The sequence below is a fragment of the Schistocerca nitens genome, chromosome 3 (genome assembly GCF_023898315.1).
Source record: "Schistocerca nitens isolate TAMUIC-IGC-003100 chromosome 3, iqSchNite1.1, whole genome shotgun sequence".
Taxonomy (NCBI): Eukaryota; Metazoa; Arthropoda; class Insecta; order Orthoptera; family Acrididae; genus Schistocerca; species Schistocerca nitens.
This window is the reverse complement of record NC_064616.1, coordinates 601,984,923-602,057,011: the sequence shown is the minus strand read 5'-3', so window position 1 is coordinate 602,057,011 and position 72,089 is coordinate 601,984,923. Positions and strand designations below refer to the sequence as shown.

Genomic DNA, 72,089 nt, shown 5'->3' with positions numbered 1-72,089 from the left:
GCGTTGTTTTCACAACGCGTGCAAATTGTCGTGTTCCGCGCCTCGCAGCATGGGGAAGAAGGGTGCGCAGAGGAAACCTGCCGCTACGAAGGGTCCTTCGGTTGTGCAACTCACTGAGTCTGCCGACCGTGCAAGGAACTCCCGAGAAGACGAGTCGCGGCCTGTCCCCCCTTTGTACGTCAAGTGCAAAGGCGGGTGGACAGCGCTGTTCGACACCATGACGAATTGCGCTCGGAACGAGGTGGTCTACGAGTCTGTCGATACAGACTCGCTGATCTGCGTTCGAGCCGCAAACGTGGCCGCCCACAGGGCGATCAAGGTCGCAGTGGCCGACCACATCTTCGACGCGCCGCCGGCTCATGAGAAGGCACCTTCCGTAGGAAGGATGAAGACGACCAAGGCACTCCTCAGGGGGTTACCTTGGTGCTGTGATGAGGCAGCGGTCCGGGAAGGGCTGCTGCGAGCCGGGTTTGGTAATGCAGCCGCAAGGTTGCACAACCGGACCAACAGGAAGAGGGCGCCGCTCTATGCCGTGACCGTGCAAACGGTCGACGGCGGGAGCGACATCTTCGACTTGCGGAAGTTGCTGGGCTTCCCGGTTACGACGGAGCCTCTCCCGACCGTCATGGACCCCCAGCCCCAGTGCTTCAGGTGCCAGGGCGAGGGCCATGTTGCGAAGTATTGCCGCAACGCGGCGCGGTGCGTCAAGTGCTCAGGTGAGCACGACAGCCGCGCCTGCGACCGCGGCAGCAACGCTCTGCCGACTTGTGTCCGGTGTGGCGGCCCGCACGTCGCCAGTTGGCGCTGTTGTGCGGTTTTCTCAAGCCGCAACCGAGCCGGGGGCGGCGACGCGGCCGCGGCCGTACCGATCCATCAGCAGAAGAGAAGACGACGTTGGAAACGGCGTAGGGCGCAGAACAGCCCGGCGCAGCTGAGGGACGGCGCAGCAGCAGATCCACCTGCCAGGGGCAGGGACGGCCGTTCGGAAACAGCAGCCAGGACGCAGCTCGCTCTCCCGTGAAGAGATGTGACCTCGAACTCGGCACCGCCGTGAAGGAGGCCACAGCAGCCCTCAAAGCCGTCATGGCGGCGGAGAGGGCTGCCTTCGCAGCCGCCGTGGCTGCAGAGAAGGAAGAGGCCTTGAGGCAACTGCGAGCAGTCTTCGCCCAAGGCCTCAGGGCAGTCGTACCCGCGAACACTGCTGCGACCTCGCAGAAGGACGTTCGCGCGCCTGTCCCAGCGGCTGCCCCAGCAGCACCGCAGGTGACAGGTGCAAAGAGGAAAACCGCCGCCTCAGCGGAACCGGTGGCGACGCCGACCGCTGCGGGAGCGGCCCCTCCTAGGGACCGAGAAGACAGAAAGGCAGGTGTCATCGCGCAAGCGCGAGCTAACGGCGTGCATCTCTCTGACGCTGAAGCGGCGCAGATCACTGGACAAGCGGAGCAGCTCACAGCTGCAATGCAGAAACACAAATGCCGCTCCTAACAACACACCAATACCCGCACAAGCGGCCGCTAACTCCACAACAGCACCTCAGGTTGCCACACCCAACACCAACACACCACCTGGGGGAATACTGGAAACACTATTCCCTCGACACACGACCGTTCAAATCCTTACCAAGGTGCTGACGGCCGTCACTACACTCATCACCCAGCTCATGAGCGCCGAACCCGGGCAATACTGGGCTGTCATACACACTGCCATCACAACACTCTTTCACACTCTCAAATGAATAATATGCCACACCCGGCCCATAACGCAGACCCGCACACACTATCACAGATCCTGTTCTGGAATGCAGACTCGATCCACAACAAAAGGGCAGAATTTGTCGCGTTCATGGAGCGCAAGGGAATCCTTGTCGTGCTACTGAGCGAGACTAAGCTTAAACCGCACAACTTTCCTGGCTACTGTGTCTATCGTACCGACCGACCGGGCGACGCCGTGGCAGGTGGAACTGCAATCCTCATACACAAAGACATTGAGGACACAAACATAGAGCTCCCTGAACTGGAAAAAATCGAGGCTACGGCCGTCAGAATCAAGTTCAACGTAGCCTACACCACACTGATATCGGTATACAACAGCCCTGTAGGCATTTCAACACGCGATATCAGCACATTACTCAACATTTCACCGCGAGTAATAGTCGCTGGAGATCTGAACGCAAAACACCCAGAATGGAATTCACGCATACGAAATCCCAACGGCAAAAAACTGTACGAACATTCACTAGGCAGAAACTACATTATACTAGCGCCGACTGAACCGACGCACATTCCCTATCAGAGGGGACACAGGCCAGACGTGATAGACATGGCCCTCATCAAGGGCATCACAGCGACACTCAACGTTGCCGTTGAAAACGATCTGCCCTCAAACCACCAACCTGTAATACTATACATTGAGGAAACACTGCAGCACACGGAACAACGCAAGATGTTGGACTAAGGGCGTGCGAATTGGACATTGTTCAAGCAAATGCTCGATAGCCACATCCCACGTATACACGAAATTCATGAAACAGCACAAATTGACGAGGCAGTAGAAACCCTCACTAACGCCGTCCAGGACGCAATGGCAGGCACCATACCTGATCGCACCTCCCAACAACGCAGTGCGGCCCTGCCCCAGGAAATCCTGGGCCTAATCTCAATGAGGAATCGCCTCAGGAGACAATGGCAGAGCACCAGGCGTCCGTACTCCAAACGGTACCTTAACAGACTACAGGGCATCATACACGATAAAATACAAACACATAAAACACAACAGTGGAACCAAAAACTCGAAGGGCTGGACACCACATGACCTGGCGTGTGGCAACTAGCCCGACACTTCACCAGGGAGAAAATATACACCCCAACGCTTCAAGGGCCTGACGGACCTGCATACTCAGCGGAAGAGAAAGCAGAACTAATGGCCCGAACACTCGCAGCGTCATTCACACCGAACCTGGTACCATCAGATCCAGCGTTCACACTTGCTACTGACCAAGAGGTTACACGCATTCTAGCCCAACCATCGCGCGACGACATTCGACATGCTAGCACAGCCGAAGTCTCCTGGGCTATAATGCATTCCGCTGCTAGGAAAGCCTTGGTCATGATGGTATTCAAAACCGTGTCCTCCAGGAGTTCACGGATAAAGCAACTGAGTCCTAACACACATAACAAATGCCATACTAAAACACAAACACTTCCCCGCCTTTTGGAAGACGGCCAAGGTCCTGATGTTCAGGAAGCCGGGGAAAGACCACAGCCTCCCACAAAATTACCGACCCATCAGCCTTCTGAGCTCGCTCAGTAAGATTGTTGAGAAGGTGATTCTCAAACGCATCACTAGGCACTGCATAACAAATGACATCCTGAGACCGGAGCAATTCGGCTTCAGGAATCACCGCTCCACAACACAACTCCTACGGGTCGTTGAACATATAACACATGGCTTCAACATAAACAAAGCTACAGGGGCAGTGTTCCTGGACATCGAAAAGGCTTTCGACCGTCTATGGCACAACGGCCTCATCCGCAAACTCAGCGACGCGGGATTCCCCGACGGGCTGCTGCGTCTAATACACTCATACCTCACAGACAGGAGTTTCAACACTGACGTGCAGGGAAAACAATCAACACGACACGGTATACATGCGGGAGTACCCCAGGGAAGCATCCTAGGGCCCCTACTGTTTAACCTCTACATAAACGATCTCCCAACCACACACAACACAATGATGGCAATCTACGAGGATGACACAGCCATCCTTGCGCAAGACTGGAAACCATCAAACATTACGTCACGCCTACAGACTGCACTCAGAGTGGCCGAGCCTTGGTTGGAAAAATGGCGTGTTAGAGTAAACGTCGACAAGTGTGAAGCCGTTCTGTTCACTAGAAGACCGAAGCAACTGCGCAAACACCGCTACTGCAGACCAATAACTCTACATGAACGTCCAATACGTTACCGCGAGAAAGTCAAATACCTCGGTGTCTGGCTGGACCGGAAATTACTCTGGGGGGACCACATACAACACATGACCAACCGAGCTAGCGCGAGGCTCAAACAGCTCTATCCTATGCTCAACAGGCGTAGCACACTGAACAGAAGGGTGTCGAGGTCCATGTACATGACACTTATCCGACCCCTGATGACGTACGCAGCTCCTGTCTGGGGATACGCTGCGCCTACACGCCTGCGCCGTCTGCAGCTCATACAAAACAAAGTACTCAAAATCATAAGCAATGCTCCACGATACACACGCATCGAGGACCTTCACCGGGAATACCGACTTGAGACTCTCACGGAGGTAATCCACAAACTCAACACAAGACTATACAGAAACTCCAGACATTCGCAGAACACGTTTATTTTGAATCTGGGGAACTACGACCACAACCATGGATGGAAACATAAAACACCAAAAGACATACTTACAAGGACATAACATCTATGGCCAAGCATACGCAAACTTAACGGCACAGGCGAGCCCCTGTTAAGACGCCATTACTGGATATCCAGCTGAAATACACTGCCAAATAACTGGCACCACACAGGGAAGCCGTACCGTACACTGCATGCAAACAAGCTCCACACATCCCCCACACAGTGAGATGATCTATGGCCGATCTCCCACTACTGTATGACGATCTTGATAGTTCCAGGAATGTAGCAGCTGCAGCAACTGGGACACATCGCCATCGCTTGTCACGGTAATGATGCATGATACCTATACTAACAAATCCAACCTTGCATGAGCTATCGCAGCTAGTAAGCCACTACTGCTCTTACTACCCATCCCACTGTCGCAGAGGTTTTTTTCCCACGGCACGAGCCATGGTACTTTTTCCCCTCTGCTCTTCAAATCGCTACCCTCACTCGCGTTTCGTCCACTATCTATCACCTGATGGACCGTGTTAATGCGTAGTCTTGCCCAGACGCACGGACAATATCACAGCCCAGCATCCTGTGATCCACTTACTAGGTAACTAACATGTTACAGAGGTGACAGTAGAACTTTTGGTTTGGTCACCACGTTGGTGCGGGCGTGGAGGGGCCCCATCTCTCATTAAAGGCCTAGGACGTCAGTCAACAGGAGTAACTTGATGATGATGGCACGTTACGCCGTCGAAAATTCGTTCTACAACGACCAGTCAACCCGGCTGCATTCCCTAGAGACCTTCAAGCAGTGTCACAGAATGATACAGGATTTGGCATGGGCACCATTAAAACAAAATTCGTTCATCGTTGCAGTGGAATTTTCTCACGAAATTTCCATCACGAACTTTCTCCTCCGAATGCGAAAATATTTTGTTGACGCCGACCTACATAGGGAGAAACGATCATCATCATAAAATAAGGTAAATCAGAGCTTGCACGGAAAGATACAGGTATTCATTTTTTTGCGCATTTTCAGAGTGTGGAATAATAGAGAATTATTGTGAAAATGGTTCGATGAACCCTCTGTCAGGCACTTAAGTGTGATTTGCAGAGTATCATGCACATGTAGATGTAGATGAACCATTTCTTAAATACAATACAAAGTGTAGGTACAAACAGTTCAAGAGAAAATCACAGCAGTACGCCAAGGCACATGGACAAGAACAGGTGTATCTAGAAAAAGAAACTCTCATAAAATTCAATCATAAGAATGTATCACCGACACCTCCTTCTGAAATTAAGAAAATTGCACATTGTCTTAATAATAAAAGCTCATCAGGTTTGTATGGTGTTTCCAATAGACTACTAAAGATTTGTTCCCTTATAACAAGCCCAGTCTTATCTGAAATATGTAATGCATTACTAACTCATAGAATTTTTACAGAGAGAGTGAAATGCGCCAGTCTTAAAACACTCTTCAAAAAGACGATAGTAGAGATGTCAATAAGTACTGACCTGTGTCACTGCTGACATCATTTTCAAAAATCTTTGAGAATGTGATGTATTCCAGAATAGTATTTGACCTTACTAACAATAATACCCTCAGCAAATCACAGTTTGGGCTTCAGAAGAGTTGCTCTACAGAGAATGCCATTTAAATGTTCATTCACAAAATTTTACAAGCATTAAAAAATTATAATGGTGCTGGTTGGTACTTTCTGTGACCTACATCTACATGCACAGAGATACTCCGCAAGCTACCATACGGTCCTTGGCAAATGGTGCCTTGTACTGCTACTAGTTCCTGTTCCACTCGAAAACAGAATAAGGGAAAACGACTGTATGTATGCCTCAAAATGAGCCTTAATTTCTCGTATCTTATCTTCCTTGTCGTTACGTGCAGTGTATGTTGGCGGGAGTAGAATCATTCGGCAGTCAACTTCAGACTCTGATTCTCTAAATTTTCACAGTAGTGTTTCTTGAAAAAATCATCGCCTTCACTCCAGGGGTTCCCATTTGAGTTCCCGAAGCATCTCCATAACACTTACGTGTTGTTCGGACCTACTGGTAATTAATCTAGCAGCTGAATTGCTTCGATGTCTTCCTTCAATCCGACCTGGTACAGATCCCAAACACTCGAGCAATACTCAAGAACAGGCCGCACCAGCGTCCTATAAGCGGCCTCCTTTACAGGCGAACCACTCTTTCCTACAATTCTCCCAATAAACCGAAGTCGACCATTCGCCTTCCCTTCCAACGTTCTCACGTGCTCATTCCACCTCATATTGCTTCGCAACGTTTCTCCCAGATAATTAAACGACTTGGCTGTGTCAAGCAGAACACTAGTAATACTGTATCCGAGTATTACAGGTTTGATCTTCCTATTCATCCGCATTAACTTACATTTTTCCCACATTTAGGGCTCGCTACCATTCATCACGCCAAGCGGAAACTTTTTCTAAGTCGTCTTGTATCTTCCTACAGTCACTCAACTTCGACACCTTACTGTACACTACAGCATCATCAGCAAACAACTGCAGATTGCTGCCTATGCTGCCCGCCAAATCATTTATGTATATACAGAACAACAGCAGTCCTGTCGCACTTCCGTGGGGCACTCCTGACGATACCGTTGTCTCTGATAAAATATGTACTGCATCGCTAACTCAATGAATTTTTCCAAACAGGCTGAAATACAGCATTCTTAAACCACTCTTCAACAAAATGGATAAGAGAGATATCAGTAGCTATCGGTCATTTCTTAAATCCAATAGAAAGCATAGGGACAAACAGTTCAAGCGGAAAACCACAGCAGAATCAAAGCATAATTAATTCTTTTTGCTGATGAAAAAGGTACATAATCAATCCAAGCATACATAGTGCTGTACCGCCAATGTCATGTGCAGCCAGTCAGGAAGAAGTGTACCTTTAAGGCATTTGACTGTGTAAATCACAGTATTCTCCTAAATAAATCGAAGTTTTATGGGATTGATAGTACAGCCTACTAATGTTATATCTAACCAAAGAACGCAGAAAGTTCTACTTAGTAATTCAACCACTGTAGTCTGGGGACATTATTCTGACTGGGGAGAAATCCCATATGAGTTTCAACACGGCTCAATCTTAGGTCCACTATTGTTCCACATATGTGAAAATGATCTGTCTCATATACAACGAGCAGGATTAGTTCTTTTTGCAGATGAAAATGGTATCATAATCAATCCAAGCATACATAATGCTGTATCTGCCAATGTCACATGCAGCCAATCACGAGAAAGTGTACCTCCAGGCTGATCACAGCAGTTATGATGCAGCCCACTGAGAGAAGAAGTCTGTTCCAGATCCAGCGACACTGTGACCACACGCTGCGTTCACCATGAAGGGACCTCGGCAACATGCCTGTTGGTATTCTGTCAGACTCATTTGGCAAGACTGCAGAAACTGTGAATTCATACACATCGTAGCTTATGTTTTAGTTTGTTCCAATGTGCGCTGCACAAGGACAGTGAGGACTTGAACATTTGATGATCAAGTTAGCAGAGAACAAAGCCTGACTGCAGAAGCTTTCGTTGTGTTGTTTCCTCAACCAAGACTTGTATTCCAAGTACTTACATTTAGTTGTGAACTTATTTTCCTGTTGAATTCATTGTGTTATTGAATATAGAGTATAAACTACATGCTCATGTGTTTGATGTGGATGTGTTGAAAGAGCAGGGTACATCACATATAGAATCAGAAGAAATTGTAAATAGCGTTCTTTAAAGTATCATCGACAGATTTTCCCTGAATGGTCTCACTCCCAATTTCAAAAAGACACACCATTTTCAGTTCCGCACATTGAAGTGTACAATACCAATGATAAGTGTAACACATGATGAGGAAATAAGAAATAGGGCGTTAACTTCAAAATTCCTAGGTGTCCATATTGATGAGAATTTAAACATTTTGGAATGCCTGAAACAATTTAGTTTTACACAATTTGCACTTAGAATCATTGCAGATCTTGGGGAGAGACAAATCAGTAACTTGATATATTTTGCATATTTTCATTCGATAAAGTCATAGGGAACAATTTTCTGAGTCAACCCATCTTTAAAAAGGAAAGGCTTCAGTGCTCAAAAATGTGCTGTAAGAATAATATATGGTGTTCACTCATGATCATCTTGTAGACATCTGTTTAAGCAGTTGGACATTCTGACTACTGCTTCACCATCATCATAATCATAATCATCATTTAAGACTGATTATGCCTTTCAGCGTTCAGTCTGGAGCATAGTCCCCCTTATAAAATTCCTCCATGATCCCCTATTCAGTGCTAACATTGGTGCCTCTTCTGATGTTAAGCCTATTATTTCAAAATCATTCTTAACCGAATCCAGGTACCTTCTCCTTGGTATACCCTGACTCCTCCTACCCTCTACTGCTGAACCCATGAGTCTCTTGGGTAACCTTGCTTTTCCCATGCGTGTAACATGACCCCACCATCTAAGCCTGTTCGCCCTGACTGCTACATCTATAGAGTTCATTCATAGTTTTTCTTTGATTTCCTCATTGTGGACACCCTCCTGCCATTGTTCCCATCTACTAGTACCTGCAATCATCCTAGCTACTTACATATCCGTAACCTCAACCTTGTTGATAAGGTAACCTGAATCCACCAAGCTTTGGCTCCCATACAACAAAGTTGGTTGAAAGATTGAACAGTGCACAGATAACTTAGTCTTGGTACTGACTTCCTTCTTGCAGAAGAGAGTAGATCGTAGCTGCGCTCACTGCATTAGCTTTGCTACACCTCGCTTCCAGTTCTTTCACTATGTTGCCATCTTGTGAGAAATGCATCCTAAGTACTTGAAACCATCCACCTGTTCTACCTTTGTTCCTCCTATTTGGCACTCAATCCATTTATATCTCTTTCCCACTGACATTACTTTCGTTTTGGAGATGCTAATCTTCATACCATAGTCCTTACATTTCTGATCTAGCTCTGTCATATTACTTTGCAAACTTTCAATCGAATCTGCCATCACAACTAAGTCATCCGCATATGCAAGACTGCTTATTCTGTGTTCACATATCTTAATCTCACCCAGCCAGTCTATTGTTTTCAACATATGATCCATAAATAATATGAACAACAGTGGAGACAGGTTGCAGCCTTGTCTTACCCCTGAAACTACTCTGAACCATGAACTCAATTTACCGTCAACTCTAACTGCTGCCTGACTATCTGTGTAAAGACCTTTAATTGCTTGCAAAAGTTTGCCTCCTATTCCATAATCTCGTAGAACAGACAATAACTTCATCCTACGAACCCGGTCATATGCCTTTTCTAGATCTGTAAAGCATAGATACAATTCCCTGTTCCACTCGTAACACTTCTCCATTATTTGCCATAAGCTAAAGATCTGGTCCTGACAACCTCTAAGAGGCCTAAACCCACACTGATTTTTATCCAATTGGTCCTCAACTAATACTCACACTTTCCTTTCAACAATACCTGAGAGAGAACGCTGATTAAAGAGATACCTCTGTAGTTGTTACAATCTTTTCTGTTTCCATGTTTAAAGATTGGTGTGATTATTGCTTTCGTCCAGCCTGAAGGAACCTGTCTGGACTCCCACACCATTTCAATTATCCTGTGTAGCCATTTAAGACCTGACATTCCACTGTATTTGATGAGTTCCAACTTAATTTCATTCACCACAGCCACTTTATTGCTCTGCACTCTATTGACCATTTTCTCCACTTCCTCAAATGTGATCCTATTTCCATAATCATTCCTATCCCATTGTACATCGAAATCTGAAACATTACTGATCATATTTTCACGTACATTCAGCAACTCTTCAAAATATTCCCGCCATCTGCCCAAGGCATCTGCAGGATTCACCAGCAGTTTACCTGACTTGTCCAAAATACTTGTCATTTCCTTCTTACCTCCCTTTCGAAGTTTCCTCGTGAAGTTTGTTGTAAACAATCTACTACATCTCAAAAGGAACAATGATGTTCATAATTACAATATCAGAAAGAAAGCAGACATTCGTTACTCCACATTAAGGTTGTCTTTGGCAAAAAAATCACTGCTGCAACTAGAATTTTTGATAACTTACTCACTAATATAAAATGTCTGAGAGACATCAAAGTAAAATTTGAAAACAAACTTAAAAGTTTCTTCTTGACGATTCATTCTATTCCATAGAAGAATTTCTATTATTGTAATGTGTTATAGGTAGTGGGTAGTAGTTATTAACTCACATCTGTCAATATTTTAAAAGAAACCTTATAAACATTCATCATGCAGCCATATTTACAAAATAATTTGTGATGTCAATGTGAAATTGCCTGTTGCCCATCATCACAGCATACCATGCAAATGATGCATGGAACATGAAACAAACAGACATTCAAATACCTCACTGAAAGTGTCCCTAGCATAAACTTAAACAATAATGAAGGTGAAGGGTGTTCTCATCCTATGTTAATATACATTAATAGATATCTACATCTACTACAACTACATCTGTATACTGTGAAACAAAGTGAAGTCCATGGCAGAAGGTATGTCCCCAAATGTACCAGTTATTATGGTTTATTTCCACTCCATTCACATATGGAGCTTGGGAAGAATGATTGTTTAAATGCCTATGCACATGCTGTAATTAATCTAATCTTATCCTCACAGTCACTATGGGAGTGACATGAAGTGGTTGTAGTAGGTACCTGGACTCATCATTTAAAGCCAGTTCTTAAAACTTTGTTAGTAAACTTTCTTGGGATAGTTTTCATCTATCTTCAAAAGTCTGTAGTTTAGTTCTTTCAACATCTCAGTGACACTCTCCCATGGCTTAAACAACCTGTGATCTTCCATGCTGCACTTCTATTTGTTTGTTAAATATACCCTACAGTCCTATCTGGTAAAGGCCCCACACACTTGAGCAATATTCTAGGATGGATCGCACAAGTGATTTTTAAACACTCGCCTTTGTAGACTGATTCCACGTCACTAGTATTGTACCAATAAAATGAAGTCTGCTATCTGCTTTACCCAAGGCAGAGTCTATGCGATTGTTCCACTTCATGTCCCTACTAAGTGTTTCACTCAAGCATTTCTATTAGTTTACAGGTTCCAGCTGAGACTCACTAATATTATATTCATGGATACAATTGCACAGCTTCGTTTGGACTGTATTTTGTTGTAGATGACTGCAGCAGCTGCAAAAGTCTGAATTTACTATTAATATTGTCAGCAAGATCATTAATATACAACATGAACTGCAAGCTTTCCCAAAGTAGTATCTACATCTGTCGTTGCCTCTTTGGCCAAGATAACATGCTGCATCCTACCTATCAAGGAATCCTCAGCCACACATTTTGTTTGACATCCAAAGTGATCATATTTTTTATAATAAGTGCAGGTGTTTTACTGAGTCAAATGTTTTCCTGGAAATGAAGAAATACTGCATCCATCTGACTGCCTTGAGCCATGGCTTTCAGGATGTCATATGAGAAACATGTGAGTTGGGTTTCACATGGTCTATGTTTTTTTAAATCCATGCTGGTTGACATAGAGGAGCTCATTCTGTGAGAGAATATATTCTAAGATTCTACAACAAATGGATGTCAAGGATACTGGGCTGTTTCTGTTACTCTTCTTGTAGACAGGTGTGACCTTTACTTTCTTCCAACTACTGGGCACATTTTTTTGTTTGAGGGACCTACAATACATGATAGTTAACAGAGAGGCTAACGTATCTTTGAATTGGGTATAGAATCTGATAGGGATACGGTCAGGCACTGGAGCTTTCTTCAATTTTAACGATTTCAGCTGTTTCTCAACACCACTGCCACTAATACTTATTTCGCTTATTGGCACAACCAATAAATTTGCCTTGCTACTACAATTAAGTAAGGAAGAGGCCCCAGTAGAAGTAGATGTAGTTAAGATACAACAGAATCTCACTAGGAAACCAACTGTTTCAAAAAAAGTAGAAAGTAAGAGGAAAGTTATGTTGCTAGGTAGCAGCCATGGAAGAGGTGTGGGCCAGATTTTGCAGGAAACATTAGGTGACAGGTACCAGGTCACAAACTTTTTCAAGACAAGTGCATGTCTTAGCCAGGCGGTAGAGGATATAGGTTCCTTGTGCAACGGTTTCTCAAAGCTGGATCATGTGATGATAGTGGGTGGATTGGGAAACAGTATTGGTAGGGATCAGCGCTACAGTATTGAGTGTGACCTGGTGAAAATAGCCTCTGCAATGACCCATACCAGTGTTGGGCTGGTGCCTGCTTTCGTGTGGCATGATCAGCCCCAGTTGAACCGCTCTTTCAGGAGGGTAAATATGGAGTTGGATCAGTTGCGTAGGGTGGCCACTCTGTCAGACATTGAATTGGTCCCTGTCGAGGCTATTGATAGGGGGGATTTCACAAGGCATGGCCTACACCTCAATAGGAAAGGGAAGGGTAAACTAGCAGGGTTGTTAGCGAAATCTATAAGGGGGACACTAGTACTCATAGATGTACCTCTTTTTTAGACTAATATCAGTGTCCAATGAGAAGTTCAGGCAGGCAGGTGCTAAAGAGGTCCAAAACTCACAAGATTCTCACAACAGTAAAGTAAATAATAATGTTACCATATTTAACCAAAATATTGGTGGATTAAAGAAAAAAGTAGATTTTCAAGAAAGTAAAGTAAAAAATAATGTTACCATTTTTCACCAAAATATTCCGGGATTGAAGAATAAAGTAGAAGAGCTCCCAGTTTGTTTAGATGATATTGAATCTGATAATGTAATAGATATACTATGCCTGTCTGAGCATCACATTGTGTCTGATATGGAAAAGGTAAATATCAGTGGTTATAAACTAGCTGCACATTTAGTAGAGAGAATAAGGCGAGAGGAGGAGTTGCCATATATGTCAAAAGTTATCACTGTGTAAAAAGCTTAGAAACAAAAAAGTTTTGTCTAGAGCAACATATAGAAGCATGTGCCTGTCAACTTAAACTGAAGGAAGGCTCTTTTATAGTTGTAACAGTATATAGGTCCCCTTCAGGAAACTTTCATTTATTCCTGGAAAACTTGGATGCCTATCTGTCAGATAGGGGAAAGCTAATTATTATTTGTGGGGTCTTCAATGTTGATACACTGAAAGAGTGTAATAGGAAGAATGACCTGGAAGTCTTTCTCGGTTCTTTCAATTTTACATCTGTCATTTATTTTCTACTCGGGTAGTAAAGGACAGCAGCACATTGATAGATGATACTTTCATAGACCAAGATAAGTTTAAACACATAAATTCTTGTCCTGTTGAGAATGGCCTTTCTGATCATGGTGCTCAGATAGTTACAGTATATGACATAGCTACATTCAGTAATTCAAAACTACCCTCCAAAGTTGTGCATTCAATTAATGACTCAACAATTAGAAAGTTCAGGGAAAATCTTCAGCTGTTGGACAGGGATGAGGTGTACAAGGAACCCGATGCTAATTTAAAATATAATTTATTTCATGATACACTTGTAAGAGAATTTGAAAACTGTTTCCCTAAGAAAGCAGTTAAATCTAATTAGAAGAAACCATGCAAAAAACCTTGGCTTACTAAAGGAATAAAAATGTCTTGCAACCACAAAAGATAACTGTATCTAAAAACAAGAAAGAGTAATGAGCCAGAAATAGCCAAATATTATAAAAACTACTGTGCTACATTAAGAAAGGTTATTAAAAAGTCCAGAAGCATGTGCCTAATTTCTGAGATTAATACCTCTGATAACAAAATCAAAACAATTTGGATTATTATTACAAGGGAGACAGGGCAACCAAGAGTACAGGGTGATGTCATTACCATCAAAGCGAATGGAAACTTGACAAACAACAAGCTGGAAGTCGAAAACATTTTGAATAATTATTTTTAAATGTTGTAGAGAAAATAGAACATAAATGTTCATTAAAAGAAGCAAGGCAGTTAATGGAAGAGGCCTTACCCACACAATTTGATACAATTGAAATTCCACCCACCTCTCCTTCTGAAATTAGGAAGATAATAAACTCTCTCAAGAACAAAAGCTCACATGAATTGATGGCATTTCCAGCAGTATAATAAAAGCTTGTTCCCAAAAGATAAGTGGGATTCTTAGCCACATTTGTAATAGCTCTCTGAAGCAGGGTATTTTCCCAGATAGACTGAAGTATGCCATTGTTAAACCACTGCATAAAAAAGGGGATATGTATGATGTCAATAACTACCACCCAATCTCTCTTCTGACTGCCTTATCCAAAATTGTTGAAAAAGTAATGCATTGTACAGTAGCTTAACACCTTTGTAAAAATAAAGTTTTAACAAAATGTCAGTTTGGTTTCCACAAAAGGTTTTTCAACAGAAAATGCTATATATACTTTCTCTAATGAAATATTAAATGCTCTGAGTAACTGGAAGACACCCATGGGGACTTTTGGTGATCTCTCAAAGGATTTTGATAGTGTAAATCATGGAATACTTCTAGATAAGCTCACGTACTGTGGTATGAATGGGACAGTGCTCAAATGGTTTAAATCATACCTAACTGGAAGAGTGCAGAAAGTTGAAATAAGCAGTTCACATAATACGCAAAAAACTGGTGATTTCTCAAACTGGGGAACAATCAAGGATGGAGTACCGCAAGGTTCAGTTTTGGGTCCTCTGCTGTTCTTATTATATATTAATGACTTGCCATTCTGTATTCACGAATATGCAAAGCTGGTACTTTTTGCCGATGATACAAGTACAGGTATCCGTAATACGTTTTGCGTATATCCGTAACACATTTTGTGTATAAGGCATAGTTCATTATCTAAAATTGTTTATCATGAGCACGTACTTTTGTTTTTTGGGTAATAAATTCTTGTTCACTACTTTTGTACTATGTGTATGTAATTTGTTTGCTGTTTGTATATGTTTGTCAATTTATTATGTGTATGTGTTGTTATGTGTAATGTGTAATCAAATGACAAATCCTATATCACATGTGTGACCTATTGGATGCTAAATAAATAAATAAATAAATAAATAAAATCACACCCAACAGACAAGAATTAACTGATGAAACTGTAAATGACGTTTTTCAGAAAATCATTAAGCGGTTCTCTGCAAATGGGCTCTTATTAAACTTTGACAAAACACAGTATATACAGTCCCACACAGTAAATGGAATGACACCATTAATAAATACAGACTTCGATCAGAAATCGGTAGCTAAGGTAGAATATTCAAAATTTCTAGGTGTATGCATTGATGAGAGGTTGATTAGATTAGATTAGATTAGATTAATACTAGTTCCATGGATCATGAATTCGATATTTCGTAATGATGTGGAACGAGTCGAATTTTCCAATACATGACATAATTAGGTTGATTTAACAACATACTTAAGTTAATATAACAACTTTATTTTATTGTGTTTTTTTGTTTTTCTTTATTTTTTATTTTTATTTTTTTTAATTTTTTTAATATTTTTTTTGTTTCTTTTCTTAATTTATATCTAAAAATTCCTCTATGGAGTAGAAGGAGTTGTCATTCAGAAATTCTTTTAATTTCTTCTTAAATACTTGTTGGTTATCTGTCAGACTTTTGATACTATTTGGTAAGTGACCAAAGACTTTAGTGCCAGTATAATTCACCCCTTTCTGTGCCAAAGTTAGATTTAATCTTGAATAGTGAAGATCATCCTTTCTCCTAGTATTGTAGTTATGCACACTGCTATTACTTTTGAATTGGGTTTGGTTGTTAATAACAAATTTCATAAGAGAGTATATATACTGAGAAGCTACTGTGAATATCCCTAGATCCTTAAATAAATGTCTGCAGGATGATCTTGGGTGGACTCCAGCTATTATTCTGATTACACGTTTTTGTGCAATAAATACTTTATTCCTCAGTGATGAATTACCCCAAAATATGATGCCATATGAAAGCAATGAGTGAAAATAGGCGTAGTAAGCTAATTTACTAAGATGTTTATCACCAAAATTTGCAATGACCCTTATTGCATAAGTAGCTGAACTCAAACGTTTCAGCAGATCATCAATGTGTTTCTTCCAATTTAATCTCTCATCAATGGACACACCTAAAAATTTGCAATATTCTACCTTAGCTATATGCTTCTGATTAAGGTCTATATTTATTAATGGCGTCATACCATTCACTGTACGGAACTGTATGTACTGTGTCTTATCAAAATTCAGTGAGAGTCCGTTTACAAGGAACCACTTAGTAATTTTCTGAAAGACAGTATTGACAATTTCATCAGTTAATTCTTGCTTGTCAGGTGTGATTACTATACTTGTATCATCAGCAAAGAGAACTAACTTTGCCTCTTCATGAATATAGAATGGCAAGTCATTAATATATAATAAGAACAACAAAGGAACTGGAAAAAACACACTGAAGATCTACTGAAACGTTTGAGTCCAGCTACTTATGCTGTAAGGGTCATTGCAAATTTTGGCGATATACATCTCAGTAAATTGGCTTACCACACCTATTTTCATTCTCGTCTTAGTTCAGATACTTATGCTATAAGGGTCATTGCAAATTTTGGCAGCATACGTCTCAGTAAATTAGCTTACCGGGGCTATTTTCATTCTCGATTGAGTTTAGCTACTTATGCTATAAGAGTCATTGCAAATTTTGGCAGTATACATCTCAGTAAATTAGCTTACCACGCCTATTTTCATTCTCTGCTTTCGTATGGCATCATATTCTGAGGTAACTCATCATTGAGTAAAAGAGTGTTCATTGCACAAAAGCGTGTAATCAGAATAATTGCTGGAGCTCATCCAAGATCATCCTGCAGACACTTATTTAAAGAGCTAGGGATCTTCACTGCAGCCTCACAATATGTATATTCACTTATGAAATTTGTTATTAACAATCCAAACGAATTCAAAAGTAATAGCAGTGTACATGGCTACAACACTACGAGAAAGGATGATCTTCACTACTCAAGGTTAGATCTACCTTTGGCTCAGAAGGGGGTAAATTATGCTGCCACAAAAGTCTTTGGTCACTTACGTAATAGCATCAAAAGTCTTACAGATAGCCATACAGCATTTAAAAGGAAATCAAAAGAATTTCTGAATGCCAACTCCTTCTACTCATTAGATGACTTTTTGGATATAGTAAGTGGGTACTATCCCCAGCCTCACCCAACAAAAATATTGTCATGTAATATTTTGTGTAATGTAATATCTAGTATAGACACCTTTTATTAACGTGACACGTTACACATCATTACAAAGTGTTGTATTTATGATCTATGGAAAAACTACTAATCAAATCTAACCTAATCTCACTCATCTTTTCAGTTATACAAGGCTTAAACTGGGGTAATTCTCCTAGGTTTTCCTATACAAAGGAACATCTGAAAATGGAGTTAAGCATTTCAGCTTTTGTTTTGCTGCCCTCAGTTTCATGTAAGGTCTCATTTGGTAGGGAGTGGGCACTAACAGCCTTGATGTACAGCCAGAGTTTTGTGACAGATAACTTGAGAATATTCTGCCATAGTAGTCACTGAAGGGTTCATGCATTATCAGTAAACTCTTCCGGGCTAAGTTGCCGTGGTCGATATGTAGAAATTCTTCTCCCTGACGTTTCGTTCTCAACTACGGAGAACATCTTCCGAGGTGAGTCGACGACTGGCTGCTAGGAGCTGGGGCCGCCGCTTATATAGAGATCGTAGGGGGCGCCACCACACGTCACGTGGCGTCGATGTGCAGCTATCTCTGGCTTTCGTCTGTTCTCTCGATTGCAGGCAATCGATTGTCACGTGATTGATGCAACATCGACCGCCATATCTTATCCAATTTTAATCCTTCTTCTTTACGATTAAAATTGTATTGATGTTTGTGGATTTCAATTGCCTCTCTATACATACGTGTATAATAGTGCGACGTCCTCGCTAGCACGCTTGTTTCACCAAATTTTATTTCGTGATCTCTATCCTTAAAAACATTTTCCACTACTGCCGATTTGTCGATATGTCCCAAGCGACAGTTTCTTTTGTGCTCCGTCAACCGTGTATTGATGCTTCTTTTTGTGGTTCCTATGTAAACCCTGCCACAACTACATGGAATTTTATATACCCCGGGGGTGGCTAGGGGGTGACGAACATCTTTTGTTGATCTTAGGCATTCACTAATTTTCTTAGTAGGTCTAAAAATGGTCTCTACCTGAAACTTGGCTAGTACTTTTCCAATGCGATCCGTGATATTATGGATGAACGGAAGAAATACTTTTCCAGCTGATGGTTGTTGCTGTCTCCTATTTTTAGGCATTTTTCTATTTGGGTGAAGTGCTCGGTTAATCTCGTTTTTCGTATAACCATTTTTCGCAAAGGCCATTCGTAAATGATTTAGTTCTTCTTGTAAGTAGCCGGGTTCACAAATCTTATTGGCCCTATCCACTAGTGTTTTTATGACCCCCCTCTTTTGCCTAGGGTGGTGGTTTGAGTTCTTATGGAGGTAGCGATCAGTATGTGTACCTTTCCTGTAGACCTTATGGCCTAAGGTCCCATCCGCCCGTTTGATAACTGATACATCCAAGAAGTTAAGTTGTCCATTCTTCTCCTTCTCCATAGTAAATTTAATCTTTGGGTTGATGCTATTTAAGTGTACCAGAAAATCATTCAAGTCTTCTTCCTCATGATTCCATATTACAAAGGTATCATCCACATACCGATACCACTTCGAGGGGCTTTTTTTGGCCGACTGCAGTGCTTGATGTTCAAAATATTCCATGAATAAATTCGCAATTGTGGGACTTAGGGGGCTTCCCATGGCTACCCCATCGACCTGTTCATAAAATTCACCATTGTACTGAAAGTAGGTTGAGGATAGACAGTGTTGGAACAAGGCTACTATATCAGTAGCCTCAACCTACTTTCAGTACAATGGTGAATTTTATGAACAGGTCGATGGGGTAGCCATGGGAAGCCCCCTAAGTCCCGCAATTGCGAATTTATTCATGGAATATTTTGAACATCAAGCACTGCAGTCGGCCAAAAAAAGCCCCTCGAAGTGGTATCGGTATGTGGATGATACCTTTGTAATATGGAATCATGAGGAAGAAGACTTGAATGATTTTCTGGCACACTTAAATAGCATCAACCCAAAGATTAAATTTACTATGGAGAAGGAGAAGAATGGACAACTTAACTTCTTGGATGTATCAGTTATCAAACGGGCGGATGGGACCTTAGGCCATAAGGTCTACAGGAAAGGTACACATACTGATCGCTACCTCCATAAGAACTCAAACCACCACCCTAGGCAAAAGAGGGGGGTCATAAAAACACTAGTGGATAGGGCCAATAAAATTTGTGAACCAGGCTACTTACAAGAAGAACTAAATCATTTACGAATGGCCTTTGCGAAAAATGGTTATACGAAAAACGAGATTAACCGAGCACTTCACCCAAATAGAAAAATGCCTAAAAATAGGAGACAGCAACAACCATCAGCTGGAAAAGTATTTCTTCCGTTCATCCATAATATCACGGATCGCATTGGAAAAGTACTAGCCAAGTTTCAGGTAGAGACCATTTTTAGACCTACTAAGAAAATTAGTGAATGCCTAAGATCAACAAAAGATGTTCGTCACCCCCTAGCCACCCCCGGGGTATATAAAATTCCGTGTAGTTGTGGCAGGGTTTACATAGGAACCACAAAAAGAAGCATCAATACACGGTTGACGGAGCACAAAAGAAACTGTCGCTTGGGACATATCGACAAATCGGCAGTAGCGGAAAATGTTTTTAAGGATGGAGATCACGAAATAAAATTTGGTGAAACAAGCGTGCTAGCGAGGACGTCGCACTATTATACACGTATGTATAGAGAGGCAATTGAAATCCACAAACATCAATACAATTTTAATCGTAAAGAAGAAGGATTAAAATTGGATAAGATATGGCGGTCGACGTTGCATCAATCACGTGACAATCGATTGCCTGCAATCGAGAGAACAGACGAAAGCCAGAGATAGCTGCACATCGACGCCACGTGACGTGTGGTGGCGCCCCCTACGATCTCTATATAAGCGGCGGCCCCAGCTCCTAGCAGCCAGTCGTCGACTCACCTCGGAAGATGTTCTCCGTAGTTGAGAATGAAACGTCAGGGAGAAGAATTTCTACATATCGACCACGGCAACTTAGCCCGGAAGAGTTTACTAATAAAGACGCCGGCCGTGAAATCCTACATGGAATGGTTCATGCATTGCCCTCTTGACTGCTAAATGCATTTCGTTCAGCACCTCTTTATTTATAACCCAATGATTTGTTTTATACCTCTTATGCAGTAATCTCTGTTAGTTTGGAAGTTTCTTTACATTGACAGTATACCATGGAGGATCTCTCCCATTATGAACTGTCCTACTGGGTACATATCTGTCCAGTGCATGGTGACCTATTCTTTTGAACTTTAACCATATCTTCTGTGCATGCTTCTGTCATGAACTAAAAGTTTCACATTTCTCATTGATGTACAGTATGATACTATTGATTCTCTGTCTATTTTCCTGAACAATTAAGTCTTTCTACTTGTTTTAGCTGCCCGTTTTCTTTTGGTATTCATATACAGATACCTTTGATAATGTTGTTGTAGTCTTCAATCCGAAGACTAGTCTGATACAGCTCTCCATGCTGCTCTATCCTGTGAAAGCCTCTTCGTCTCCAGGTAACTACTGCAACCTACATCCTTCTGAATCTGCTTACTGTATTCATCTCTTGGTCTCCCCCTATGATCTTTACCCTCACATTCCCCTTGTTGTCTCAGAATGTATCATATTAATCAGACTCTTCTTCTAGTCACGCTGTACCACAAATTTCTTTCCTCATCAGTTCTATCCAGTACCTCCTCATTAGTTACATAATCTACGCATCTGATCTTCAGCATTCCTTTGTAGCACCATATTTCAAAAGCTTCTATTCTCTTCTTTCTTAAACTGTTTATTGTCCACATTTCACTTCCATACAGTGCTATACACCAGACAAATACCTTCAGAGAAGATTTCCTAACACTTTAATGTTAATAAATTTATGTTCTTCAGAAATGCTTTTCTTGTCATTGTCAGTCTACATTTTATAACCTCTCTATTTCAGCCATCAACAGTTATTTTGTGCCTAAATAACAAAACTCATCTGCTGCTTCAAGTGTATCGTTTCCTAATCTAATTCCCCAGCATCACCTGATCTAATTAGATTATATTCTATTATCCTTGTTTTACTGTTGTTAATTTTCATTATACATCCTCCTTTCAAGACATCATCCATTCCATTTAACTGTTCTTCCAAGTTCTTTGCTGTCTCTGACAGAATTACGGTATCATCAGCAAACCTCAAAGTTTTTATTTCTACTCCCTTTGCTCCTTGTCTGTTATCCATGTTACCTTCAGAATTTCAAAGAGTGTATGCCAGTTAACTTTGTCAAAAGCTTTGCCTAATCTATAGATGCTATAAACATATGCTGTCTTTCCTTAACCTATTCTCTAAAGTAAGTCGTATGTTCTGTATCACTTCACGTGTTCCTAAATTTCTCTGAAATCCAAACTGATCCTCCCCAAGTCAGTTTCTACTAGCTTTTCATTCTTCTCTAAAGAATTTTCTTTAGTATTTTGCAACCATGACTTATTAAACTGATAGTTCGTCAACTTTCACACCAGTTAGCACGTGCTTTCTTTGGAATACAATTATACCTCCTTTTTGAAGTGTGAGGCTATTTTGCCTGACTCTACTCCCAGGGGCTTTTTTAGGCTTTGGTCTTTTAAGTGCTCTGTCAAATTCTTGTCGCATTCTCATATCTACCATCTCATCCTCATCTGCATCCTCTCCTTTTCCCATAATATTGCTCTCCAGTTCATCTCACCTTTTCATCATATAATTTTGGTATTCATATCGGGATTCTTTTGAGCATGTAGTGTTGGTATATAATGGAAACTGTGTCAATGACCTGAGGAGTCAGCAGTGCTGATAACTATTGTACTGAAAGGTGTGGCAAGTGATACTGCTGTTAAAAAAAAATTAAAAAAAGGAGGTAGAGATGTGGGAAAGACGATTTGGGAAAACTGAAAGGTAGCTAAGAACTGGATATAGGTAGTGTGTTATTGCCGATGAGCTGACAGTGAACTGGAGTAGAGATGTAGACGATTTACCACTACTGTAACACATGTGAGTATCACCAGTGCAATGGGAAGCAGTGATGACCGCAAAGAAGCTGAGCTACCGTTGGGTGGTACAGATCATGAAGGCTATATCAGTTGCAAAAGAAGTCTGTGTTGTATAACTTAAATTCTATCAACAAAGGCATTTAAACTGTATTTCCAAGCCAAAGAAACGCTAACATTTATAAAATAAAAAAATATTTACCTTGGCTCTTCCCACTTTTGAACAGATTTCAGATATTAAATTCTTAATCTACCTTAAATTCAATCTGTTTCGAAATACACAGTTCGTCTAAAAATAGTTGAAACTTGAAAATTAAAATTTAAAACTTTTCGCTCGATCGATATATTTATACTCAAATATTGTCAACCTCTTTATTAGTTGCCTACTTACTTGTAAGTAGCTTATAGTAGTCGCTTATATACAAGAAAGTTCTGTGTTGTCTTGGATAGTGACATCTGTTATTCTGTATATGGCTATTGATTATTTTTTTTTTTTTAAATCACGAATCTGCACAATATCTTTGCCGCTTTCATGTCTGTAGGTAACGTCATATCTTTCGCCTTGCGTAAGAGTTCTTACAACCTTGCGGCAGAAGTGGTGCTAGTCGGGAGAGAGGGTTTAGCATAGGCTGACTTAGGCTTTAAGTGGTACTAAATTCCAAATTATGTTTAAATCTCTGCTAGAGGCTGCGAAGGGAAATCCTTTTGGGTTTCCCTTAGGAACTGCGTCATGCGATGGTAATATTGGCGTAAAACATGGAAGGGAGATTGCTGCGGCTTCTACAGAGGCCCCTGTTGGAGGTAAAATGTTCAATATTGAAGTTAAAATATTCGAAGTAACTTTACATACATATAGTACCCTGCTCCAGTCTTATACTTACTATTTTATGCAAATATTTTGTTAATTGTGGATTACATCCCAGAATTTGGTATACGATTTTTCCCCATCGTCTAAATATGCAGTTTTTTACACGCAAGAAATGGAAATATTTCGTACAATACTGTTGAAAGTATTCAGTATATTTTTGGTAAGTGGTAAATTAATTCAGTATCTTCAGCAAGCACGGCTACCGAAATATTGATTCGGATCGTGCATGGATGTGAAAAGTCGTCGTTTCATTGATACCCCAAGTTTCGTGATAAAATAATTGCTGTGCCCAAAAATGATTTTTTGCGTACTTGTCATGGTTTGAAGGCGCCCCCTTCTCTCTCTCTCTCTCTCTCTCTCTCTCTGACCACGTTCATCTCGTCGTACCATTTACCATGCTAAGTTTCCTATACAGCCAAGAAATATTGGGTTCACTTATTTGCAGAATTAACTACAAACTAATACACGTAGTCTGTGTGTTGCGCCTCCTACAAATTAACAAGTGTAAAGGTGATTAACGCCCAGTGGAGTAACACATTTGTGACAATGCGTATGTGGAAGTAAACCACTTCGCATACGATGGAAGATGTTGAGCTAAGAGATACTCCTTACGAAAAATAACATTAAACCACTATCTTTTCCCACCAATTGCTTTATTTCAAATAGAATCGGCAACGCGACGCCGAATTAGTTTTTTCTTGCATGGCATCCCAATAGCTGTGAATATAGTGATCAGGTGGGTGCGGTCTTCGTTCATTTCCCAGAACGTTTTGACTGTGTCACACAAACTTTTATTGACGAAACTACAATCATGTTGAATATTAAATAAAGTTGGCGACTGTGTTGATGCTTTTTATTAAAAAAATACCTTCAGGTGTGCCCAAGGGAAATGTTGGGATCCTTGTTCACATTGTAAATTAATGACCTGGCAGATACTTAATTTCGACATTTTTTGCAGATTAATTACGTAATCTTCGAAGATACGCACAATTATACAGTCAGATCTTGAGATTTCAAAGTGGTGCTGGGATTTGCAACTTTAATTGTTCAAAAACAAAAAAAGAAACTAATTCCTGTTACAAAACAGCATTAACTATTACAATTTCAGTGAATCTCCTTTGGAATATATTTAATTTGCCGAAGTATCAATTTGTGGCAATAAGCAATGGAATCGTCAGTACAAAATTTAAAGAAATGCTTTTGAGGTATCTAGAAATATGCTACAGCCTCGTCGTACATGTCGCTGCTGGTAGGTGCCATGAAGATTAGTATAATTTAGAGGTGCTGTTCCAGATAAGTCAGTTACCTTGAAGACTTGTGTAGCACCTGATTGGGTACAGGTACTAAGAATAAGACAGCGAGGATTTTATCCTGGCACTCATTGTTAGGTTCACTTTTGGTTCTGCTTGGCTATGTGTGAACATGCCAACAAACTCGTTTGATGTATTTTCTCCCCATTCCCCTCGTGTAACTGTAGCTAACTATTGATATGACCCAAAGAGAAAGTTATGTTGAAGAAAGAAACAAAGTCAAACAGATAATTGCAGCATCCAAGAAGAAATCTTGGGAATACTTTGGAAACAGGTTGGAGACTATGGGTCAAGCTGCTGGAAAACCATTCTGGAGTGTAATTATCAGTCTTCGAAAGGGAGGTAAGAAGGAAATGACTAGTATTTTGGACAGGTCAGGAAAACTGCTGGTGAATCCTGTGGATACCTTGGGTAGATGGAGGGAATATTTTGAAGAGTTGCTCAATGTAGGTGAAAATACGATCAGTAATGTTTGATTTCGAGGTAGAATGGGATAGGAATGATGGAAGTAGGATGACATTTGAGGAAGTGGAGAAAATGGTCAATAGATTGCAGTGCAATAAAGCAGCTGGGGTGGATGAAATTAAGTCGGTACTCATCAAATACAGTGGAATGTCAGGTCTTAAATGGCTACACAGGATAATTGAAGTGGCCTGGGAGTCGGGACAGGTTCCATCAGACTGGACAAAAGCAGTAATCACACCAATCTTTAAACATAGAAACAGAAAAGATTGTAACAACTACAGAGGTATCTCTAATCAGCGTTCTCTCTCAGGTATTGTTGAAAGGAAAGTGCGAGTATTAGTTGAGGACCAATTGGATGAAAATCAGCGTGGGTTTAGGCCTCTTAGAGGTTGTCAGGACCAGATCTTTAGCTTACGGCAAATAATGAAGTGTTATGAGTGGATCAGGGAATTGTATCTATGCTTTATAGATCTAGAAAAGGCATATGACCGGGTTCGTAGGATGAAGTTATTGTCTGTTCTACGAGATTATGGAATAGGAGGCAAACTTTTGCAAGCAATTAAAGGTCTTTACATAGATAGTCAGGCAGCAGTTAGAGTTGACGGTAAATTGAGTTCATGGTTCAGAGTAGTTTCAGGGGTAAGACAAGGCTGCAACCTGTCTCCACTGTTGTTCATATTATTTATGGATCATATGTTGAAAACAATAGACTGGCTGGGTGAGATTAAGATATGTGAACACAGAATAAGCAGTCTTGCATATGCGGATGACTTAGTTGTGATGGCAGATTCGATTGAAAGTTTGCAAAGTAATATTTCAGAGCTAGATCAGAAATGTAAGGACTATGGTATGAAGATTAGCATCTCCAAAACGAAAGTAATGTCAGTGGGAAAGAAATATAAACTGGTTGAGTGCCAAATAGGAGGAACAAAGGTAGAACAGGTGGATGGTTTCAAGTACTTAGGATGCATTTCTCACAAGATGGCAACATAGTGAAAGAACTGGAAGCGAGGTGTAGCAAAGCTAATGCAGTGAGCGCTCAGCTACAATCGGCTCTTCTGCAAGAAGGAAGTCAGTACCAAGACTAAGTTATCTGTGCACCGTTCAATCTTTCGACGAACTTTGTTGTATGGGGGTGGATTCAGGTTACCTTATCAACAAGGTTGAGGTTACGGATATGTAAGTAGCTAGGATGATTGCAGGTACTAGTAGATGGGAACAATGGCAGGAGGGTGTCCACAATGAGGAAATCAAAGAAAAACTGTGAATGAACTCTATAGATGTAGCAGTCAGGGCGAACAGGCTTAGAAGGTGGGGTCATGTTACACGCATGGGAAAAAGCAAGGTTACCCAAGAGACTCATGGGTTAAGCAGTAGAGGGTAGGAGTAGTCATGGTAGACGAAGGAGAAGGTACCTGGATTTGGTTATGAATGATTTCTAAATAATAGGCTTAACATCAGAAGAGGCACCAATGTTAGCACTGAATAGGGGATCATGGAGGAATTTTATAAGGGGGACTATGCTCCAGACTGAACGCTCAAAGGCATAATCAGTCGATGATGACGATGATGATGATGATGATGATTCAAAAGCAGAGTACCCATCGGCCGCTCCTGTACTGAGCATTTGAATGCTGGAATGTAAATTCCACACAACTGTAGAACACTAAAGGGGTAAAATGTTACCATTGTTACCGGATGATTGTAAATTTTATTACTGCATATTTTATTCAAGGGTGGACATAATTTATAGCTTATGCACAGGTTAATTTTAATCATAAGGTCTCCAAAGGTATGTGACATACAAAGTAAAAAATGGCCTGTTTTCTGCTCTATACTGACAATACCAGATTAGTGGGAACTGTGAATTGGTACCAACTGCAGTCATAAATTTTGCAAGGGTTTAGTAATATAAATCATCTCGTTGAGGTAGTGTTCTGCTGGTTGTCTGCATCTTCTTAGCATTGTACTTCAATGTTGTAACTCAAGTGTTTTCATTGTTTGTATGAAATAGTTCTTTTCCGGTACAGTTGAGCATCCTACGAATTCAGTAAAATTACATAGTCAGCACTAAGTAGTAGACAAAAGCAGCAGCTTAGAAATGTGGAAGAATAGTAGCTTGTTTCAAAGTAGCTGCTTTCCTTGTAAACTATCTTGACAGAAGCAGCCTTCTTATGTAAGACGTCTTTGCTTTGGTTAGTCCTGTAATATGTAGTTTGTATTGGCTGCAGTGTAATATGGTGGATTTATACCCTCGGATATAGATTAGATTATTCCTGCATACATGTGCCTTACCCATATTGGGTATTATTGATTTTAGACACAATGTGTCCGCTTTGGCCCCTGACATCAGAATGGCAGTTATAAACCATGTGTCTGCTATAGAAGAATGATGAATGTTAGCTGGGTAGCTCAAATAAGTAATGAAAAGGTACTGAACCAGATTGGAGAGGAAATGTATCCATTTCAAGACATTGAGGAATCATCAGTTTGGGAAGGGAGGAAGGTGTTGTAGGTAAAAACAGAGGCACAGGTTTGACTGACTGCAATGAGTGGATAAGTGTGTGTAGGTTGCAGTAACTATAGATAAGTGTGTAGGATAACGAGCATGCAGATCTGCATTAATACATTCTTAAAGCTGAAAAGGCAACAAACCCCTTTTCAAATTTCAATATGTTTAAAAAGAGCCATAGCAAGATACAGGAGATAGGCAAAATAATGTGAACACCTGTACTTGCTTGGGAATGGTTTATTAATAAAGGGTTGATCCCCTATTATGCCTGTAGTGGAGTGTTGTGCCACTCTTCAATCAGAATCTCTTCTAATTCCTGCAGTGATGGAGGCAGAAATCTGCTCAGTCTGCACTCCAGTACTGCCCACACGGTTTCGATAATGTTAAAAGTCCAGAGACTGTGCTGGCCAGGTAAGACATTGCAATTAAGTTGCATGCTTATCATACCACGATTGTACTGTTCTGGATGTTTGAATGGGTGCATTATTGTCTTGGAATATGGCATCATTGTTGGGAACATCATTTGAATCATGGGGTGCACCTGATCACCTAAAATGTACATTGTTGGCTGTATCATGGCATTTGAGAGTAATGATGGGACCAGCAGAACACTATGATATGGCTGCCCACACAATTACACTTCCACATCCACACTTAACCCTTGGAATTGAGCAGGATTGTAGGTTTCTTTTGGCACTCTCCAGATGTAAACTTCGTCCGGTGTTGGAAATAACAAAAATGTTGACTCATTGGATCATATGGCGTATTTCCACTGATCAGCTGTCCAGGTTTTATGCTTCTCACACCATGTTTTACACTTCTTTGCATTTGTCGTCGCTAATGGTTTAGGTACATAAACTCGTCCATGCATATTTGCTTTGTGGAGTTCTCAGCAGACAGTGTCAGTAGGTATGAGGTCTCAAAGATGGTTATTGAGCTCTGCTGTCAATTCAACTGCTGTAGTTTTGTGTTTTGACGCAGTTCGTGTTAGTGTACAGTGATCTGTCTGTCTAGTTTTGATTTGTGCCCACTATTACATTTACACAATGTCTTTCCATGTTTTGTGTAGGCTGTCATGACTGCTGAAACAGTTGCTCTTGAAACATTCAATAAGTTGGCTGTCATGGTTACCTATCTCATGATGGTCATTACTGGGCATGACCACCAGCGAAAGCAGCAAAGTTATACACGAGATCTGCTGATTTGTACATGGGATTTTATGTGGGTATGACCATCAGTCAGCTGTCGACTTGAATGGGTGTCCACCAGAAACTTGGCCAAAAGCACGAGTTGACCTCCCAGTGGTGGAACACGGTGCTGTGTACAGCATGCTGGATTTCAGTGGCTCCCTCACTATCCATGCCATCTAGAGTCAGGTGGGAGTTGTCCTTGTAACAAATCTTACTTTCCTGTAATCCTTCTGCCCTCAGTCTCCACTAATCACATGCGTCCTGCACACTTCCATCTTTGAGGTGCATTTACACCTGTGCACATGTTAATGTGCTTGCCCCACATGCAGATAAAAGCACGTATGTAGGTTGCATGCCTCTTGAACATTGTGTGTGTGATTTCATTCACACTTTTGTTATCTGGCCGCATCTATTTCCCTGTGGGACAAGCTGCAGCAACACAGCGACTACCTGGAAGGTGCACAGGTGTAAACACATCTTAATTACACTCACACTGTACCCCCTTCATTGCTGTCTCCCCGTCTGTTGTCTCCCCCTTTGTACACTCCCTGTTGTAATCCTGTGCTGCACAACTCCCTGACGTGTCACATTACTTCCCTCTGCACCATCTGCCTCTCGCCATATTCTTATCCTGTGCACCTGCTGCCTTTCTATCAGACACCAGCCAGCCTTCCCCAACCCTTCCTCACATTCCCTACCTCTTGTCTCCTTTCTCTCACGTCATCTGACTCAACCCCCTCATGCATGTGAGGTGCAGCATTGCAGTTAACATTACCATATTTGTGTATGGTGGTGGTAGATTCAGCCAACCAGTGTCTTTTTCATCTGCCATTTAAACTTAAAAGTAGTGGCCACTTAAAGTGTTTTGTAGTGCAATGAGAATACACATTAAATTTCAGAATTCATACTACCATCCATGATATGGTAAAAATAACTTTAATTATTGATTTAGTATTCACACTTTAGAAACTGTAGTTCATGTATGAATATTTTGTTTCAAATGAACAACCAACATAGGCAGTTGTGTGGGAATCTGACAGTTTCAGTGTAAATGTGAAGAAATTGAAAGTTTACCAGCTTCACAGCATTTTAACTTACATGAAAAGCTAGAAGAAATTGCTAGGATATACAGGGTGGTCAGAAACAGTCTGAAAAGCTAGTAAAGGTGTTGCAAGGTAGGTTGTGCAGGGAAATGTTAAGAAAAAATGTGATAGGTTGTGCTGTTTTATAGTTCATTACCATTGAAGTTAGCAAAGCAGACCATTGTGCACACATCAAAATGGCCTACAAGGCAGTGTCACCAAATGTGTTCATTTGAATTCCAATATCCAAACGAGTGAGACAAAGATTGGACACATGGTGGTAGTAAGGATCAAACTGGAGCCAAAGGCTGAAAGGTCTTGTGCATTATCATCTTCACTATGAGAACTGACACTGTCTGGTGGGGCCACTGGGATTTGCTTGCACAAGGGCCTTATTTGACTAACTTCTGTGCTAGTTGACTCATAAACAACACAGCATGTTGTTGATTTTTTAACCTACCCTGTAACACCCTAACAAGCTAATCAGTTTCTGGTCACTGTGTAGAGAAGAAAAATTGTCTCCTTCACAGCCAACAAAGCCAATTTAGTTCTTGATCTTTTGGAGAAGAGATATGGGGAAACTTTTAGGTATATCTCCGCAGATGATATACCAAATGTTGAGATCCCTAGAAAACAGTGTAACAGGATATCTAATTATGAAAGAAGAAATGGTCATGTAAAATTAAAAACCAATAAAGAAACAGGATGTGATGAAATTCCAATGGAACTCAGTATATTCCTTGGTGAAGAAGGTATCAGTCTCAACTTTTTAACAAAATTTGATATGGTTCATAACTCTACCAATGCCTATTAACAACTTCTAGTGTTTTATCAAAAAAGAATGGGGGAAAATGTGAAGATCATTCTCATTAATCTTGTCATTTCCTTGAATATTTTTTAAGTGCCCATCCCATGCTTGAAAAATGGGAGAAATTTATTGGTGAGACAGTTTGTGTTCAGGAAAAGTTTAGGTATGTGAAAGAGTAGTTGCAGTGTAAATTTCACTGTAAAAATGCTATGATCAGGATTAAAATACAGATATTAGTTTTGAATTGTAAACTTCAGAAAACACTGAAAAATAGATGTAGATCAGAAAGACATCTGCTGTATCAAGAATTTGTTGGACTGAGACTGTTAAAGTTGTTTGATGTTGCCAATTTGGTTAACTGTAGATTGCAAAATATTGTAAAATTTAAGATTTCAGTTGGTATCCCTTCAAGGTTTTCACCAACCTGGACATGTTAAATACCTTAATGATGGGCATTGTTAATGGTGGTTGAAATATTTGTGTGACTAATAGTTCGCTGATGCTGGTGCTCTTGTAAGTACAAAGAATGTTTAATAGTGGTGCCCCTGTTTTTTAATAGTTGGTGTATTTGTTTTATTGCTTAGAATTCATCTTGGTGTGGCATCTTGAGTGAAATAAGCAGTTTTAAGTGTGTTGGCAATTATCACATTGGCCCCCTTCAGTGCTAATCAGCCTTTTGCTACTGAAATTAGCACAGTATGGGAGTGCTGAATTTGATTTTGATACTAACATACTGGGTGATTTGCTTGAAGAGGCTGATACAGACAATGGAGAATTTAGTGAAGAGGAAGATTTGCTTGAAGAGAATATCGTGTACTGATAAGTGACATAGACCAGACTTTGAAAGCAACAAATGAGAAAAATGAGGAATCAGAAAATCCCAGGTGGCCACTAAAGAAAGCTGAACTCTAATCTTTTGTGTGTAAAATACTCTTGTAGTTATAATTTGTAACTAGTGCATAATCTAAATTGACTTCTTTTCTAATAAAATTTTGGGCAGTAAAGTTGTCATAGAGTAGTACATTCTGTACTTAGTGTGTAACATTGGAGAAATAATTGTAATTAATGAGTTGTAATCTGTAAATTAAGTTTTATTTTCAAATAAATCTGAAGTAGGAAAATTTATGTTTTAGTAGAAGTGTAAAATTACCCTTTTCAGTGCTCTAATGTAATATCTGTAGAAGAGTCTGGCAAGAATGTGTTCTGCCACCTCTGTTATTTAATTTGTACTCTTAGCACTTTTAAGGAAGCACTTGGTAATACAGAAAAAAATGTGTATAGGTTTGTTTTCCTATGTTGATACAGAATTCATTGTGGATAATATAGCTGAATCTTTTCAACATTATAGATTGCAAACCAGAATGTCAACACTAAAAAGATGCATTTTATGGTTTGCACAACAGCCTGACTCCTTTACAAATGGAAATTTAAGTTCCAATGGCTCCTTAATACAGTGTGTAGAAAAGTTCAGATAAATTGGAGAATGCCTTTGTGAAGATGAGAGCTCAGGCATGGAGCCACAGTGTCACATAAACACCTGTAATACTTTCATAAAATTCAAGAATACTATTAATGTAAACCTAGGTCTAAACCTTAACTACATCAGTAAGAGAGTAAATTTGGTCTGTAATTCTTTGTTCTGAAGGATGGACACTAAATATGCAAACAGCAAAGAAGTTAGATCTTCGAAATGTGAATTTATCACAGAATGATTAAATTCTGTGAACAGCAAAAATAACAATGATGTATTGTGATAACACAAATGAGAAATATTAGCAGCATATATCAGAAGAAAAACTAATATCCAAAACATATCTTTTGGAACTAAATATATAATTCTGCAGTTGATAATACAAGGGAAGATAGGGGGTAATAGAAGGAAATGGCAAAAGATATCATATTGGTTAGAAAACATAACAGTGGATAAGATTTCATAGTTCAAGCAACTACTATGCACTGCACTCCCTAGAATAAAGATGCATTATGTAGTTGCCATTATCCATTGGTGGTGGTGGTGGTGGTGGTGGTGGTGGTGAAACAAGCATTAAGAATATCATAATCTAGATCACAATGCAGGTGCCTATAGACTTAAACAGGTTTTGTAGAGTCAAAAAGCAGATGTTTGTGAAATTACATAAAAATTGATTTCCCCATAAGCAGTTACCAGGCAGACACAGACATGTTGTATTGTCAGGCTGTCGCTATTATTGAGCTCTTTCAGTGGCCTATGAATGTGTGTTGTCCAGAGATTGATTTCAATTAATTGCCAGACTGTAAAGTGACTGGAGTGTTTCAACAGTTCCTGTTAAGATTCTTATAAATTTGGCAGCTGAGGAAATTATTAATAAACTTCAGGGCTCACAACTAGTTCCTCAGCATAAGTAATCGCTCTTACTGTGAATGAATAATACCAATGGTGCTATTTAAGAGAATTCAAGAAAATAGTGCTACACCCAATTATGTTTCAATATTGTTGTTGTTGTTGTCTTCAGTCCTGAGACTGGTTTGATGCAGCTCTCCATGCAACTCTATCCTATGCAAGCTTCTTCATCTCCCTGTACCTACTGCAACCTACATCCTTCTGAATCTGCTTAGTGTATTCATCTCTTGGTCTCCCTCTAAGATTTTTACCCTCCACGCTGCCCTCCAATGCTAAATTTGTGATCCCTTGATGCCTCAAAACATGTCCTACCAACCGATCCCTTCTTCTAGTCAACTTGTGCCACAAACTTCTCTTCTCCCCAATCCTATTCAATACCTCCTCATTAGTTATGTGATCTACCCACCTTATCTTCAGCATTCTTCTATAGCACCACATTTCGAAAGCTTCTATTCTCTTCTTGTCCAAACTAGTTACCGTCCATGTTTCACTTCCATACATGGCTACACTCCACACAAATACTTTCAGAAACAACTTCCTGACACTTAAATCTATACTCGATGTTAACACATTTCTCTTCTTCAGAAACGCTTTCCTTGCCATTGCCAGTCTACATTTTATATCCTCTCTACTTCGACCATCATCAGTTATTTTGCTCCCCAAATAGCAAAACTCCTTTACTACTTTAAGTGTCTCATTTCCTAATCTGATTCCCTCAGCATCACCCGTGTTAACTCGACTACATTCCATTATCCTCGTTTTGCTTTTGTTGATGTTCATCTTATATCCTCCTTTCAAGACACTGTCCATTCCGTTCAACTGCTCTTCCAAGTCCTTTGCTGTCTCTGACAGAATTACAATGTCATCGGCGAACCTCAACGTTTTTGTTTCTTCTCCATGGACTTTAATACCTACTCCGAATTTTTCTTTCGTTTCCTTTACTGCTTGCTCAATATACAAATTGAATAACATTGGGGAGAGGCTACAACCCTGTCTCACTCCTTTCCCAACCACTGCTTTCCTTTCATGCCCCTCGACTCTTATAACTGCCATCTCGTTTCTGTACAAATTGTAAATAGCCTTTCGCTCCCTGTATTTTACCCCTGCCACCTTCAGAATTTGAAAGAGTATTCCAGTTAACATTGTCAAAAGCTTTCTCTAAGTCTACAAATGCTAGAAACATAGGTTTGCCTTTCCTTACTCTTTCTTCTAAGATAAGTCGTAAGGTTAGTATTGCCTCACGTGTTCCAACATTTCTACGAAATCCAAACTGATCTTCCCAGAGGTCCGCTTCTACCAGTTTTTCCATTTGTCTGTAAAGAATTCGCGTTAGTATTTTGCAGCTGTGACTTATTAAACTGATAGTTCGGTAATTTTCACATCTGTCAACACCTGCTTTCTTTGGGATTGGAATTATTATATTCTTCTTGAAGTCTGAGGGTATTTTGCCTGTCTCATACATCTTGCTCACCAGATGGTAGTTTTGTCATGACTGGCTCTCCCAAGGCCATCAGTAGTTCTAATGGAATGTTGTCTACTCCCGGGGCCTTGTTTTGACTCAGGTCTTTCAGTGCTCTGTCAAACTCTTCACGCAGTATCTTATTTCCCATTTCATCTTCATCTACATCCTCTTCCATTTCCATAACATTGTCCTCGAGTACATCGCCCTTGTATAAACCCTTTATATACTCCTTCCACCTTTCTGCCTTCCCTTCTTTGCTTAGAACTGGGTTCCCATCTGAGTTCTTGATATTCATACAAGTGGTTCTCTTCTCTCCAAAGGTCTCTTTAATTTTCCTGTAGGCAGTATCTATCTTACCCCCTAGTGAGACAAGCCTCTACATCCTTACATTTGTCCTCTAGCCATCCCTGCTTAGCCATTTTGCACTTCCTGTCGACCTCATTTTTGAGACGTTTGTATTCCTTTTTGCCTGCTTCATTTACTGCATTTTTATATTTTCTCCTTTCATCAATTAAATTCAATATTTCTTCTGTTACCCAAGGATTTCTATTAGCCCTCGTCTTTTTACCTACTTGATCGTCTGCTGCCTTCACTACTTCATCCCTCAGAGCTACCCATTCTTCTTCTACTGTATTTCTTTCCCCCATTCCTGTCAATTGTTCCCTTATGCTCTCCCTGAAACTCTCTACAACCTCTGGTTTTTTCAGTTTATCCAGGTCCCATCTCCTTAAATTCCCACCTTTTTGCAGTTTCTTCAGTTTCAATCTGCAGTTCATAACCAATAGATTGTGGTCAGAATCCACATCTGCCCCTGGAAATGTCTTAAAATTTAAAACCTGGTTCCTAAATCTGTCTTACCATTATATAATCTATCTGATACATTTTAGTATCTCCAGGATTCTTCCAGGTATACAACCTTCTTTTATGATTCTTGATCCAAGTGTTAGCTATGATTAAGTTATGCTCTGTGCAAAATTCTACCAGGCGGCTTCCTCTTTCATTTCTTCCCCCCAATCCATATTCACCTGCTATGTTTCCTTCTCTCCCTATTCCTACTGACGAATTCCAATCACCCATGACTATTAAATTTTTGTCTCCCTTCACTACCTGAACAATTCCTTTTATCTAGTCATACATTTCATCTATTTCATCATCTGCGGAGCTAGTTGGCATATAAACTTGTACTACTGTAGTAGGCATGGGCTTTGTGTCTATCTTGGCCACAATAATGCTGTTTGTAGTAGCTAACCCGCACTCCTATTTTTTTATTCATTATGAAACCTACTCCTGCATTACCCCTATTTGATTTTGTATTTATGATCCTGTATTCGCCTGACCAAAAGTCTTGTTCCTCCTGCCACCAAACTTCACTCATTCCCACTATATCTAACTTTAACCTATCCATTTCCCTTTTTAAATTTTCTAACCTACCTGCCCGGTTAAGGGATCTGTCATTCCACACTCCGATCCGTAGAACGCCAGTTTTCTTTCTCCTGATAACGACGTCCTCTTGAGTAGTCCCTGCCCGGAGATCCAAATGGGGGGACTATTTTACCTCCGGAATATTTTACCCAAGAGGACGCCATCATCATTTAATCATACAGTAAAGCTGCATGTCCTCGGGAAAAATTACGGCTATAGTTTCCCCTTGCTTTTAGCCGTTTGCAGTACCAGCACAGCAAGGCTGTTTTGGTTAATGTTACAAGGCCAGATCAGTCAATCATCCAGACTGTTGCCCCTGCAACTACTGAAAAGGCTGCTGCCTATCTTCAGGAACGACATGTTTGTCTGGCCTCTCAACAGATACCCCTCCGTTGGGGTTGCACCTACGGTACGGCCATCTGTATCCTTGAGGCACGCAAGCCTCCCCACCAATGGCAAGGTCCATGGTTCATGGGGGGTCAATAAAGTTAAAAAATTTAATTATTTGGAAGAGTTCAGGATGTTTTCCTCACTGAATCTATGAATAGAAAACAGATGGTAATTTTCCTGCCATAGTGGTGTAGCTTGTGCTAGAAGTTTGGGCAGTGTAACTTCACTCTGTGTTGGGTTGCTGGAAGCTAACAATAAGGAACAATAAGGAACTATATGAACATTGATAGGGTGTGTGAGGCATGACTAGGACTTAAACATATGTAAACGAGAAGATGCAACTCTCAACTGTTTTCAAGCAAATAGCTTGAATATTTTAGGCATACTTTGCTTATACAGTTTATAATGTCACTAGTATTCAAAGATTGCACAGCCGAGCAAGTGTGTGCTTAGTTTTATTAGTGTGAGGTCTGTGGGCTGAATGTCACTACCAGTAAATTTTTTAATGCCCTCATAATTCTGATAACAAATGTGTGGTAGCCACAAAATTGTGTGATGACAGAGCTGTTTGAATTTAAATGACATTGGTTTTTACAGGCATGCATTGAAAAAAAACAATGCATAAATTTGGTTTTCATTAAAAGGTCTGTATGTTGTTATAATTATTGTTCTCCATACTTCTGTGGACAGATTGGTGCAGTGCTCCATAGGATACCCATTTGACTGAAAGTTCTTGTCTACCCTTTACTTCCAGTCCCCTTAAGAATTTTTTCCTATGATCATCATCAAAATAATAAACAAATGATTAAATATTGATAATCTGCAAAGTAATAATTAACCTGTTAGAATCCCATTAGAATGAAAAGAAACTGCTGGCAGAGATTTGATCCAATGATGTTGCCTAAGCATTTACTCATTTGGCTGCAGACACCTTTAATAGTAGCAACCATAGAAAATATATAAGCACATACAGAGTTAAGTCCTAACTGTGTCCTACACATCACATCAATGTAAATGAAATTTGTGAGATGAAGTTCCTACACTCCCCTTGTAAAGGAAAATGACTTCCTGCATTTCATCTTTTTTGACTGAAATAGTGTAGTAAGATCATGGCCACATTTTTATTAATGAAGTGTCATCCTTTCTGCATCCTCTCTCTGCTATTCTCCATCAATATTAAATGTTTCTGTCAATACTTTAATTGGTAAAAGTGTATAAATGGTTTGTTAGTAAGAAATTACTATGGAATATGATGAACGCATGTGCCAAAAGTCTGAAAGCCAGGAGTTTGTTGGTTAAAATACATTTGTGTTTAGATAAACTACTGCAAAATGAATACTGACTGGTGATAGTATCATTTTTAAAATCCTTGTCTGGATTTGTAAATAGTCTTCATTGTAATACATCATTTGTTAAAAGCATGAACTGAACTTGACTGTAAATGTTATTTTGCACTTTTATTTACATTGACATTTTAAAACAGAAAAATCTTTAGGAACTTTGTGTAATCATCTAAGCTGTTCACTTATGTCATAGATTTCAATGCTGTTCATGCCAGTGTATCATCTACATCCTGACTCTAGAAATTGTTCTAAATACTTAAATCATGTTGAAGTTTTCTTTTATATGTATATCCTTGTTTGTGTGGTATTACATTCTTTTTGTTGGATGATTTCAGGGCTTGATAAATAATTTGCTTGCTGTGAGATCATATCTCGATGTACTGCCCATTCTTAATACTTAGACTATACTTGTTTGTAAGACTGACTATGAAATGTTTTAAAAGAAAATGGTTACTTCTGTATTTGCACAAACAATGAGTAATAAGAATGAAGTGACAATGCAAAATAAGACTCACAAAACCATGATCTTGGGCTGGGTTTGGAATAATTGGTTGAACTGTTCAATAAATGTGCTGAGCTTCTTGTCGTAGTGTCAAATTGAGTTGAAAAACTCACCTTTCAACCTAATCCAGCTATCAAGCTTCACTAAGAACTAATCTTCAACCTTCATTCCAAACAAATAATAAATTTTGGCACTGAGCGAAAATTTAAGGGCAAGTGTGTACAAGTAATGTTGGTTTCAATTTTGAGCCCCCAGGTGCAGGAGTCTGTTTAGTTGCCTAAAACTCATATTGGATATGTAAGTGTGTGTTGTCAGCATCTGTGCTGTAGATGAAGTGTCCTGTCTAACATGCCTCCATTCTGAGGCCCTACACCACTACAGCAATAGTTCTGCGTTCATTATTAAGATTTGAATATATCAGTGCATCAAGCTGATTAACTAAACTGATCCTAGCAAAGTACTTCAGAACAATATGGCAGTTTGCTATGTTAATAACTGAAATAGTGAGGAATTATGAGAAAATTACCATTAAATTTTATTGCTTAGGTAAAACAATGGGCATAGAAATGTGGACGTAGCCATGTGTAACATATCCTCTTTTGGTGGACAGGAGCTTGCCACAGTGTAGGTAGTTAGGAGAGATTAGATGAATTTCTAAAAAAAAAAAAAAAAAAAAAAAAAATTACTGAGATATTTAGTGCAAATTTTTCTGAACTCATTAATCCGTATATTTAAATTTACTGTATGGTTACTGTTAGAATTGGATGAGTGAATGTTAATCTTCTTATTAGTCATACACTTCCTAATGAGACTATATTGGAATTTTTATTTTAAAAAATGGTTTTTTGCTATTACAGACTCCTGTGAATTTGGTTCTCCAAAATATTTTGCGTTGTGTGGGCTTGGTGGTATTTTGTCCTGTGGACTCACACACACAATGGTTGTTCCACTTGATCTGGTTAAATGTCGTATTCAGGTTGACCCTGCAAAATATAAATCAATAATAAATGGTTTCAAGGTATGTACTACATGTAACAACTTAGCTAAGTGCATTGGAATTAAAAGGCAGAGAAGTTTGTGCACTTCAATTTGTGTTCATTTTCAGTTCATATAGCATTCAAGGAACATTTGTTTAGTGGTTGTGGGTGGTATTCTATTTACATGATTGGCTTTAAAGTATCTTGATGTTTAAATGTAGTAGTGGAAGTCCTCACAAATATCACCCATTCAGAAGTATATGAAGTAATTAACAATAGTAAACAATATGCACCAAAATAACAATTTCATTCATACTGATACTCTGTGGCTGGTTCAAATTTTTCACTTTGCCCTGAACCTTTGATCTGTGTTCTGAATTGGTGATACTTTATGGTTCAGTTAATGTAGTCATACATTAATCCATAATCAAATGCTCAATCAGGCCCTCTTCAGGATACATGGCCTGTGAAATAACACTAGTGTCCACGTTTATCAATACAAATAGATGTCATACACTTCAATTTAATAATACATGGTAACATCTCTGTGTGTGTTGCTTCCATTACTGAAAACATTTCTCCTTGACTACTACTTCTATTACAGACAAGAATTTCAATAATTGTAATCTGTAAAGGGTGGTGGGTAGAAATTAGGTTTATAGTTTTTTAATTGACACCACTTGTGAATGACGAGCGTCATATATACAAATTAATTTGTGATATGAATGTAAAAAACATGTACCACATCATTGAGACTTAGGAGTTACCCATAGAACATGAAACTAACTCTACATATTATAACAAAATCAAATAGGATTGGATTGTGGCTTCAGAGAATGAAATTTATGCCCTATTGTTAGCTGTACTGTCTAGCAGAGAAGTGGGTTATCAATCTAGACATCTTAAATAGATAATGTCAATAGAAGGAACAGCATTGGAACAGGAACAGTCTTTCCATGTGTTTCTGGATGGAAAATAAGGTTGTACATGATTCAAAAGAACAATCAAGGCATTTTCCCTAATTGATTTACGGAAACAGAAAACCTAAATCTGGATTATTAGGCATGTATTTGGACCCTATTGCTGTTCCATGTGAAGAGTTAAGCTCTGTACCACCAAGTATTGCATGTTAGGGAGAAGGCCAGGGGAAAAGCAGTATCTGTGATGCAGAGCAGAAGTCTTTCACATTCCTTAGAACATGCGGATTGAAACGTACGTTCACTGCCTTGGCACAGCAAACCCTGCTTAGTTCAGTTACCCACACCCTCAAAAGATCTGATTATCTGCAATACCTGACATGCTAGAGATTATCACATCTTTCTTCTCGTACTATGCAGGGTAATGCATTCTGGCAGGTGTTTACCTCTATACAGCTCATGCATACTAGGTAATCACTAAGTTTCCATATTGTGCTGAGACTCATAAATATCTCTTTCCTTTCAGTCCATGTGATAGTGTGTGTACCAGTGAGCTCTTCGGTGTTCAAAATCACCTTGGGTGCCCAAAGAATGTAGTGCAAAGGACACATGCTAGTGTGCATAGAATGGTATACCAGTAAAAGCACGCCTAACATTGTGAGCCTATCATTGTCACATGGTTTGTCTGACCTCATATGTTAACAAATTTCTTGATCTGCCAGCTTTACAACTCACCTTGTTCTCTTTGGATTATGGCCACTGCATACACAATGGAGCAACAATAAACCCTTACAGGTAGCAACTTCACAATATAACAAACTGGCCATCTGCAAAAACTTTGTGAAGTGGGTATATGGTGCACATTGGTATTGTTAATTGCTAGTGATCTCAAATCCATTCAGCTCTACAATAGAACAAAATTTTATGTAGCCGTTTATCTATATGGTGATAAAATTTCCATGAACAGTTAGGTACTTCGGATACCAATGGTAAATATCTGAAGCTATGTACCATTTACTGACGTCCCCTCCTCCTCCTCCTCCTCCTCCTCCTCCCGGAAAGTGAGGTTTTGTAGGACATCTGCTTCACTAATTGTATTAATTTATTTTTAAGTATACTGGAAACATTTTTAGTCTCTGGTAGATCCCTCATCCTTAGGTGAGCTGAGACTTCAAATAGTCTTTGCCACCACATGTATTTAATTTTATTGAACAGAAGCATTGTCAAAACATAAGGAAGGAAGCAGGCAATACACTAACTATACAGCACGAAAGAATAAAAGGCCAGTAAGTAATAGGGTGGGCAAGTCCTCTTGGTGGTGCTTGCAGCAGTACCATGTAGTGACTGTCATCAGGGACAATGGCCTCCTATGGGCCTTCAAATTTGATGGTCTGGGATCCAGACCAACAGTTCAAATATGGTCTCAAACTTAATGGTTATATGTTTGAATATTAAAGCTTCTGAGGGCAGCACCCTCCAGATTCCATATGCCATTCATTATCAGTTCACTGGGAATTCAGTGTCTAGTTTCTGCCTTGTTGATTCATGTTGTGAGAGGCCACTCTATTGCCTGTCTTTGATTCTGATTCAAATATGTGAAACTGTCTTCTCGCACCACCACTTTCAATTATGAAGTGCATAAAGTTTGTGCCTGTATTTCTAGCCTTGTTACTCTGGTCATTCAGTGCAAATCCTTTGCATAATGTTGTTCGTGGTACCTAATAATTTGGATATTTATTTTACATATTTGCTTTCCATTGTGCTCCATTTTATATCCTGCATTGTACACGCATCAGTGTGTGAAGACTGGAAGTAAAAGTTCATACAGTAATAAACTGTTGATTTTACATTGTTTAAAGAATTTAAAATAACCAGTGCTCAACTAGTCGGTGGGAATACTTTGGAATTATATTGGATTGTATGACGAAACTTGTGGGCAATTTTTTGACAGAACAGAGAATTTCTACAGTGTTATCAAGAAATACTTAAATTTCATGTTTCACACATCGTAATTAAGACCTTCAAAGGTGGTTATTTAATAATTAGTAGGTTGTAATTACTAATAAATTTGTTTACAGGCCTGTTTGTATTAATCAAATATGTAATGCATTCTTTAATCAGCTCTTTGAATGCCTATGAATAAACTGATGAAAGGCAGTTACAACTTGAGTTTGTTAGAGATGTTAATTGATGTGCCAGATTTATCTAGAGTTTCGTTAAGTGTCAATATACAAATAGAGACTGAGAAGTCTGCAAGCTACCATTTCAAATTTTAATATTTTTAAGTGTTTTCTTTTAGAAATATTAAATATTAGCAAAGTAGAGGTGCGATATTGTCCTGTATTGGGACTGTTTGACAAAACTAAAAATACTTCTTAAAATATTAGTTTACTCTCCTATTTGCAACCTATAGTATAATATTAATATTTAGTTATGCATTTGTACTTTCTTTTGGCAGAAATGGGAGAATCAATGTTGCTCTGACATTTTATAGATTCAATCTGTTCTGTTTCAGCAACTACATAGATCATGTCAACCAAAGTAATGGTAGGCATAAAATAGTGCAGGATCTGTTTGGGATCTATGCATAATAGAAATGTTACTACACTTTGTGCCATTGAAGTTGCAGCCATCTAGCCATTGTTCTGCTGCAGGTGACAAGCTGCATGTTGTGCACAAGCACCTCAACCTTAATTAAATTGTGCAAAATTGAGTTTTAATAGTCAGGCATGTGACTGGTTCCTCTGTCCTTTTCCAGTGCTGATGGTCAGTGTGTGTCCTTATTAATGAACATAGGAATGGTATAAAATTCTAAATTTCCCCATGTGTTCTTGGAGTTAATTACCTTCTAATGACCTTGCCTAAGAGTTCAGTTACAGTAGTGTTGTGTGTGGTGTGTTTAACAAGAAGTGAAACAATTTCATGTGCGTTTTTAATGGTTTTGGTTGGCATTGGTTTGTTTTTGCTGAGATTTCTCTATTATGACATACCATGTTTGAAATCATTCAGCAAACAATATGATAAAATTAGCTTGTCTTTATTATGAATAAAAATTTAATTCTTGCTTTGCAAGTAAATGTAATAGCACCCTCATTTTGGAAAGGATTTCTAAGGAATGGTAGATTCCCAGTCAAGATAGGTCATGTTCCTGGAACGGCCTGAATGTAATTCGTTTAGTCTTGCACCTCGTTCTAGTTTCTCAGTTCACTGTTCCCACCTGTCTCTCATTTGGCCAAACTTGCCACTCCCCCCCCCCCCCCCCCAAGTAGTCACTCCACTCATTCCTCATCCAGTTCCACTTTTTATAATTATGTAACAAAACTTGTGTGTAATATGTACATCATCCTCAGGCAACAAAGAGATATCTGCTGAAAAACATGTGGGCTACCATTTGGCTGTGCAATAATATGATAAACCTTACACACCAGTAGGACCCCCCTGCGGCTCCGGGGTAAGAATAGGCCTGAGGTATTCCTGCCTGTCGTAAGAGGTGACTAAAAGGAGTTTCAACTGTTCCGGCCTCCTAGTAGTAGGTCCCCCTTGGGGTTTGACCTCCGTTTTTCAAAATTCTACAGAAGTAAGAACCTTTTTGGGAAGGACGCCTTACGTGGTGTATCACTGGTCCCCAGTGCACTAAGACCTTGGCACTCAGCATTGTAACGGCGGCGTAACCACACCCACTATTCCTCAAATTGGGCCTAAACGCCTGATGGGTTGCACAAGTTACGCCCATAGTGCGTCCCCATCTGCACCTACGATCATGATGGACCTTCCATGGCACCCGAAATCCAGCACGGTAGCCAGCCTGTTGTGGTGGGGTCGTCATGTACCCTCTAGGTTGTAGCCCCCCTGACAACACAGGGATCGTACTGCCGATACCTGAGCTGCACCCTCCCCACGTCGGCCAAGGAGTAGATGCCAGTCTCCTTGGGGCATCGGGACTCCCGGCAACGGTCATCCTGCCAGGTGGCCCTTGCTGAGGCTGGGTGGCGCCTGTGGGGAGAGTCCCTGGTCGGAGTGGGTGGTATCGGGGCGGACATTTCGCAGATGAAACGTCAACATGTATCAGGTCGCTCTGCGGCTGTACTGTATACATTCCATCGTCCATACCAATGGCACGAGCTGATCTCCTTCATCTTCTTGGTCAGCTTCCAACCCCGATTTGCTGGTTTGGGACTTCAATGCCCACCACCCACTTTGGGGATCTCCACATCCTTGTCCACGTGGCTCACTATTGCCAGACGTCTTCCACCAAGCGGATCTAGTTTGCCTCAACACTGGGGTCCCTACATTTTTGTCTGCCTGCACGACAAATTTCTCTCATTTGGACCTTTCGGTCGGTACTGTTCCGCTAGCTCGGCGCTTCGAATGGTTCGCCCTTGATACGTACTAGAGTGACCACTTTCCATGTGTCCTTAGACTGCAGCCTCAACTGCCATATATGCGCCCGCGACGCTGGAAGTTTGCCCAAGCCAATTGGACACTTTTTTCGTCTCTAGCGACATTCCATGACAGTCACTTTCCCAGCGTCGACGATGAGGTCACACATATTACCGACGTTATTCTTACAGCTGCGGAACGTTCAATACCACGCACCTCCGAATTGCCCCGGTGCCCCCAAGTTCCTTGGTGGAACGAGGCATGCCATGACGCAATACGTGAGCGGCGACGTGTTCTTCGCGTTTTCCGCCACCATCCTACTTTGGCCAACTGTATCCGCTATAAGTAGTTCCGTGCGCGATGACGTCGTGTCATCTGCGATAGCAAGAAGGCAAGCTGGAAATTCTTTATTAACTCATTTAATCCCTTTCTGTTGTGGATTTTTTAAAGCTTTCCTTCTGCTTTTAGTTTCTCCAATTTTTTGAGTTTCGTTCCCATTGCTGCTGGTTTCCATTTTAGTTTTTTACTGTTTCTTAAGTCACGGACCAGGTGCTAATGACCATAGCAGTTTTGCGCCCTAAAAAAAACCTCCATTGCCTGTGCCAGACTGAGCTTACCAGTGCGCGAATACCTCCCAGCTATCAACACTTCTGTCCAGTCATCAGTTTCCCAGTCCCTGCTTTTTTTTTTATCTCCTCCCCCATTGCAGTCAGTCAATCCTTGACCATTGCAAACTGGCAACAGATATCATCTCTATGCACATCTAATAACCAGTAGGGATGGTGTATAGTCAGTCATTAATCTTTTTGCTGCTCAGTACTGTTCCTCCTAAACTGCATCTGACGGTGTGGCCGTGCGGTTCTAGGCGCTTCAGTCTGGAACCGCGGGACTGTTACGGCCGCAGGTTCGAATCCAGCCTCGGGCATGGATGTGTGTGATGTCCTTAGGTTAGTTAGGTTTAAGTAGTTCTAAGTTCTAGGGGACTGAGGACCACAGATAAGTCCCATAGTGCTCAGAACCATTTGAAACTGCTTCTGGAAAACTGGTGCTATATTTTGAATAGACAAGAAAAAGGATACACTTGTGTGTTGTCCAATGTATCAATCTTAATTTTGTATATTTTCAGGTGACGTTGAAAGAGGATGGAACACGTGGTTTGGCCAAAGGATGGGCACCCACATTTATTGGATACTCGATGCAAGTAAGTAGTGAATATGAACATCGCTTTTATGTGAATTGAATAGTAAATTTCAAAATACTCTTGTTTTGTATTTTCTTTTTAGAATAAATTAACCTGAGATTTCTGTTAGTTGTTAATGCTGAACCATTTGGTCATAAAAATTCTGCAAAACATAATGGTGATTTTAACTTGATGCTTGACTTATTCTGTACTGACATGCCATGCTGGTGAAAATAACACTTTGAATGGCTATTTAATAAGTTTTAAGTTCAACTAAACTTCTAATCGTACACATGAAGGTCTAACAAAACTAATACATCTGGGTGTTGCAAAAGCAGCAGCCTCCTTATGAGCAATAAATTGTGAAAAAAATCATTCAGTCTGGCAACTCGGATTAACTTTAGTGATTTTTTAATGTTATTAACCCTTGACATCCCAGGTATGGTCTCAGACTGCTAGTATCTATTGTTGCTCTGCTGCTAATGCATAATGTTGGAATACCAGATTACAGCATTGTGTAGTTGCTCTTTCCCAAAGCTGCTATGGTTTCCTTTGCCAGTAGCCATTTGAATGACGTGGACCTATACTGTTACTGCTTATTTTGTGTTACTGGTCTCTGAGATCGCACCTAGAACTTGGCATTATGGATTCAGTAACCAGGTCTACACCTGTTCAGGTTACCAACCCTGACTTCGAGGATGCTTGGGAAGTGGTGTTGGATGAGATAGTAACAACGAAATTGAAAGCGAACATAATGTAGTATAGGCACAGGGTGAAAGTGAAGACAAATTTGTTTTGCCACCTGTGAATTCATTGAATGAACCAAGTGATCAGAGAAATGAAGACAGACAGTGTGCAGATAGAATCTTTAGCCAAAGGTTCTGCCAGAAATTAGGTTGGGTTGAAACAAATGTCGTTGGTCATCAAAGCCTCTTCCATGGCATTATTTTTGTGCATGTTAGACATAAGTGGGATGAATGAATTTTTCTTCATTATTACTACAGACAATACTAAAGTGAACTGCTTAAGTTGTTGACACTTGTAAACTCATTAGTGATGCCACAGATAAAAAGTGAGATGATTAGTATCTCATGCACTGTGAACTTTGTGCTTCCTCCTGTGTTTTGGGTGTAGAGAACAAATAGTACAAATTGTCATACAATGATAGGGAAAAAAGCAAAACATGCTCCACCTATGACCCAAAGAGACATATTTGCCATTGTTGCAAGAGGTCAGTCTGATTTGAAATCTATACAGATATGTTCAGTATATGCAAAGAAACCTCTGAGAAGGAACCTAAACACATAAAAAGTAAGAGTAATTTTTATTTTTTGAAAGTTTTGTGGGAATATTTATTACTACATAAATAGTAAACAATAAAAATGTAACAAAGTAAGATTTGGAGTGCAAGGTATAAGTTTTCATTGCATTAACATTATCATGTAATATTGTGTTCATTCCGTACAGTTTTGTGTTTTTTTTGTTTTTTTTTTTGTTTTTTTTGTAAAAATTAACTTTAAAATTTATTTGAATGTACTTCTTGTGTGGTATTTATGCAAGGTTTTACATCAAATCTGAACTGTGCCACTGAAATTGCTGAATGCAATTCTCGTGGTTATTTAGAGCAGTCACCCAGACTGCACCTGGGACAGTGTGTGACAAAAAAGACCTGGGAGGCTAAGGGCTAAAGCACTTGCTGCAGTTTGTGCTGAAATGTTGTAATTGTCTCTGAAAGCTGCAAAATGTCTGCCAGTGCACAGCACCAGAGAAATTTGATCCAGCTATTTCTTTTGTAAATAGTTAAAACATTAATTGAAGTTTATGTATCTCTGCATAAAATTGTCAAAGTATGCTGTTGGATGGGTGGGTGGAGGGTGAGGCAGGCGGCGGCAGTAGAGCAGTAGTGCAAAAATGTGTAGCATTCTGTTATGTGGAGTGTAAATTTTGCTGTCTGCTATGCAGACAGTTGAATGTTTATTAGATGTGTAAAGTACTGGAGTTAAGGAAGGGAATTCAGGTATTTGTTAAATTACCTCCTCCCTCCCCCACCCCCAAATTTAAATTACAGCATAAGTGATTGGTCAGCCAGTATTACTGTCTGCATAGGCAAAGTGTTGCAAAATTATTTGGCTTGCTTGTTCAACTTTCAGAATATTCTGGTGTCTAGAAGTAATTATAATTTTAGAACTTTGAATACTAGCAATTAAAATGTTTGAAACATTGAACTTTAATAATGTGTCCTGGGTTATGTATTTTCATATGTGTATTTATGACTTGATTTGGTTTATTGAGGAACATAATTGTCACAAAATATCATGATTGTCGGTGGTACCCCTGGATGTTAACCCTTTAACTGCTCTGGATGTGTTAACGCGCGTGCCTTTGTACCTGTTTGTGTGCGCTCTGAACGTGTTCACGTGTGCCACCAGTCCCTCGACCTGGTACTGTGAATGTGTCTATGGCACATTTGGAGCACACAGGGACAGGTACAAAGGTGTGTGCGTTAACAAGTCCATAGCAGTTAAAGGGTTAAATGCAGGGTGATAAATTGATATGGCTTGCATACCTTCTAGTCCGATCAAATTAGGTGGCTTATTCTAAATGAAAACAGTATAGTAAAAATATTCATACGTCTGTGATGCTTTTAAGTTCTAAAGAAGTAGCTATCAAAAATTAAGACAATAAGATGGATTATTTTGTTGAAATTTTCTTCCTCTGCTGGGATGCTGGAGGCACTATTGCTACAAACAGTAGTTGGTAAAATCTACCAAATGGAACTTGTTTATTAGTCTACGCTCTTTGGGCTTAACTTTGTCATCATTCAGTAAGACTCAGTTTATGCACGTAAAGATCAGTTGAACTAGCAAATAGGTATGCAAACCCTTTATACTCCAGATGTCTCAATATTCTCCCCTTGACTGGTGCTTCCTTCTGTGTCAATTTCAAAAGAAACATTACTGAACGTAACAGCTGCTGTCATGGATGGCTGAACCAATATGATCTCATTAATGTAATTATGCGCACATACTCATTAGGTTTTGCAGTTAGCTGTAATCCTGCTATAAAAACTTTGTGTGGGCAAGAAATTTTGAAAGCTCAAGTGGAAGAAAATTGCTAAATAGCGTACTTGACTTTTTAGTCATTGTCCTTTTAAAATTTGCAACTTGTCCAAGAATTTAAGTAAATATGAAAAATAAATCTTGAAGTAGGGTCTTGTATTAATTTTGAAGATGCATTACTTACATATGTTCCAGTTAGACTTGAAATAGCAGCATAAATGGCAGGTTTCCTAGCCCAGATATTCTTCTAAGTGTCCAACCTCCGAAGTGTTAATATCAGATATAGGGTGTTCTCCTAGGTGCAACAATCTACCCTATAGCACAGCAAGTGATTAGTTCAGCACTGGCTACACAAGTGGAACCTTTTGAGACTAAAACATCTTTCAGTTCCCAATGAAATCCCTCATAGAGAAAGGTAAATTTCGTTCCTTAATTATATTTACCAAGAACAGTATTGACAGTATGATACTAAACTTTTACGCCAGATAACCTATAGAAGCATTTCTGGCAAAGAAAGCTATAATTATCCAGTGTCATTGTGGATGTTTTGATGTGTGGCGCTCTTACATGCTAGTCACATAATGGTGTGTTAAATGGATGTACAGAATGTTTGAGTTGGGTTAATAGGTGCCGAGCTTATGAAAATTGGAAACTCCTTAATGGAAATAATAGCTTAGTTTCAGAATACTTAAATGTTAATATATTGTAAATGGCAAATTGTTTTTAATATATGCATTTGTTTTAAAGCATATTTGAGGTGAGGTGATAGAATTTTGTCTTGGAGCTCTAGATTGTGTTATAATGCTATTTCTCTCTTTTTTTTTTCAGGGTCTTTGTAAATTTGGCTTCTATGAGGTTTTCAAAGTTTTGTATTCAGACATGTTGGGAGAAGAAAATACATATTTGTGGCGCACATCACTTTACCTTGCTGCGTCAGCTTCTGCAGAGTTTTTTGCTGACATTGCTCTGAGTCCAATGGAGGCTGTGAAGGTGAAGAAACTTGATTGTAACTGAAGTTAAGGGGATATTGTGATTAATAATTTTCTTAATATATATATATTTTTATCTTAACAGGTTAGGATTCAAACACAACCAGGATTCGTATCAACTTTGAGACAAGCTGTACCTATTATGTACCGAGAAGAAGGATTAAATAGCTTCTACAAAAGTCTTGTTCCCCTTTGGATGAGGCAGATTCCTTACACTATGATGAAGTTTGCCTGTTTCGAAAGAACAATTGAAGCTTTGTACAAGTATGTATAAAAAGTTGTAATCAAATTACACTATACTCACAATTATTCAAGGTAATATGAGGGACAAGATGCATGAATAATAGAAATACTTGGAAACGTATCTGGGATGATGTCTATTGGATGGGTAGTAGTGGCAATGTTGGTAGCAGAGTTCTGCGTGTGCCTGGGTGCACCTAGGTGCTGTTATCTTCCACTGCCAGTCGGACTTACGTCCATAACCACCTGCACTGATGGTCCCCATGTGTGTAATGTGTATTTTTAGAAAATGCATGAATAATCTGCAAATTGTATAATCCACACACTAATCAGGAATAAATAGTGGAAAATTGAAATGCCATAACACTGAGAATTGAGCACAATTTAAAGGTGAATCTTCTGAATAGTGCAAGTTATGTCATTTATTTTATAAATTGAGGTGGTCAGCATTCAAAAGAAGTGAGATTGTCTGAGTTTGGTAATTCAGTAGTTTTGGTGTGTAAAGAGGTGGAACAAGTTATAGGAAAAGATTGTGGAAGAGACTAAAGAGTTAGATGGAATGTAACAAAAATATGAAGTGGGTATAAGTAGTGGGGTGTAGTTATTACATCGTGAAACACAAAATTTGTGGTATATAAAAGTGAAACAATGGGAAAGGTTGAAACATGAGGGGGCACTGAACAGATAAAGGATGAGGTTTCTTAGTCTTGAATTGGCAGAATACTGACCCCCCTCCGGCTGATAAAATCAACAGTACTGTCAAACAGTACCATTGTACTGTGTTTAGAGTTTGGTGTGACAACCTGTTGGGATTAATTTCTCCTGTAGAAATGTATTGCTAAGTACTTGCCCATTTGTAAGATCAGTTCAGTTCTGACACTACATCTAGATACACGCAAATTGCAGTTTGAACGTGGTTTATGTTAATCAAAAGGATATTATCTCCTCATTGACAAGCTGTTCCCACTTGTACCCTATTCCAACCTCTTAAAATTGTCGAATTAAATCTCATGACCTCAACTACCAAAACTTTAGCTATGAATGTAACATGACCAGTATATTAAGGGGAGTTGGAATGCCCTAGCCAGACACCGTTAAATTTTGTGACTAGGCTTCCCTGCATTTCAGGAACCACTGTAGCCATTGACATGAAATGTTTACAGGACATTAAACTGTGTGTTCAAAGTCTACTGAACTACAAAAATTGCATTTCAGCCACTGCTTTCACAAATAAAAAATTTTTTTTTACTTACACGGTTAAAATTTTGTGTACTTTTTGTACATTATCGTAATTAATTTTAATTGCACATAACATTGTTCTTCTTTTAATTCGGTAGACTCAGGATATGGATGTTGTTACTCCCTGAAAATTTGAATACTCTACTCGAAATGTTTTGAGATTTAGGGAAAAATGAAACAAAATATAAATTTTCATGAACGGCTTCTAAACTTTCAAAAGACTGTAACTCACTTAATATAAGCTTAATTTTTTTTTTTATTTTTAGGCACTCAGAAGCACCTTGCACCATACTGTACATTATCCTCTTGATCTTTTTCCAAGTTTTTTCTTCTTTCTGGACTCCTTAGTGGCCAACTGTGCTGCATATTCTGATTTATCAATGTGAACCTTTGTCCAACTGTTCAAGTTCTGTGAGGCAGTTTGCTCCCCGATTAATTCCCATATGTTGTAGCACTTTCACCCTACCAATGTTGTCATTAAAAGCAATAACAGCATCACTGACCTGCCCACTTTAGTGTCTTCATTTCAACAAAAACATTTTATGGGAAGTGAGTCCATATAAGATTATTGAATGGCTCATTGGGATTTTGAGTCTGATCATGCAGACACTTCAGTAATTCAGGATTTACCAGGTATCTGTAAATAGGTTTTACGATATCTGACTACTGCTGGGATGGAATTTTTATGGCTGTATGAACTGTTTGAGTATTGGGTATTGTTGCAATTGCACCATGAATCAGGTCCAGGAGGGCAAAGGTGTTGTACTGGTTTTTCATCAGTTGACACAGTCTGTGGAAGAAGGTAGCCCATACTGCCTGCTTTATTTTCAACAAATACTCAGTGTTATTTCTAATGGCCATCCCATAATACTGCTGTAGTTCATCAGTAATTTTGTCCATCAGCCTGCCTCTTATGGTTTAACCATCAGAAATTTTCTTGTCTCTCAAACTTTGTTTAAACTTCCTCAACCTGGTGCCCATCCTCTTCTGGACATGACCAGCACATTTCAGTTGTGTGATAATCTTCTCACCATAAGGCTGAGCAGCTACTACACTGTTATATGCTTTTGAGTCTCCACCACCTAAGAACTTAGTGTAACACACTCCTATTTCGTTCACAGATCGACTAAAAATTTCAATAGCTGCAGAGGCCTCCATACCACCACTAGTTCCTTCATAATTTGTCACAGATATGCCCTTCTTCATTCCCTGATTTACACTTATAACAGTGTTTGGTTAAAATCATGGAAATCTATTACCTTTCCAGTATCCATACTGGCCACTGTAGCAACAGAATTCTTAGAACTGTAGCTGCTCTTCTGCCAAGTGCCATCAAAAGCTACTGGTATGTCAGTCATACCATCATTTATTTCAACAGCTTTATTTGCAGCACCCTTCATCGACTCAAATGCAACAGATTCCACAGCAGCTCCAATAAATCCTGCACACTTGTAGATTTTAAAAGGTGGGCGTGGCATATTCATCACGGCACACATTGTTTCTGCTGCAGTGTGTCCTTTACCAATAGCTCTCAATCCATAAAACCACCTAACATTTACTTCACAATAATTATCTTCCACACTTATCAGAATTTCAAAATGAATGAGTATATTTACAACTGGTACAATTAATAAGTTTCCTGGCTAGTCCATTTGATACCTCACTGTCTTCATGTAAACTAACTGGCCCTCCAGACATTTTACAACACACACATTCACCTAACATCCTCATTAGGATGTGTAAATCAGGATATAACCTAACCTACCATTTACATCACTTTCATTTTGAGAAATCTGTATCACAACATTTTGTTTCAATCTTCGAAGCACTAATGGGTGTTTCTCTACAGACTGAAAAATTTGCTTGTATTTCATAGTCTTTAACTTCACATGACACATGTTGAACAGTTTTCCCTTTGTTCAAAAATCTTTGACATGAAACCCACGTTTCTTAAAGACATTTCATTTTGGCATCATACTTTACTTTTTGAGAGATTTTTCAATCCATTCGCCACTTTTCCTGGGAAAAACATTAGCACTGAGACATACAGAGTGTGTTTATATGATAGGATATGATACAGTTTGACAGTGCTACCAATACAAACGTGTAATTAAACCTTTACAACATTGCAATCCACTGCCTTCTGTATAAAAAGATTACTGATTTTTATTAGATCTTGAAACAATGCATGTAAAATTTGTAACATTTTCAACTGGTTTAGATTATATAAAAAAAAAGTACTTCCCTTGTGAGTTTCAGTGATTTGTACATTATTTTATTCAGAAAATTGCAAATTTTATGATATAAAAACCTGAAAATGTGAACTTTTTTCTGTTCTAACTCCCCCTAAGCTATTAAACAATGTAAAAATGTTGAGCTCAGCAACCAAAGCTTTCTCTGTGAATTTAATATGACAGTCTATTCTTTGAACAATGGTTTCTGGAGAAACCTGTTCTTATAGCTTAGAAAACACACACACACACACACACACACACACACACACACCTTAATGTCCTGTTCGCAATGATTGTATTACATAAACTGTAAGCTTTTAAATTTTTCTCGCAGAAAAACTACTTCACTGTTTAATAACATTGTCTTAACTGAAGTAAAGTGGGAAGCACTTGAAATTTTCAGCAGCAGAAGGCAGCAGAAATACTGCTTCATGTGTTCAATACAGACTTTAAATATTTTTAAACTGTCTGGTCTATCTACAAGTTTTGTGGTCAATTTGCTCAGTTATAGAGTACAAATTGCAACATAAACCCTTGGCTGCCTTACATCCAGCTGCACATAATCAATGCCTTACACTGATAACAGGCATATAGACACCTACCACCTGCTAATGATGGTTACACATCGAAATTAGTAGTTGATAAAATAACTTCATAACTGATGCATGTTTTCCCCCAGTCTAATTAAGGAACAGACCTGAAAACATAATCAATGGATGTAACTGAATGTTAAGGCATGAAATGTTGTACCTTCATGGTGCATAGAATTTACTCACTGACAAAGTGAAGCACTGAAGACAGTTGGTCACTAACTTTGTAAATATACTCCCCTTTGATAGGTTTGTAAATATTAGCAATTATTTGCAACAGAATGGCCACCTGAGTGCATTAATGTTTAGTGTTGATACCAGGCCTGTTAAGCATCTGACAGAAAGGGGACCTCATTGTTGGTCTCCATTTGGCTGGCTAGTGGAGTTGTGCCCCTTCACATAGGTGCCTGCTATCCAAGAAAAAAATAATGAATGCCCTTCAACATTTTGTCAGCTCGCAAGATCAGACTCTAGAAGCACCTGGGATAGGAAATCACCATCCCATCAGCAACACAAATTGCAGTGGAATGGTACAAAGACCAGGAAGCATAGACTGCTATTTGTGTTGCATTATGCTTAGTTATAAATTGTGGTTCTGCAGTTCACAGATGAGTGTCATCAGTGAGTATGGTTGCCACCAGGGGAAAGGTCCCATTCTTCCAATGTACTGTAGGTGTAACTTGTGGTGTCACTGTGTAGGAAGCCTGCAGCAGTATAACTTCATATCACTGCTGGTAGTGATTGACAACATTGTGATGGAACAGAATGTCGAGGAAATTCTGTGTGACAGTGACAGTATCATGTTACCAGTTTTCAACACAGCAGTATTCATCCACAATTGGCATATGCCTCCATGAAGTGTCTGCATGATGATGTACTCATGTGGCCAGCAAGATCACTGTATTTATCCCCAAAAGACTGTATGAGGCCAGCTCAGATACCACTGTCTGCCAGGTACTGCCTGCCTAAGGAGAGGATACAACAGCTTTGATACCCTTCCCAACTGAATCAGTGCATGCATCCATAGCAGAGGCAGGGAAAGGTGACATGTGGGCTCATACTGTAAAGTTCTTTGTAAATTTTACTTATTTGTATCACTGAAATATCATGCTTTCCAAACCTGTGAAGTTTCATTTTGATTCCTCCTCCTCTTGCGTGTGCTTCACTTCTTTCAGGCAGTGTATTTGCAGTAATGAGGGGTTTCTGGATGTTTTTGTTATAACAAAAACAACTTTGCACAGTGCAGTTGCATGTTGGGTCTAAATAAGTGCCTTCTGTACTTCTCATCAAGCTGATCACTTAATTTGAATTGTCCCTAACTTCCTTTTTATCTTAGTTGTTACCCTCTCATTAACACCACTGCTACGTATTTTAACCTAAGTAATGAAGTAGTACTGGCACATAAACATTCGTTGACGTTACTTAAAATATCCTCTTCGCTTACAGCAGTTGTCTGTCGGTCAAAAACTTAGTACTAGACAATACTAAGCATCACTATTAATTTATTTTAGCTTTGTACCCTTACATTGTAAGTATAACTATTAATTGTGTGAGGCAGCTTACTTATTATTCATTCAGATGCAGAAGTGTGTCTAAAAGTATGGCTATGGACTAAAAATTAATGCTATCATGTAAATTTAAGGATGTGGAAAATGACAATGCTAAATTCATGCCATTTTTAAAAGTTCTAACATTGTGTAATATATTTGTTTTCAACAGATTTGTAGTACCAAAGCCAAGATCAGAGTGTACGAAAGGAGAGCAGTTAGTTGTAACATTTGCTGCAGGATACATAGCTGGAGTTTTCTGTGCAATAGTATCCCATCCAGCTGACACTGTAGTTTCGAAGCTTAATCAAGAAAAGGGATCCACTGCCATTGAAGCAGCCAAGAAACTAGGCTTTGCTGGTATGTAATGTGCTATTGTTAGTTGAAATGTTTGAATTTCCAGTGTTCAAAGAACATTGATGAATGTATTTGATATAAGAAATAGCTGATAGTATTAACAAATTTATCAAATAACAGCATGTTGGTTTAATGTGTGTTCATGTAATGGAATGTTGTTGTCATTACTGTTATAGACATTGATTCTCCACATAGCAGTTGTGAGGTTCACTTGCTCATTGGGAACTTTCATAAAATTAAATACGTAGTCTTTCAGGTTTTTCTGTACAAAACATTCAGCAGCACAGATAGTCCATATATGATTAACAACTTAGCATGTAAAGAAAATGGAGAAAAATATTGAGTCAAGTGAAACAGTAGACACGTCATTTTTATATACTGCAATGATATTAGATATGTACCATATCCTGCCTTCAGTGGCCTGAGCATGTGCTCTAATAAATAAATTTTATAGGCAGTTTTGTCCAAACTTCGGGCAGGCAATCTTGTTGCAAAAATTATGAAAGGTTAGCTCGTGAGACTTGTGGACCTGCATTGCACCCAGTGTTGACATGCAGTGTTTTGATAGCAACGTATGCCATAGGCTTGATAAGCTTAGGGATTCCACCAGTTGAAGGAAACAGTGTGCAGAATTAATACACACCTTAGTATCTCACCACAGTAAGTTTATAAATCATTTTCAACCACTGGTATAATGCTCAGTTGCAGATGTTTCTCAGACAGGATTGTTTGTAGTAAAATGCTGTGCAGGGCAATTGGAACACATTACAAATTTCTGAATTTATGTGAGGGACTCTCCCGTCTCTGCTACTTTCAGTATGACACCTGAAGAAAGGACGTATAAGAGCTCCAAACCGGTTGTGTTGTAAGTAAAAGAAATGTAGTGGCATTTTCAACCTCTGGCAGACTGAGGGTTTACAACTGCTCTTCAGAATCAAAGTATCCGCATGTTATCTGCCTCCTGGAAACAAAATTGCATCCTCACAACTGCTTTGAGCTCTTAAATTTCTTACTGGTCCATTTTGACCTTCCCCTCCCCAGTACCCACTGCACAGTGTGGATTTTGAGTGCGTGTTCTGCAGTTGATGATCTCATCACTTTGTTCACCCATATTTTAAATGGTTTTCTGCAGAAATCCCAGACAGTGGCAGTGTTTTTCAATTTGGAGAAAGCATGCCAAATGCCAAATTTCCTTCAGGAATTTTTGAAAGACATGAGTTTTCGAGGTACGTGTGAGTTCTGCGTTATTGGAAAACTTTATCTGAAAAAACTGTGTACCTCAGGATTCAGTCCTGAGTGTCATCTTCTTTGCTATCACCATCAACACTGTAATGGCCTGTTTCCCACCAAGCATCTCCGCCTCCCTTTCCATTGATGATTTTGCCATCTATTGCAGTTCTCCATGGACTTGGCATTGAGCAACATCTTCAGCAAAGTCTAGATTGTCCTTACTCATGGAGCATTGACAATAGCTTTAGTTTTTCCACTGACAAAACAATTTATGTGAATTTCTGGTGGCACAATTGGTTTCTTCCACTGTCTTTACATCTTGGGCCTGTTGCTTTTCCTTTTGTTGAAACCATGAAATTCCTGGGGCTCATGCTTGATCGAAAACTTTCTTGGTCCTCCCACCTGTCTTTCCTGGCAGCCCACTGTATGTGGTCATGTGTGTCCTCAGTGGTACTTCCTGGGGAGCAGATCAAACCACCCTCCTCAGTTCGTACCGGTTTCTTGTCTGTTCAAAACTAAACTAAGTGTTTTGTTTATGCATCTGCATGTCCATCCCTCTTACTGTCTCAATACTATCTACCATCATGGCATCTGTTTGGCCACTGGCACCTTTTATACTTGCCCAGTTGAGTCTGTTTGCAGATGATGTCGAAATACCGCTGTCATACTGTCGTTATTTTCTCCATTTGTCTGCCATGCGTGGGCACACATCCTGTGCTGCCTCCTTCGATGCGACCTTTGGTTGCCAGTATGGAGCACGTCCTCTTCTGTTACCACTGGTTGTCCCTTCATGGAACAAGCTCCAGGTTATTAGGCCTCTCCCAGCAGTTTTACGACCTCCTCTTGGTCCTCTCGCTGAGAGATCATTTTAGCTATGTTGTGTATTTAGCATTTGTCTTTTTAGCTATGGCCATTTAAGTGGTGCTCCCCAACCACTTTGTGCTCATTGCCCACAACATTTCATGGTCTGCCATTTCCTGGCGGAATGCCTTTTTTGACCCACTTATGTCCTCATTTGTGTTTGCTAAAATGGCTGATAATTCGTATGGCAAACGACGCGCGGGCTGTCGACCATATTTTACTTTTTATCCATCATAGCAACATAGCAAAGGATATTTAATTTTCTAGTTCATGACCTCCATTTCTCTGTGGTGTATTTTATAGACCTTTCTCCACATCCTTGTTGCATCTGTCTTCTCTTCGGTCGATTGGGATTAACATGTAGTCGTTTTCAACTCTGTCTTAATGTTCCACAATTCTGACATGGTCGTGTATGACCCTGGTTGTTTTTGTACCCTAAAACAAATGAATATCTATGACTGGACTACCATATCCAGCTTTCTTAGGGGCTGCACACTACTCCAGTCAATGGTATATCCCCATACTCTTGGTCCTAGGACCTCCTTCTGTTTTTGTCCCATTAGTAAGCCCGATTGTCACCTGAAAAGTATTGTGATTCTTTATACCATTTCTCCCCACTTCTATGGTTATGTAGAATGGTATATTGAAGGCAGCTGAAAGTTAGTGTACAGCAGGCTGACATTTACACTACCATTTCTGTGTTTGCCACATTCATTATATTGTGGGGTTATCTAAATTGTAGATTTCTAGTTCTCCGGTTCTTTACATGTATGCCCGTGTTGCTGCTTCTGTTGTAACCCAAAAGTGTAATGGGGGGGCATGTCGAGCATGGTCCTCACTCAGCACTGGGAGTGCATCTAATTCCACACATTAGGGCAAGGCAGACCAGTCTCTGCACTTGCTTCAACTTCTTAGCAGTCACCTTTATTTCTGCTTAATTACACCATACTTCAGTCCCATAAATTATCATGGGGCTTAATACAGAGGTGTAAATCCAGTGCATGCTCTTAGGACACGCCCCAGTTTTTTGGCACAGGCTGTTGTAGTGCACATGAGTATCTTTCCCCTTGGAACACACATTCCTTATGTGAGGGGCTTGTCAGCTTAGAATAGACTTGCTGGTAGACTTCACTATCCACTCTACCTGTAGAATTTTGCTGAGGAGCATATTCTGCATGTGCTTCCTCATAACTGTTAGTAAAAATGTGTTGTTTGGACTTAACCTTAAACCCTTGTGCTATTGTTGTAGCAGTAATCGAAAATTTGCCAAGCATTCCTATGACTATATAGTCAGTGTATCCTGGGCAAAATTAATATTTACCACTTACTGCCTTTGAGCTCATTCACCACTAGGTTCCACAAAATCAGGGACAAGAACTTGCCTCACAGACACCCTCTGTTGGTGTTTATCACCATTTTCACATCCATTGTGAGAGCTTCTACCTTTCAACACCTCAGCATGATCTTAATTCAACTACTTATATATTGGTCTTGATGCCATGCATTTACACAGCTTTAACTGTGAATTTGAGAGTCGTGTTTTCGAAAGCCCCATCAGTATCTAGGAGGATGGAAAATGTTGTTTACTGGAAGGGAACAGCATGAAATTACTTTTACATTATCAATTCAATTGCGGGCATATTTATAATTTGTCCATTTTTGGTACATTATTTTTCTGTTGACTTACTCCCAGCATTCCTTATTTGTCACTATTGCCTTATTAACATGTACACACCTAAACATTTGTTTTCAGTTAGTAACTTCACTTGCAATTTTTATATTTCTGCGAATTATACATCACAAAACAGTTAACATGATTAGGTTCTCGTGTACATTTCTGTAATGCAGTTGGGTCCACATAGCACCTCCCAGCTGTTGATGCTGCATACAAAAATTTCATCTTTCCAGGGGATATAGCAGCAAAGCATTTCCCAGTTTTTTGTGGTACAGTAGTGTCTCGATTATCCGACCTAAACCAGCCACGGCAAGGTTGGATAACACGAAAAATAATACAAAAAGACACAAAAATTAAAGTAGGCCAAATGAGTTAAACATTTAATACAATACAATACAAATCAAATTAGACTGAATAGGTATTTACTTAGTGAAGAAGTTAGCAATTGTCTTTAGTTTACCTGCTGTTTGCCGTTTTTTGCCACAAAATCACGTAGTCTCTTAAGAAGTAAAACCTTGGTAAACGATGTTTCCTCCAGTTGCTCTACCTGTTTTAAAGCAGTTTTGAAGGCTTTGTGTCCTTTGTTGTGAGAAATCTTGGGTGCACTTTCCTCCACTACATCCGCTTCTTAGTCTTCTTTTTCATTTACCATGTTGATTATTTCTTCATCTGTCACTTCAAATTCATCATCTTGGACAATCCATTCATTTGTCATCTTCTGTGGCATCAGCACATTCCGGAACTTTTTGTAATAATGAAAGCAGGGCAGTATTTTCTGGTTCGGTCTTCTACTGTAATTTTCATTATATGGAGAATTTTCTAAATTTTCCTGTAGCAAAGTTTTCCAGGATTTTGCAATTGTATTTGCTCCAACACACTCCCAAGATTGGGCCATGTCATAAGCTACGTCTTTCAAATTAATACGTTGCAACTGTTCTAGCATGTCTTCTCCCTTGTCCATAGCATTAATTAAAGAGGAAAGAAAGTTCCTGCAGTAGTTTCTCTTCAGTGTCTGTAAGGTCCCTTGGTCCATAGGCTGAAAAAAGGATGTGACATTTGGAGGCAAAAACATGGCCTTTATATCTTGATCATAAAGTTCATCTTCATTAGGATAAGTGGCATTGTCTAGAAGCAACAGTGCTTTGTGGGGCAAGTTTTTGGCTTTCAAAAACTTTCCAGTTTGTGGCACCAACTCGTTAAAAAAACATTCTTTATAAAAGTCTGAGCTCATCCAAGCATTTTTTGGTTGTAATATTTCACCGGTAAAGCATTTTTGATACATTTTTAAATGCTCTGTTTTTTGGCTTACCTATCATACTCATTTTCAAATTTGCTGTGGCGTTACTGGATGCAAGAATTGCCACTCTTTCTTTGCTACATTTGTAGACTGGTGCTGCCTTTTCGGCCTTGGATGCTAATGTTTTTTTCTGGTAACATTTAGTAATTGAGATCAGTCTCGACACACTTAAAAATTTGATCACCTGTTAAGTTTTCCTTTTCCGATACCTTGTGAACTTTATTCCTAAACAAGGGAACAGCTTCAAAATTTACTGAAAGCTTTTCACCGCAGACATTAAGTTGCCGAATTTCGTATCTTTTCTTCCATCTATCGAGCCAGCCTACACTAGCTGTGAAATCACGTTCACCTTCGTTTAGTTTGTTACGAAACTTTAAGGCTTTTTCCTGCAAAATAGGTCCTGAAATGGGTACACCTTCATCTCTGTTGAATAAACCACAGGAACAAAGCTTCACGTTTTCATAACCACATTTTTTCATGGTTTTCCGATCTTCCATAACAGCCGAGGTTGCTCGCTGAGGACACCACTTCTTAATTTCATTGCGGTTCCTTTTCCAGTCTCACTGTTGTTTTCCCGACATTATAATCTTGCACCACCTTCAATAAAGTTTCACCATTGTCTATTCTTTTTAAAGCTTTAAGTTTTTCTTCCATTGAAATGACCACCTTTTTCTATTTTGAAGCAATCACCACAAATTTTTACAATAAACAAAGTGCAACACGTCCACTCAACTACAGATGTAAGTTAGCAGTGAGAAGTAACAGACGGCGACACTGAACAGAGTATCAACAAACACGTTAGTCACTGACCTGTTGTCGGCTGGTGCACAGCTGGCGCAGTAAAAGGATTGGATAACCGAAGATCGGATAATTGAGACTCTACTGTACGATGACGACGACGACGACGACGACGACAACGACGACGATGATACAGACACTTCTTGGCTTCTCAGTTTGAACTTCACTGAAAACCTTCAGTTTTTTGTTTATAGGCTGTGTAAACACCAGCTGATTAGTCCTCTTGGCATTTACAGTATAAAAGTTTACTGCAGACACTTCCAGCAATTAGAAAAATACGATTTTTATTTTCCAGTGATATTTAGACAAGAATTATAGTTGGCAGTGTAATGACTGTCAACAGCACACATTATTTTAATGTATGTTGCAGCTACTGTTACTCAAGACTTAAATAACAATTGTGCATTTTCTGCTGCACTTTTATGCATTGGGGCATGTGCCCAGCATCAGCACTTATCATGCCAGGTTAATATTCTATCTTCATAGAAAGCACAAGCACTAATGAGCCAAAACATAAAAATCTACTTAATAGTATGTTGGTCCACCTGTTGGAGTGCAATAGGTGAAATTCTGTGTCAAGTATTCAATAAGACCTTGGTGGATTTTTGGAGGTATGTCGTACTAGAGGTTTACACACAGGACGCTTTAATTCCCATTACTGGCTGGTGGATTGTGTATGCAGAGCTGGTGGCTGATGGCACCCCAGATGTGTTGCACTGGATCAGACTTATTTGAATTTGGTGGCCAACCCATCATTTTATGATCATGCTCCTCAAATGACTGCAGCACGATTCTGGCCTTGTCACACAGTGATTCTGCTTGAAGAAGTCATTGCTGCCAGGGAAGACAAAGTATGAAGGGGTGCAGGTGTTCCTGCAATGATGTTAAGTCCACAGCTGTCATTGTGCTTTAGATCACTGCCACACATCCTGTGGCAGCACATTTGAATTAATCCCAAACCATAATCGTGTCCTATGGACATGTGTCCATGGCACATTTTGTTTCAAGCAAATGTTTGCAGATTGCTGTTTTGCATGATTTGCCTGGTTGATATGCATGGTGGTTTTCATGTAGCAGCACCTAAGTTAACCTTCATTATGTAACATGAACACTTACCAGCTTTTCTAATGTGTTTAGAAGTGAGAACAAGAGACTGCATGGTCTCACGCCCTTAGCCTTTGAGAGATCATTTCTTGCTGGCTTCAGAATGAAAACAACCTCCACTGTCCTCCAAGCATTAGGAGTCACTCCTGTGGGTAAACTGACACTAAGCAGTCTGTAAGAGAGCCTCATAAATCCCTTACCTGCTTCTTGCATCAGAGCAAGAAAAGTATCATCACGACAAGATGATTTGAATTGAAAGGTTGAAATTTCCCACCACCCATTGGAGTAAATATGTCAATTACTTCTTCCCTTCTACTATTCCTGAAGGTTGGTACCTTGCCCATATTAAAGATGTCTAGGTTACTCCCTAGCCATTATTAAAGCAGGTACTCACCAGTTGTGTGCCACATCATTGGAATTTGTGCCACAACTAACAAGCTGTTATTTAAGCTCCTGGGGTCAAGCAGCAGTCTTCGTAAAATAAATTTAAATTTTTGACGTAAGTGCATGTTCTGTGGCCTTCCTAGATTCCTCCTGGAAAAAACATACTGAAAGTTTCTTCAAGGTCCGATACACCCCCTTTATACAGGTTTCTTGGATGAAGCCAAATTCCATCTCCTGTCCAGCCAGATGTCGACTCTCAGGTGTTGGTTGCTACTTATTGTGCTACAGGTTTATGTGCAACACTTCCAGCTACCAACTTTATCATTGTCACCTTTTGTCTTTGATCACACTGACAGTCTCCTTTGAACCCTAAATATAGTTTTATGTCTTGATCTTTCATTTCCTGTAGGACTTCTCTCACACTTCCACCACAAGGATTTGGTCATCTGTTCTGACCTCAGTCAATGATCCTCAAGTCCTCTATGGAGACTTCCTGGTTCAGAACGCATACTTCCTCTAACAGTGTCTGAGGGGGGAGGGGAAATATCTGTAAGCAATTTTGGTACCTAGATTGATATTTTTGTTGTCGTGGATAATTTTAATACTGTCGTAACAAGCCACTTCACTTTGTCCCACAGGTGATATGTTGCTCATTATCAGCCATCTCCTTTAGCCAATCCACTGTCCCCATCCCTTCAAAGATTAGAGTGCCCTTATCCAGGCAGAACCTCCTGAATGTGGGGCCTTGGCTTGCATCCTCCCCATTTTTTTTTCAGAGGGCATTTGGACTCTGACATCCTGATATGAGATTATCATAAGAAGATAGGCCTGTTGGAAAACTGCCATCTTAAAAACACACTTGTACTACCGATCTGATACCATGTTTCCCACCTGAGCTTTTTCTGGGCCTTCTTCTCCTATGATTGAAGAGGAACGGACTCCTCCCTTGTTCTCTTGCTACCTGTGTTAGTAGTAGTTTCTCTCTTGCTTTGAAGGTGGTCTTTTCTTTGGGTCTTACACTGAAGACCTTGTGCACCTAAAAGTTTAACCACCATTTTGCACGTGACATAATTTTCACCACTTTCCTGTTGGTGGCTTCAGTTGGCATACTCGTATATTGTATATCACCTTAAAAGTAGGAAAAACATTCATAGATTTTCCATCTGCATGGCAGTATTGATCATACATATTTTCTGGAGTTTAAAGTATGTTTAATATTCTGCAATTCTAGACTTTCACCAAAAAAGTAAAATTACATTTATCGGGAATTACTGCAGAATAAACAAATTCTAGTTCTTGTATCTAACAAAGCATAGAATTGAGATTCCTCTTCAAAGCCCACTTCACCAACTAGCAGAAATTCCCTGATTGTGTACAGTAAGTGCCATAACCACAGCTAGTGACCTAAAGAATCAATCGCTTACTCACTGGTACCAAGCCAGAAAACACTTTCTTAGGTAACTTCTGTGTATTTAAAGTGGCAAAAACATTACAGCAGGTTTTGATGTGACAAGTTTGACCATTGCCTTGTGTATGTGAAACAGAATAAAATTGTCAGGACTTCTCAGAATGCTTTAGTTCATACCCATACAAACATAAACCCCATCAAAAGTGTGATCTGTGTAGATGTTCAGCTAATTAAATGATGTGACAAGGGGAGAACTCCAGAGTGTGCCAGTGAGACCACTAGAAGCCTTACATGCGTGGTAACAAATGCCTGCTGTTGCGTACAGAATAAAACAAAACTGAGGAAAGGTGATAGATGTTTGAGCCTCCAAATTATGACCACTGCCAACTGATGGTTTTGAATGGAAGTAGAGTTCAGCACACGTTGTTGAACATGCTGTTCAGCAGCAGATGACACCTGCATTGACAAGATGGCCATCTTTGATTGCAGGGGCCACAGAATTGGAGATAGAGCAGTGGATCAATGAAAATGTTCGTTACATGATGGTAATGTCGAGGTATGCAGTCATCCAAGCGAACATCTGCTCAACTAGAAGTTCTCAATGTATGCACGTCACTAGGCCAGGATTATGCTGTGGGATACATTTACATGTGCTGCAATAGGATTTGTGGCAGTAATCTAAGGCACCATGATAGCTGTGGACTATGTGAACACGATAGCAGGACCACCTGCATCCCTTCATACTTCTCACTTTGACCAATACTTCCATACTTTTCTCTTCCATACTTCCCACTTCTCCAGTGGTGGTATCTTCCAGCAGGATCACTGTGTGACAAGGCCAGAATCATTCTGCAGTTGTTTGAGGAGTAAGATAGTGATATCACTTTGATGTTTTGGCCACCAAATCTGGGATGCTATTAGGCACCAGCTCTGCACACAGTCCACCAGTCAGCAATGGGAATTAAATGTCCTGTGTGCAAACATGTAGTGCCACATACCACCGGAAATCCATAAAGGCCTTATCGAATCCCTGCATTGCAGAATTTCCACCTGTTGCAGTCCAAATGTGGACCAAGATGCTATTAAGTAGATTATGTTTTGGCTTGTGCTTTCTTTGAAGAAAATAGAATATTAACCTGGCATAAGTGCTAATGGTGGGCACATGCCACAGTGCATAGAGATGCAGCAGAAAATGCACATTTGTTATGTAAGGCTTGAGTAACAGTAGCTGCAACATACAGTAAACTAATGGTTGCTGTTGACAATCATTACACTGACAGCTATAATTTTTGTTTGAATATCACTGGAAAATCAAAATGGTATTTTTCTGATTGCTGGAAGTGTGTGCAGTGAACTTCTATATTGTAAATGCCAAGAGGACAAATCAGCTGGTGTTCACACAGCTTATAAAGGAAAAAACTGAAGGTTCTCAGCAAAGTTCAAACTAAGAAGCAAAGAAATGCCTGTGTATCATCTATAGATAGTAAAGTACCACAAAAAACTGGGAAATGCTTTGCTGTATCCCCTGGAAACATGAGTTTTTTGTATACAGCATCAAAAGTTGGGAGGTGCTATGTGGACACAACTGTTACAGAAAAGGTAAATATTGTGAACCTAATCATGTTAACTGTTTTGGGTGTATAATTTGCAGAAATATAAAAAAATTGAAAGTGAAGTTATTAATTGAAAACACAAGGACCACATTCCTGATGTATAGAAATACATTGACATTAAATCTTCAGATTTTTTGTGTTGGCCAGTATTTTGACAAGATGTAGCTGGCAGTGACTTGTGATGCAATACTAATACCGGACGGAGCTTAAATCTGTAGCTTATAGGGCCAGTTCCTTGTGATCCTGTCAGCAGCAGCACCAGTAGTAGTAGTAGTAGTAGTAGTAGTAGTAGTAGATTTTCATAGGAGGGATTGGTTACCAGTCAATGGGCAATACTTGTTGCCAATGTCTTGGCCTGCTTATGGTTGGACACTCATTGTGCAACCATGTTCCATATTCTAGATAGAATTTAATTCTCCATGATGTTGGAAGAGTTAGCTATATTAGATACATTGGTTTACAAGAAAAGAACTTAGGTGTATGTGCACTAGCATGCATTATTCATTCATAACTATGTACTATTCCATATTGACAGGGTAGAAAATTGAATAGTTAGGGGTGCTATGAGACAGTAACAATAGTTAACATTAACAACAGTTCTGCATTTTATAAACTTCCTCTAGTGATACGGATTTAGTTTAGGGCACATATTGATGACACACACTGATAACCATACCAGAGAACTAAGTATGCAAAATCAAACATTATTTTCTTGGAGTACTATTATTTTTAAATGTTCTAAAAAACATAAAGCAGCAGTTACTGTAGTGAGGGCTGGTAGCAGTAATGCACTGGAGTTCTTATTGGTAACAAATTTCCTGTTTGTAAATAAGTCTAACATTTTAACAGTTTTAAAAATATGTAATGTTTTTGACAGGTTTGTGGAAAGGCTTGACACCAAGGATAATAATGATTGGTACCCTAACTGCTGCTCAGTGGTTTATTTATGACGCTGTGAAAGTATACCTACGTCTTCCAAGGCCACCACCTCCAGAGATGCCAGAGTCGCTGAAGAAGAAGTTGGCAGCCCAGGAAGTGAAATCTGAATAGTCTTTGACGACCACTTCAGAGAATAGAATTTGCAGAATGTATTTAGTTTTACGTGTATACAGTGCAAACCAGACATCAGTAGGTTATTAATTAAACAAAATTCTTGTGTAGGAAATAAATTCAGTATTAGTTACTTTGTAAAACAATTTAATGCAATTATTTATAGTGAAATGAACACTGCAGATTTTTAAGGCTTGTACATTCCATTTTGGTTCGTTCAGAGATTTTATGCATTTTGGTATTGTTGTGCACTGTAGAAAATGTTCAATTTTAAAAAACTAGGCGACTTCTTTAAGACTACTGTGATCCTGTATTGATACTGATCTGTTAAACATTGTTTTACATTATGGCAATAAATTTGTGGAACTGTCACATTTAGTTAATTTGTTGGATGGAATTCCCTTAAAATTGTCATATATATGAAAAATATTACTTGTATTTGTTGAGTTTCACTCTGTGGAAACAAATGTGTGCTAAGATTTTTTATACTTTTTGGCCATATCTGAAGTTCTTGATGCTTGTTGCAATGTCTTATAATGCTGGTGGACGGTTTGCATTGAGCCAAGAGATCGGTTACACTTAAACGTTAATGTAAAATTTGGGCACAAAGGGTACAAGGATAGTAAGCATCTTCCATTAGAGGTACCAATTAGTCATTGGGAAGTAGTTTGTAATGTTAATAGAAAACACTGACTGGTGAAATTATTGCTTGCTTTGTGCATCTTCAGACATTTTAGTAGTAAAGTATTGATATAACAGAAAAAAAAAATTGGTATGAGGTCATCCACCAGCAGTTATGAATAGGACATGATAGATTTAGAGGCTCGAATTTCTTGAGGCTTTCTCATAAAGAATATCCATAGAACATTCTTTTTGTAATGTGGGACACAGGAAAAACAACTTTACTTGTCAGTGAGTAGACTGAAATGGAATTTTTACCCCACTATTCATGATAAATAGCATACATGCAAATTAGTAACAATATTCCATCCTCAATTTCCCATTGTTTGACATAAGTTAGTAAGATATCCTGGGAAGTCTATAGAAATGCAAACCTGCTAACTTTTACAGTTTATTTGAAAAATTTATGGAATTTCAGCATTTTACGGTTTTACAGATGGACAGTGTGATTTTAAAACTTCGCAGACAAAAATTTGAAATGTTAACATTCAATAATCACCACTTCCATACAATTGTTTGCATGGGTCGAAGGCAAGTCTATGATAGTTGGTAACTCTTTGATATTATATGATTAGTACTTTTAAACATGTGGTGGTTGTGTTGTCATTGGAATCGAATTTAAAGCCTGGATAACAGTTCTTCCATGTGAATCTAAAGTGTTTAATGGCTCTGCTCTACAAATTCTTTTTTCTGCTCTGTTCGCTTGTAGTGATGTAACCCATATTCTTTGACCACATATGAACTAACACATTTGTTCCATGTGGTGTGTCTGTATGTGTTTTACTGTGAGCATATTCTTCATAAGATTGGTGTCATGTTCATTTAATGGTTTAAGACTTTGACATGTTTCAGTGAAGTGTTTGACTGCCTTGAGTGTTAATGTTATAATTTTATGACATTCAGTGATCCAGGTTCCTTTCGCTATTTCAGTGCGTACAAACATTTGTCGTCGGACATTCCTGTTGATAGATTTGTGAATAAAGCCAAGGAACAGTAGTTCCAGACATTTAAAGAATTATATTCTGTTGATTTTTCCATGCATATGAAAGTAAAGAGAGGGAGAAAATGTGCCTTTTGCATAGTATGTGGGTGTGGTTCTAATATTGTATATGGTGGAAGAAATGGTTTGTGATCATGTGAAGTGCAGTAAACACATAAGTTATGTTAAATCAAGTCTGGAAATGTTGATAGTGACACAATGAGGACCGTGTGTGTCTGTCTACTTTGTTTTTGATGGAACACAGTGTGTCCTTAAGTGCAGTTGATCGTTCTGGGGTTTTATTGAAGATGTTTCCCACATCAGAAGTTGCAAAGAAATACAGCTGCGGTTGTGCAAAAGTGACATGCATTGTTAATAAAACTTCAAAAAATGCATCATCTGAAGTGCCTTTGGAACAAACCATTTTCTTTGGCAATTGATGAAAGCAATAAAAGGAGTACAGTGTTGTATCCTGTTACATTCTAAGATTTTCCATGGGAAAAAAGTAGTGAGCACTGTACTACCCATACCGGTGTTAGACGGACCCTCGTTAGGGGGAAATACAGGTAACCTCATGTTATCACAGCTGAATTCTCATAACATACCAATTGGAAACTTTGTGGCTTTTTGCTCCAACAATTCTCCTGTTATGATAGGACACAAATGTTTCAGAAGTTCTAAAGGAAATTCAACCAGATACTGCCATCATAGTTTAATGTAGCAGCTGAAAAAGGTGCTAGAAGATTACCACTCAGTGGACAAGGTTCTTGTTGATATATTTTATTTCTTAGAGAAGTGTCAAAAGGAAAGAATGCCTTCAAAAATTTCAGAACTTGCTGAATAGAGGCAAAGAAAATTATGAAGCATGTATATACTAGGTGGTTGTTTAGGCAATGTTTGGATAGACATCTGGACCAATTGGATCTGCTTCTTTCTCTCTTAAAGGGTGAAGTAATATTATGAACCCAAAATATTTCCACAAGCTTGACATCTTTCAGAATACCTAGAGTCGAACAAAGTGAATCCAAAGAGTATAAGAAGAGAATTCTTGATTCTGCTACTACACATGCCCCTAAAAGAATAGCATATACTTCCAAATGTGATAAATTCATCCCAAAAAGTCAGATTTCTGCTACAACATGTGAGGAATTGTTTGTTCATGTCTTCAAACTTGAACAAGGCTTTCTGCACTTTCCTTCATGTGACTGTTCCTATATTTGACAAATTGAATGTTGCTCTTCATACTTCTTCCCAACAAGTTCACTTTTTATTAGAACTTCTAATGGATTTGTTAAAGCAGCTGTTCACAAAATTTGTCTAGCCCAAAATCGTCAAGCTCCTAATTGCCTGAAGTGAAGTACAGCATGATTCAAAATCAAAGAAATAGTTATTGGCATTCACACTTTCAACATAGTGAATGAATGATCTCCAGGATATGGATAAACTGCTTTTCTTCTCATCTGTGAGAAAATACTTTTGTACTGCCTGTGACTACATTAAGTTTCCACTGAGGATGATGTGTTAAAGCATGCTCAAGTTGCTAGGCTAGACAGAATTAAGATAGTTTTCTTCCATTTATTTTTTCATGGAAAAGTTTCCTATCATGTTATGAAAGGGAGGGAAATGAAACTAGATGATGTGGTTATATGCTTCAGAGGCAGTTACGAGCTCTTCAGGTAAGGACACTTTGGCTGCAAACAAAGATGCTGCAAGGGATTCCAGTTGGACACAAATATCAAGAATTTGTGGAACCAATGGACTTCCCAAGTATGACAGAATTTCTAGAGCTATGGTCTCTATTCTCAACATACACCATTGCAATGCAGAATTTTAATGTGTTTTCAGCCTTGTGAGGAAAAATAGAACAGAGTTCAGATCATCCATGTCCAGTGAATCTCTTGAGCCTTCCCCCCCCCCCCCCCCCCCCCCCCCCCCCCCCCCAGGAGTTCTGTGTCCACTTATGACAAAACATTTTCTCAAGACTTTGTAGGAAGCTATAAAGCCCCAAGTATGATTTTCAAATCTAACTAATATTATTTGCAGTGTAAAAACTACCAAAATATTAAACTTCTTGGCGGATTAAAATTGTGTGCCGGACTGACTCGAACTCGGGACCTTAGGAGAGCTTCTGTAAAGTTTGGAAGGTGGGAGACAAGGTACTGGCAGAATTAGAGCTGTGAGGCTGGAACGTGAGTCGTGCTGGGGTAGCTCAGTTGGTAGAGCACTAGCCCGCGAAAGGCAAAGGTCCCGAGTTCAAGTCTCGGTCTGGGCAGGAAGTTTCATATCAGTGCACACTCCGCTGCAGAGTGAAAATCTCATTCTGGTACCAAAATATTGTCTGACATCCTTAGGTCTTGATTGGCAGACACCTTCTTGGATTTCTGCTACTTGAGTATGTACTTTTCTACAGGTGCGAGTATTCATTTCTGGTGGTTTTGTTAACAATTCCGCACCCTGTGAGTGTGGGGATGTAGATGGAAACGTCTTTACATCTTAAGTTTCTCTGTCATTTTCAGAAAGTCTGTAGCAGGTCACTCGTCAGATTTCTGCATTGTTCCACTACTTGACATTACATGGATAACATTAAATGTAAAAGCACAAAGTAGTTGTGTGGTATCAAAGCCATGAAGTAGAACCTGCATAGGCTGGCACTAGTGGTGGGAATTTCTCACTAGTCTCTAGCGGAAAAATACATTCTTGAATATCGTAATACCTCTCGAGAAATGTTGAAAAATACTATTATCTTGACTAGGTATGCAAATTAGTGCACTGTTTAAGAAATGTTCCCTAAGTCTGCAACTTCCAGATTAAGTGTATGTCAACTGAAGGTACTATTTCGCTGCAACTGCCGGCTGTAGCGGCCAGCAGTGACTGCGGGCAGTTAACTCCTGCTCTTAGGCAAAGCAACGGTACATATGTCGTGACTGCTTGGCAGTCAGCAGTCGTGACTTCATCGCGACTGCCGTGTGTCAGCTGCTGCAGCAGTCAAGCAGTTGGGCC

At 39.5% G+C, this 72,089-nt stretch overlaps 1 protein-coding gene across 1 annotated transcript; it reads left to right on the top strand.

The window, feature by feature from the left end:
- Positions 1 to 23,130: 23,130 nt before the first annotated feature.
- LOC126248528 (phosphate carrier protein, mitochondrial-like) lies at positions 23,131 to 67,799 on the top strand. The gene is made up of 7 exons (XM_049949582.1): positions 23,131 to 23,367; positions 39,158 to 39,318; positions 45,701 to 45,775; positions 49,642 to 49,803; positions 49,888 to 50,066; positions 55,825 to 56,012; positions 67,257 to 67,799. The coding sequence occupies exons 1-7, from the start codon at positions 23,232 to 23,234 to the stop codon at positions 67,427 to 67,429; spliced, it is 1,074 nt and encodes a 357-aa protein (XP_049805539.1). The 5' UTR covers positions 23,131 to 23,231; the 3' UTR covers positions 67,430 to 67,799.
- The last annotated feature ends 4,290 nt before the right edge of the window (positions 67,800 to 72,089 follow it).

Excerpts from the sequence above, each read along its gene's own strand:
- LOC126248528 (XM_049949582.1), top strand. The coding sequence starts at position 23,232 with ATGTTTAAATCTCTGCTAGAGGCTGCGAAGGGAAATCCTTTTGGGTTT. Across the intron at positions 45,776-49,641 it reads TTATTGGATACTCGATGCAA|GGTCTTTGTAAATTTGGCTT; the intron begins GTAAGTAGTGAA and ends TTTTTTTTTCAG. Across the intron at positions 49,804-49,887 it reads GTCCAATGGAGGCTGTGAAG|GTTAGGATTCAAACACAACC; the intron begins GTGAAGAAACTT and ends TTATCTTAACAG.